The sequence below is a fragment of the Procambarus clarkii genome, chromosome 2, assembly GCF_040958095.1.
Source record: "Procambarus clarkii isolate CNS0578487 chromosome 2, FALCON_Pclarkii_2.0, whole genome shotgun sequence".
NCBI lineage: Eukaryota > Metazoa > Arthropoda > Malacostraca > Decapoda > Cambaridae > Procambarus > Procambarus clarkii.
The window spans coordinates 27,237,522-27,309,610 of NC_091151.1; the positions used below are offsets into that span (position 1 = coordinate 27,237,522).

The 72,089-nt window shown below is 43.1% G+C and overlaps 2 protein-coding genes across 2 annotated transcripts; one reads left to right on the forward strand and one right to left on the reverse strand.

The window, feature by feature from the left end:
- Nucleotides 1-5,728: 5,728 nt before the first annotated feature.
- On the reverse strand, nucleotides 5,729-7,229 carry LOC138366067 (collagen alpha-2(IX) chain-like). The gene is made up of 2 exons (XM_069326796.1): nucleotides 6,337-7,229; nucleotides 5,729-6,176 (listed from the first exon to the last, which is right to left on the reverse strand). The coding sequence occupies exons 1-2, from the start codon at nucleotides 7,227-7,229 to the stop codon at nucleotides 5,729-5,731; spliced, it is 1,341 nt and encodes a 446-aa protein (XP_069182897.1).
- Nucleotides 7,230-14,682: 7,453 nt separating this feature from the next.
- Nucleotides 14,683-33,193, forward strand: LOC138366072 (collagen, type I, alpha 1a-like). The gene is made up of 5 exons (XM_069326805.1): nucleotides 14,683-14,721; nucleotides 15,419-15,836; nucleotides 27,854-28,184; nucleotides 31,985-32,513; nucleotides 32,579-33,193. Exons 1-5 carry the CDS (start codon nucleotides 14,683-14,685, stop codon nucleotides 33,191-33,193), a joined length of 1,932 nt encoding a protein of 643 aa, XP_069182906.1.
- The last annotated feature ends 38,896 nt before the right edge of the window (nucleotides 33,194-72,089 follow it).

Below are 72,089 nucleotides of genomic sequence, written 5' to 3' on the forward strand. Positions count from 1 at the left end.
CTTGGTTATATATTTTACTGTTGTGTTGTGGTAAAGTGTGAATTATTGGTGGATAATATACTGGGGGAAGTCATTTACAAGTTTTGCCGTGAGTGGCAAAGATATACTGTGTTGTACTGTGATGTACTGTGTTGTACCATGTGTAAACCGTAGACAAGTTTGTCCTTGGTGGAAGGCGTTGTGTACTGTGAAGGATTCCGTGAGAATTAAAGTCAGTTAACGTCACCGGGGGTCGCGATTTACTTAACGAGGTCACTTGTTCGTTGAACATTGTTGTGATTAACGTAGGGACGTGTAAAGGCAACAGTCACAGTGAAGTTCACGCAGTGGAGGAATTGTCAAGTGAAGACTAACGTAGTGTTAACGTTTTAACGAGCTGTCGTTAATTGAGTGATTAACGTAAGGGGTTGACGGTCTGTTATGATCGGAGTCAATTGCACTGTAATTAAGCTGCTGTAATTCGTTGGACTGATCAGATCTGTCTGCGGACAGTGATTAAGCACTCGTAGCTAATTAAAGAGGATTAGTAACCGCCACTTAGTGAATTCACCAGGTGTTGATGTTGTTGTTTACACGGAGTGTCTTGTAACCTTGTGTGGTACAGTACTCTACCCTCATTAAGGTAATCTTGTCGTAAGACCAGAAGAGAACTATCAGTTGAGAGACAGTAGGCTTTGTCAATATTGGTCTGAATTAATAGCCTGTTGTATTCAGTAATTAATTGGGAATTACTCACCGAATGCTTGAGTTTCATGTTGATGTAATTAATTGATTTACGAGTTATTGCTGCCATTTAAGTGTCGTTGAGACACGTGTGTATTAACGTAATTGTTTAAATTCAATTAGAGTAACTTTTGTTTTGATTGTCCTGAGAGACAAGTGTTAACGTAAGATTTGTTATATGGGGTTATCATTCTTGGATTAACCGCCTTGTTACTTGGTACCTTGTTGAGGGCAGCAAGCGCCAGTCAAGTCTTTGTGATTATAGTATTGGTCACCGTGAAGCCGTGACAATATTGATTGCAAGCTTGCGTCACCAGTCGGCACCACTGTGTTCAGTTAGTGTCATTAGTCAGCCAGCAACGATGGGATAAGGATACGGTGGGTCCATCAGGCTGTTGATTAGCTGTTATTGAATGTGCCACTGGAGTGACAGTAAAGTAACGTAAATTCACTGTGTAGTAGTTTTAGTCTTGTTTTTGTGAATAAATTGTTTGTTAGAGAAAACGGTCGTTTACGTCAAACCTTCCAATATTACTGCCCCACACTTCATGTTCTGCAACGCTTTGCCTGCTTATGTTCATATCAAGTCTGTATCTAAAGTTCGAGTCCATTGCACAGCACCACACTTCAATAAATAAGAGGTGAGAATCTGTCGACTAACCTTTATTAGTTTGTCAACTAGGAGGAGCCAGCGACCTAAGTGACAGGTGTTACCCGAGTGGTTTCGCCTGGTGGTTTGCTCCCGCGGTCCTATGATCTTAGGCTTTAAGATTAATTATCTGCCACTGGCAGCTCTTGCTGTTTAAGGTCTGCCTCTCTTGCGAGGTAGTTACGATTAACGTAACATCAATAGGACTTAATTCTTTTGATAACCTGATAACCTGTCAAAGAAAAAAAAAACTCACAGTATGGTAAACTTTAAAAAAAAGTACATACTATGGTGTCCAACAAGCAACAACATTCGTCCTATTGTGTCCAAGAAGTAACATCAACATTCTGTGGTGTCCAAGAAGCAATTCCACAGCACAACACAGCAGCTGCAACATCTGTGGATTCATGGATTCATTCAGCTACTAACCATTTATTTTGATAAAATAAATCATTTATTTTTGATAAAAGGAAGCTATAGACCATCAGAAATGCACTTACAATGCATCACGCTGGGATACCCATGTGCATGGGGAAATAGGCTATCAGGTTCAAGAAGATGAAAGGAAATGTCTTCACTGTGGAGGGACGGGATAATGCTCCAGTGATCCGACAGACCTCAGCGGATCCTATTGATCCTATTCATTTTATTATTGTTGCTCACCGTCGCCAGCAGCACTCAGCGGGTTAAATACTCACTCTTCTCATCCTATTTACCGGCTTAAAGTTTGAACATATGTTAATCCTATATCTCACGAAAATAATAATAATGATGATGATGATAATAATAATAATAATAATAATAATAATAATAATAATAATAAGAAGAAGAAGAAGAAGAAGAAGAAGAAGAAAATCAGTAGAAGCTGCGAGAACGATTCAAAACTATGCTCCGGGTACTCCCAAGTAAACACTTTAAACCATTACACTCCGACATGATAGAAGCAATGAAACTTAGCTTTCAACTGAATCCTCTAGCAGTTATGAGGCTACCACCTGAAATTTGCATTGAAGTACCCGAACATAGGTTCGAACCCTTCTCGTGGCTCCAGCGGATGTTCTCACAGTCATCTCATTAATGTGAAATCTTTGTGCATTTGAAGAGCAGCATTGGAGGTAGAGCTGCCAGACTGTGACCAGAGCACACGGAGGCAATGACTGAAACCTCTCATTAGGCTTCAGGTGGACGCCTCAGGACTCCTAAAGAATTCAATTGAATCCCGAGGTTGTATTGCTTTTGACCATGTCGTGGTGTAGTGGTCTAGAGCATGTGCTTGGGAGTTCCGAATGCATAGGTTCGAGTCCTCCACACGGCTCCTACTGATTTTCTTATTGATTCATCACGTTATGGGATTTCATTGTGTAATAATAATAATAATAATAATACACGGAGAAATCACATTGCCGTGATATATCAATGATCAAATCCACTGGAGCCTTGATGCAGGTTCGAGCCTATACGCTGGGTGTTCCCAGGCGCGCTCTAGTCGACTACACCACGACATGGTCATAAGAACCTTTTGACCTTGGTCTTTTGACTATGGTCTTTTGACCATGTGGTGGTGCAGTCGACTAGAGCGCCTGGGAACACCCAGCATATAGGCTCCATCCATCATCAAGACTCCTGTGGATTTAATAATAATAATAATAATAATACGTTGGATAAAATAATTAGTTAATGAAAAATGTATGAATTACAATTAATATTATTGTTCAGGACACACTGCCAACAAAAAATTGCTGCTGAAGACAGACAATTAATATGTTGTGGTGTACTTTTCAGTGCCAAGTAGCAGTTCCTTTAGGTTGGTGGGGGGCCTGGAGGACCTCGGGCAGCTGCTGCAGGTGAACGCTCTCTACACCTTCGACGACGCCCGCGCCTTCTGCCTGGCACACGGCAGTGACTTGTTCGTTACACCAACTTCAGAAGCCTTCTTCCGCCTGGCGGCACATTACCAGGCCGGCAGCAGTGGTAAGATGTCGTACACTCACGATACCAGTTGTTATGGTTTGCTCAAAACCTTTTTATTCCCAGTGAGGCCTAGGAAGAGAGACACTGCAAGTGAGGCATTGGAAGTGAGGCACTAGTAGTGAGTCACTAGAAGTAAGGAACTAGAAGTGAGGCATTAGAAGTCTGGCACTGGAAGTGAGGCACTGGAAGTGAGGCATTAGAAGTGAGGCACTAGAAGTGTGGAGCTGGAAGTGAGACACTAGAAGTGAGGCACTAGAAGTGAGGCACTGAAAGTGTAACACTGGAAGTGCGGTACTGGAAGTGAGGCACTAGAAGTGAGGCACTAGAAGTGAGGCACTGAAAGTGAGGTACTGGAAGAGAGGCACTAGAAGTGAGTCACTGGAAGTGAGGCACTGGAAGTGAGGCATTAGAAGTGAGACACTAAAAGTGAGTCACTGGAAGTGAGGCACTGGAAGAGAGGCACTGGAAGTGAGGCACTGAAAGTGAGGCACTAGAAGTGAGGCACTGAAAGTGAGGTACTGGAAGTGAGGCACTGAAAGTGAGGCACTAGAAGTGAGACACTAGAAGTGAGGCACTAGAAGTGAGGCACTGAAAGTGAGGTACTAGAAGTGAGGTACTGGAAGTGAGGAACTGGAAGTGAGGCACTAGAAGTGAGGCACTGGAAGTGAGGCACTGGAAGAGAGGCACTAGAAGTGAGTCACTGGAAGTGAGGCACTGGAAGTGAGACATTAGAAGTGAGGCACTAAAAGTGAGTCACTGGAAGTGAGGCACTGGAAGAGAGGCACTGGAAGTGAGTCACTGGAAGTGAGGCACTGGAAGAGAGGCACTAGAAGTGAGGCACTAGGAGTGAGTCACTAGAAGTGTTGCACTAAAATGAAGCAAATAAAGTGTCGAACTCTCCTGAGTGCTTCATCAAGCTCTGAGTGTGTGATTAAAAGACGTGACTTACATCTCAACGTCTAATGAGGCTGCTACCCTGGGTCCAATCCTCACAGCTTACTTGGTCTCCTGACCATGTCACCTCTTAATCCCGACTGGCGATGAACCTGTGGTAATGTCGACTATGGAGTTATGGCCACGTGTCCATGCTGGTATTCTGAGAACAGGAGTTGTTATTAATAGAGGTGTCCATCTGGATGTTTTCCCTCGTAACCCTCTCCACCTCAAGGAACGCGGCTAATGGGACCGTTTTTATTTATTCATTTATTCATTTATTCATTTATTCAGATTTATTTGTAATTCACATGAATAATTTTCCCTGTTAAGCTTTTCTCCAAAGTTAAGATTTTGTTGCCAGTGAAAGTATTCAGAGTATTTATTATAACTCCTTCCACTACCTTTCTAGATCAAATATTATTAGTTATATAGGTATTTTCACATATAATATCAATATCTATGTGAATATCTTCTTAATGTCAATATTGTGATCCTTTTCCCAACTATGGTTTGATACAGAACTGTTACCAGACTTGATTCTACGCGCTTTCTTGTGTTCTTACATTCCAATCTAACCACATAGACTTAGTTGCAATCTCCACAAGGTAGAGATACATACACACCTCCCGGATTTACATCATCTTCTATTCTATTCTTACAGAGCCTCTCCAAAATTGTATTGAGGTAATTGAGAAGGATTTTATATCTTGTATCAATTACATTTTGGGTCAGTTTAATTAATAGAAGGTTATATCAAGATGTCAAAACTATTTTCTTATCAGGATTCCAAGGGCGTCTGTCAGTTTTATTGCAAGGGATGCCTTTAGCTTTACTGTGGGCTTTTTCAATAAACCGCGAAGATAACCAATATAAAAATTTATACGTTCTAAGATACACTCTATCTAGACAACTCTCACATGAATGGTTTCCCCATGCCTCTCAGAGCCCTGCATGCCTCGTGGTGCCCAGCATGACTCTTCGTGCCCTGCATGCCTCTTGGTGCCCTGCATGCCTCTTGGGGCACTGCATGCCTCTTGGTGCCCTGCATGCCTCTTGGGGCACTGCATGCCTCTTGGTGCCCTGCATGCCTCTCAGAGCCCTGCATGCCTCGTGGTGCCCAGCATGCCTCTTGGTGCCCTGCATGCCTCCTGGTGCCCTGCATGCCTCGTGGTGCCCAGCATGCCTCTTGGCGCCCTGCATGTGTCTTGGTGCCCTGCATGCCTCTTGGGGCACTGCATGCCTCTTGGTGCCCTGCATGCCTCTTGGTGCCCTGCATGCCTCTTGGTGCTCTGCATGCCTCGTGGTGCCCAGCATGCCTCTTGGTGTCCTGCATGCCTCTTGGTGCACTGCATGCCTCGTGGTGCCCAGCATGCCTCTTGGTGCCCTGCATGCCTCTTGGTGCCCTGCATGCCTCTCAGAGCCCTGCATGCCTCGTGGTGCCCAGCATGCCTATTGGTGCCCTGCTTGCCTCTTGGTGCCCTGCATGCCTCTTGGTGCCCTGCATGCCTCGTGGTGCCCAGCATGCCTCTTGGTGCCCTGCATGCCTCTTGGTGCCCTGCATGCCTCGTGGTGCCCAGCATGTCTATTGGTGCCCTGCATGTCTCTTGGTGCCCTGCATGCCTCGTGGTGCCCAGCATGCCTCTTGGTGTCCTGCATGCCTCTTGGTGCCCTGTATGTTTCTTGGTGCCCTGTATGTCTCTTGAGGCCCTGTATGCCTCTTGGTGCCCTGTATGCCTCTTGGTGCCCTGCATGCCTCTTGGTGCCCTGTATGCCTCTTGGTGCCCTGCATGCCTCTTGGTGCCCTGTATGTCTCTTGGTGCCCAGTATGTCTCTTGAGGCCCTGTATGCCTCTTGGTGCCCTGTATGCCTCTTGGTGCCCTGCATGCCTCTTGGTGCCCTGCATGCCTCGTGGTGCCCTGCATGCCTCTTGGTGCCCTGCATGCCTCTTGGTGCCCTGCATGCCTCTTGGTGCCCTGCATGCCTCTTGGTGCCCTGCATGCCTCTTGGTGCCCTGTATGCCTCTTGGTGCCCTGTATGCCTCTTGGTGCCCTGCATGCCTCTTGGTGCCCTGCATGCCTCTTGGTGCCCTGTATGCCTCCTGGTGCCCTGTATGCCTCTTGGTGCCCTGTATGTCTCTTGGTGCCCTGTATGTCTCTTGAGGCCCTGTATGCCACTTGGTGCCCTGTATGCCTCTTGGTGCCCTGCATGCCTCTTGGTGCCCTGCATGCCTCGTGGTGCCCTGCATGCCTCTTGGTGCCCTGCATGTCTCTTGGGGCCCTGCATGCCTCGTGGTGCCCAGCATGCCTCTTGGTTCCCTGCATGCCTCTTGGTGCCCTACATGCCTCGTGGTGCCCTGCATGCCTCTTGGTGCCCTGCATGCCTCTTGGTGCCTTGTATGTCTCTTGGGGCCCTGCATGCCTCGTGGTGCCCTGCATGCCTCTTGGTGCCCTGCATGCCTCTTGGTGCCCTGTATGTCTCTTGGTGCCCTACATGCCTCGTGGTGCCCTGCATGCCTCGTGGTGCCCAGCATGCCTCTTGGTGCCCTGCATTCCCTCGTGGTGCCCAGCATGCCTCTTGGTGCCCTGCATGCCTCGTGGTGCCCAGCATGCCTCTTGGTGCCCTGCATTCCCTCGTGGTGCCCTGCATGCCTCTTGGTGCCCTGCATGCCTCTTGGTGCCCTGTATGCCTCTTGGTGCCCTGTATGCCTCTTGGTGCCCTGCATGCCTCTTGGTGCCCTGCATGCCTCTTGGTGCCCTGTATGTCTCGTGGGGCCCTGTATGCCTCTTGGTGCCCTGTATGCCCCTTGGTGCCCTGTATGTCTCTTGGTGCCCTGCATGCCTCTTGGTGCCCTGTATGTCTCTTGGTGCCCAGTATGTCTCTTGAGGCCCTGTATGCCTCTTGGTGCCCTGTATGCCTCTTGGTGCCCTGCATGCCTCTTGGTGCCCTGCATGCCTCGTGGTGCCCTGCATGCCTCTTGGTGCCCTGCATGCCTCTTGGTGCCCTGCATGCCTCTTGGTGCCCTGCATGCCTCTTGGTGCCCTGCATGCCTCTTGGGGCACTGCATGCCTCTTGGTGCCCTGCATGCCTCTTGGGGCACTGCATGCCTCTTGGTGCCCTGCATGCCTCTCAGAGCCCTGCATGCCTCGTGGTGCCCAGCATGCCTCTTGGTGCCCTGCATGCCTCCTGGTGCCCTGCATGCCTCGTGGTGCCCAGCATGCCTCTTGGCGCCCTGCATGTGTCTTGGTGCCCTGCATGCCTCTTGGGGCACTGCATGCCTCTTGGTGCCCTGCATGCCTCTTGGTGCCCTGCATGCCTCTTGGTGCTCTGCATGCCTCGTGGTGCCCAGCATGCCTCTTGGTGTCCTGCATGCCTCTTGGTGCACTGCATGCCTCGTGGTGCCCAGCATGCCTCTTGGTGCCCTGCATGCCTCTTGGTGCCCTGCATGCCTCTCAGAGCCCTGCATGCCTCGTGGTGCCCAGCATGCCTATTGGTGCCCTGCTTGCCTCTTGGTGCCCTGCATGCCTCTTGGTGCCCTGCATGCCTCGTGGTGCCCAGCATGCCTCTTGGTGCCCTGCATGCCTCTTGGTGCCCTGCATGCCTCGTGGTGCCCAGCATGTCTATTGGTGCCCTGCATGTCTCTTGGTGCCCTGCATGCCTCGTGGTGCCCAGCATGCCTCTTGGTGTCCTGCATGCCTCTTGGTGCCCTGTATGTTTCTTGGTGCCCTGTATGTCTCTTGAGGCCCTGTATGCCTCTTGGTGCCCTGTATGCCTCTTGGTGCCCTGCATGCCTCTTGGTGCCCTGTATGCCTCTTGGTGCCCTGCATGCCTCTTGGTGCCCTGTATGTCTCTTGGTGCCCAGTATGTCTCTTGAGGCCCTGTATGCCTCTTGGTGCCCTGTATGCCTCTTGGTGCCCTGCATGCCTCTTGGTGCCCTGCATGCCTCGTGGTGCCCTGCATGCCTCTTGGTGCCCTGCATGCCTCTTGGTGCCCTGCATGCCTCTTGGTGCCCTGCATGCCTCTTGGTGCCCTGCATGCCTCTTGGTGCCCTGTATGCCTCTTGGTGCCCTGTATGCCTCTTGGTGCCCTGCATGCCTCTTGGTGCCCTGCATGCCTCTTGGTGCCCTGTATGCCTCCTGGTGCCCTGTATGCCTCATGGTGCCCTGTATGTCTCTTGGTGCCCTGTATGTCTCTTGAGGCCCTGTATGCCACTTGGTGCCCTGTATGCCTCTTGGTGCCCTGCATGCCTCTTGGTGCCCTGCATGCCTCGTGGTGCCCTGCATGCCTCTTGGTGCCCTGCATGTCTCTTGGGGCCCTGCATGCCTCGTGGTGCCCAGCATGCCTCTTGGTTCCCTGCATGCCTCTTGGTGCCCTACATGCCTCGTGGTGCCCTGCATGCCTCTTGGTGCCCTGCATGCCTCTTGGTGCCTTGTATGTCTCTTGGGGCCCTGCATGCCTCGTGGTGCCCAGTATGTCTCTTGAGGCCCTGTATGCCTCTTGGTGCCCTGTATGCCTCTTGGTGCCCTGCATGCCTCTTGGTGCCCTGCATGCCTCGTGGTGCCCTGCATGCCTCTTGGTGCCCTGCATGCCTCTTGGTGCCCTGCATGCCTCTTGGTGCCCTGCATGCCTCTTGGTGCCCTGCATGCCTCTTGGGGCACTGCATGCCTCTTGGTGCCCTGCATGCCTCTTGGGGCACTGCATGCCTCTTGGTGCCCTGCATGCCTCTCAGAGCCCTGCATGCCTCGTGGTGCCCAGCATGCCTCTTGGTGCCCTGCATGCCTCCTGGTGCCCTGCATGCCTCGTGGTGCCCAGCATGCCTCTTGGCGCCCTGCATGTGTCTTGGTGCCCTGCATGCCTCTTGGGGCACTGCATGCCTCTTGGTGCCCTGCATGCCTCTTGGTGCCCTGCATGCCTCTTGGTGCTCTGCATGCCTCGTGGTGCCCAGCATGCCTCTTGGTGTCCTGCATGCCTCTTGGTGCACTGCATGCCTCGTGGTGCCCAGCATGCCTCTTGGTGCCCTGCATGCCTCTTGGTGCCCTGCATGCCTCTCAGAGCCCTGCATGCCTCGTGGTGCCCAGCATGCCTATTGGTGCCCTGCTTGCCTCTTGGTGCCCTGCATGCCTCTTGGTGCCCTGCATGCCTCGTGGTGCCCAGCATGCCTCTTGGTGCCCTGCATGCCTCTTGGTGCCCTGCATGCCTCGTGGTGCCCAGCATGTCTATTGGTGCCCTGCATGTCTCTTGGTGCCCTGCATGCCTCGTGGTGCCCAGCATGCCTCTTGGTGTCCTGCATGCCTCTTGGTGCCCTGTATGTTTCTTGGTGCCCTGTATGTCTCTTGAGGCCCTGTATGCCTCTTGGTGCCCTGTATGCCTCTTGGTGCCCTGCATGCCTCTTGGTGCCCTGTATGCCTCTTGGTGCCCTGCATGCCTCTTGGTGCCCTGTATGTCTCTTGGTGCCCAGTATGTCTCTTGAGGCCCTGTATGCCTCTTGGTGCCCTGTATGCCTCTTGGTGCCCTGCATGCCTCTTGGTGCCCTGCATGCCTCGTGGTGCCCTGCATGCCTCTTGGTGCCCTGCATGCCTCTTGGTGCCCTGCATGCCTCTTGGTGCCCTGCATGCCTCTTGGTGCCCTGCATGCCTCTTGGTGCCCTGTATGCCTCTTGGTGCCCTGTATGCCTCTTGGTGCCCTGCATGCCTCTTGGTGCCCTGCATGCCTCTTGGTGCCCTGTATGCCTCCTGGTGCCCTGTATGCCTCTTGGTGCCCTGTATGTCTCTTGGTGCCCTGTATGTCTCTTGAGGCCCTGTATGCCACTTGGTGCCCTGTATGCCTCTTGGTGCCCTGCATGCCTCTTGGTGCCCTGCATGCCTCGTGGTGCCCTGCATGCCTCTTGGTGCCCTGCATGTCTCTTGGGGCCCTGCATGCCTCGTGGTGCCCAGCATGCCTCTTGGTTCCCTGCATGCCTCTTGGTGCCCTACATGCCTCGTGGTGCCCTGCATGCCTCTTGGTGCCCTGCATGCCTCTTGGTGCCTTGTATGTCTCTTGGGGCCCTGCATGCCTCGTGGTGCCCTGCATGCCTCTTGGTGCCCTGCATGCCTCTTGGTGCCCTGTATGTCTCTTGGTGCCCTACATGCCTCGTGGTGCCCTGCATGCCTCGTGGTGCCCAGCATGCCTCTTGGTGCCCTGCATTCCCTCGTGGTGCCCAGCATGCCTCTTGGTGCCCTGCATGCCTCGTGGTGCCCAGCATGCCTCTTGGTGCCCTGCATTCCCTCGTGGTGCCCTGCATGCCTCTTGGTGCCCTGCATGCCTCTTGGTGCCCTGCATGCCTCTTGGTGCCCTGTATGTCTCGTGGGGCCCTGTATGCCTCTTGGTGCCCTGTATGCCCCTTGGTGCCCTGTATGTCTCTTGGTGCCCTGTATGTCTCTTGGTGCCCTGTATGCCTCGTGGTGCCCTGCATGCCTCGTGGCGCCCTGCATGCCTCTTGGTGCCCTGCATGCCTCTTGGTGCCCTGTATGTCTCTTGGGGCCCTGAATGCCTCTTGGTGCCCTGTATGCCACTTGGTGCCCTGTATGTCTCTTGGTGCCCTGTATGTTTCTTGGGGCCCTGTATGCCTCGTGGTGCCCTGCATACCTCGTGGCGCCCTGCATGCCTCTTGGTGCCCTGTATGTCTCTTAGGGCCCTGTATGCCTCTTGGTGCCCAGCATGTCTCTTGGTGCCCTGCATGCCTCTTGGTGCCCTGCATGCCTCTTGGTGCCCAGCATGCCTCGTGGTGCCCTGCATGCCTCTTGGTGCCCTGCATGCCTCTTGGTGCCCTGTATGTCTCTTGGGGTCCTGCATGCCTCGTGGTGCCCAGCATGCCTCTTGGTTCCCTGCATGCCTCTTGGTGCCCTGCATGCCTCGTGGTGCCCTGCATGCCTCTTGGTGCCCTGTATGTCTCTTGGGGCCCTGCATGTCTCGTGGTGCCCTGCATGCCTCTTGGTGCCCTGCATGCCTCTTGGTGCCCTGCATGCCTCGTGGTGCCCTGCATGCCTCTTGGTGCCCTGCATGCCTCTTGGTGCCCTGCATGCCTCTTGGTGCCCTGCATACCTCTTGGTGCCCTGTATGTCTCTTGGGGCCCTGCATGCCTCGTGGTGCCCTGCATGCCTCTTGGTTCCCTGCATGCCTCTTGGTGCCCTGCATGCCTCGTGGTGCCCTGCATGCCTCTTGGTTCCCTGCATGCCTCTTGGTGCCCTGCATGCCTCGTGGTGCCCTGCATGCCTCTTGGTGCCCTGCATGCCTCTTGGTGCCCTGCATGCCTCTTGGTGCCCTGCATGCCTCTTGGTGCCCTGTATGTCTCTTGGGGCCCTGCATGCCTCGTGGTGCCCTGCATGCCTCTTGGTGCCCTGCATGCCTCTTGGTGCCCTGCATGCCTCTTGGTGCCCTGCATGCCTCTTGGTGCCCTGTATGTCTATTGGTGCCCTGCATGCCTCTTGGGGCCCTGCATGCCTCGTGGTGCCCTGCATGCCTCTTGGTGCCCTGCATGCCTCTTGGTGCCCTGCATGCCTCTTGGGGCCCTGCATGCCTCTTGGGGCCCTGCATGCCTCTTGGTGCCCTGCATGCCTCTTGGGGCCCTGCATGCCTCTTGGGGCCCTGCAAGCCTCTTGGTGCCCTGCATGCCTCTTGGTATCCATGCACCAAGAACACCTCTTGGTGCTCTTGATGAGCTCCATCTGTAACAGTGAGACACGACCCTTGAAGAACACCTGCTGTAACAGTGAGACACGACCCTTGTGGAACACCTGCTGTAGGAGTGAGACACGACCCTTGAGGAACACCTGCTGTTGGAGTGAGACACGACCCTTGAGGAACACCTGATGTAACAGTGAGACACGACCCATGAGGAACACCTGCTGTAGGAGTGAGACACGACCCTTGAGGAACACCTGCTGTAGGAGTGAGACACGACCCTTGAGGAACACCTGATGTAACAGTGAGACACCACCCTTGAGGAACACCTGCTGTAGGAGTGAGACACGACCCTTGAGGAACACCTGCTGTAGGAGTGAGACACGACCCTTGAGGAACACCTGCTGTAGGAGTGAGACACGACCCTTGAAGAACACCTGCTGTAACAGTGAGACACGACCCTTGAGGAACACCTGCTGTAACAGTGAGACACGACCCTTGAGGAACACCTGCTATAGGAATGAGACACGACCCTTGAGGAACACCTGCTGTAACAGTGAGACAGGACCCTTGAGGAACACCTGCTGTAGCAGTGAGACACGACCCTTAAGGAACACCTGCTGTAGCAGTGAGACACGACCCTTGAGGAACACCTGCTGTAGCAGTGAGACAGGACCCTTGAGGAACACCTGCTGTAACAGTGAGACACGACCCTTGAGGAACACCTGCTGTAGGAGTGAGACACGACCCTTGAGGAACACTTGCTGTAGGAGTGAGACACGACCCTTGAGGAACACCTGCTGTTGCAGTGAGACACGACCCATGAGGAACACCTGCTGTAGGAGTGAGACACGACCCTTGAGGAACACCTGCTGTAGGAGGGAGACACGACCCTTGAGGAACACCTGCTGTAGGAGTGAGACACGACCCTTGAGGAACACCTGATGTAGCAGTGAGACACGACCTCTGAGGAACACCTGCTGTAGCAGTGAGACACGACCCTTGAGGAACAACTGCTGTAACAGTGAGACACGACCCTTGAGGAACACCTGCTGTAGCAGTGAGACACGACCCTTGAGGAACACCTGCTGTAGCAGTGAGAACCGACCCTTGAGGAACACCTGCTGTAGGAGTGAGACACGACCCTTGAGGAACACCTGCTGTAGGAGTGAGACACGACCCTTGAGGAACACCTGATGTAGCAGTGAGACACGACCTCTGAGGAACACCTGCTGTAGCAGTGAGACACGACCCTTGAGGAACACCTGATGTAGCAGTGAGACACGACCCTTGAGGAACACCTGATGTAGCAGTGAGACACGACCCTTGAGGAACACCTGATGTAGCAGTGAGACACGACCCTTGAGGAACACCTGATGTAGCAGTGAGACACGACCCTTGAGGAACACCTGATGTAGCAGTGAGACACGACCCTTGAGGAACACCAGATGTAGCAGTGAGACACGACCCTTGAGGAACACCTGATGTAGCAGTGAGACACGACCCTTGAGGAACACCTGATGTAGCAGTGAGACACGACCCTTGAGGAACACCTGATGTAATAGTGAGACACGACCCTTGAGGAACACCTGATGTAATAGTGAGACACGACCCTTGAGGAACACCTGATGTAGCAGTGAGACACGACCCTTGAGGAACACCTGATGTAGCAGTGAGGCACGACCCTTGAGGAACACCTGATGTAATAGTGAGACATGACCCTTGAGGAACACCTGATGTAATAGTGAGACACGACCCTTGAGGAACAGCAGCAGTAGTGTGAATGGCTCTAGAGTCTTTATGCAAAATAACGTTGTATTTTCATATTATTTTAGGAAATTACTTAATCACAAAACAATTTGAAAAACTTAATATATAGCATAACGTATTTTGATAAGAGCATCTCTTGTTGATATAGCACAACTGTGGCGATCAACCAATATGACAATTAAGTCGTACTAAGTTTTGATTTGATATAAATTTAACATTAATAACCTAGATACATTTGATGGTATAAATATTTATAACTTCCAATGTTTCAATATTAAACTTTTTGTGAAGTCTTGTGACGCTGAGGCCAGAAGACTTAGCACTTGAAAACATTAATTTATTGGTTGATCTGTTCCCCTCTCTTTTCTCTTTGTAGCAGTAAGTGAGTGAGCATCTTGCATCATAATAATATACATATGAATAGTTCACAATGTATATAATGATATGTAATGATGTAATGCGTATTTAATTAAACCTTCATTAACTTTCAGTGGGTGATGTGTGGGTGGGAGTGCGAGTCTCTAACTGGATGAGTTCTGGGGTGTTGGTCAACTCATCACAGTGGCACTCAGGGGAGCCCAACAACGGCCCCACTGCGTGCTCCCGCCTGGCCGCCCGCCCCAGCACCCCGGCCGGCAAGACCTATCTGCTCGCTGACGATTACTGTTATAGAGTCTACACTTTCCTATGTCAAAAGTAGAGAGTTCACACAATGATGAGACTGCTTGACTTCACCATGTATCAGAGTCTAGGAGTAACCTGGGTCACAAGATGACGTCTAAAATGAGCAAGACCTACACACTGGTGCTGCTGTTACATGAGCAGCAGTGAGTTACAAGACCTACACACTGCTGTTGTTACATGAGCAGCAGTGTGAGTTACAAGACCAACACACTGCTGCAGCTGTTACATGAGCAGCAGTGTGAGTTACAAGACCTACACACTGCTGCTGTTTCATGAACAGCAGTGTGAGTTACATGACCTTCACACCCTGCCGCTGTTACATGAACAGCAGTGTGAGTTACAAGACCTTCACACACTGCTGCTGTTACATGAACAGCAGTGTGAGTTACAAGACCTACACACTGCTGCTGTTACATGAACAGCAGTGTGAGTTATGAGACCTAAAGACCTACACACTGCTGTTGTTACATGAGCAGCAGTGTGAGTTACAAGACCTACACACTGCTGCAGCTGTTACATGAGCAGCAGTGTGAGTTACAAGACATTCACACACTGCTGCTGTTACATGAGCAGCAGTGTGAGTTACAAGACCAACACACTGCTACTGGTACATGAGCAGCAGTGTGAGTTACAAGACCAACACACTGGTGCTGCTGTTACATGAGCAGCAGTGTGAGTTACAAGACCAACACACTGGTGCTGCTGTTACATGAGCAGCAGTGTGAGTTACAAGACCAACACACTGCTGCAGCTGTTACATAAGCAGCAGTGTGAGTTACAAGACCAACACACTGCTGCAGCTGTTACATGGGCAGCAGTGTGAGTTACAAGACCAACACACTGCTGCAGCTGTTACATGGGCAGCAGTGTGAGTTACAAGACCAACACACTGCTGCAGCTGTTACATGGGCAGCAGTGTGAGTTACAACATAATGAACAACTCAGACTACAGACAACCTAACTTAAACAACTTCAGAAGCTCAAATTATATCAAATTTCGCCCCCCCCCCAACCCCCTGATACTCTCAGACTAGTTCCAATGGTGCCGATAGTTCTGATGGTGCCTTTGGTGTTGATGGTGCCGATGGTGCTGATGGTGCTGATAGTGACGATGGTGCCTTTGGTGCTGATGGTGCCGATGGTTCTGATGGTGTCGATGGTGCTAATGGTGCCGATTGTGCTGATAGTGACGATGGTGCCGATGGTGCCGATGGTGCTGATGGTGCTGATGGTGCCGATGGTGTTGATGGTGTTGATGGTGTTGATGGTGCCGATAGTGCCGATGGTGTTGATGGTGTTGATGGTGCCGATGGTGCCGATGGTGTTGATGGTGCCGATAGTGTTGATGGTGTTGATGGTGTTGATGGTGCCGATGGTGCCGATGGTGTTGATGGTGTTGATAGAGTTGATGGTGTTGATGGTGCCCATTGTGTTGATGGTGCCGATGGTGCTGTTGGATATTTCCAACACCGAATTCACACTGTTGTATTCTCACTACTTATTACTAACTCTACTAATTATTGTAGTAAGTAAAATTAACACCACGTAGAATTCTCATGTACTAATAATTTCATCTGTGCAGTAGGCTAGAATTCTCACGTCACCCGACGCCAGTATTGCGTCAGATTTCCTTACAATAAACACATTATATCCAATGTATTTGAGAATTAAATTCGATTCTCTATAACTGAGGCATTCTGTATGATAATTAATTACAGATGAATTGACCTCCAACTAAAAGCCGAATAGAGTGTTGGAGTCATAGCAATTATCTAGTAATAAAAGTTAACGTCAAGAGTGAATGCCATGGAGAGACATTAATTCCTCTCCCTTATATGTTTACTATCGCTAAACTGGCAAATAATAATATTTTCCTCTTCTAAATAATAAACCCGTCCAGTCTTCAACGTTTCGAGCGTAAATGCGAGAAATATTAATGTTCGTGACAATAATTTGTTTGATGAACGCGGGACGCGGCGTGGGTTGAGGAGGCTTGCCAGAGCGCGTCTAGAGGAGCTCTGAGGTAGACCTGCTCTCACCGTACTCACGAGGAGACCCAATTGCCCAGCCATTAGGGCAGACGTTATCCATCCTCAGATGAAAGTCGCCACTGTGAGGCGTGAATAACCTTGCAGATAATATCTTCAACTGTTGCTGGTGTCATATAAGGAACCTCTTTAACCTGGTTCTTGACGACACGTGACCGGCCAGTGAAGCGCACCACGATCCAGGATAGGCCTAGCCAGAACCTGGGGACGCAAATTTCGGCAATCTTAAAACTTATACAGTGCCCTTTAGCTAAGTAAATTCTCTTTATTTGATGCATCTTGTAAAGTGTTTTGTGGTAGCTGGGTGATTGACCGTGACGACGCACGATAACATCAAACTACAGATTATTAATTTTATCACCTGTAATTCTCAAATTCTTGAATATATAGATTCAGTAGTTTAATTAGTTGCTACTGTAAATATTTGTCTTGCAGCACGTGAGAAGAATTCTCCCTGCCGCCTTCTCCCATGTTAATCCATCCCATTCGTCAACCAGCCGAGTCCAGGGAATTAGAGGAATCGTCGTGGCTTACATAAAGGAATCGTCGTGGCTTACATAAAGGAATCGTCTTTAACCCTTAAACTGCGCATGGCGTATATATACGCCCTGAGTAACATGTCCCATGGTGCGCATGGCGTATATATACGCCATAGGGTGCCAGGCCTGATTCAAATGGCCCGCGGCTACACGGGGTTCACAGTAGCTTCCTCAGGGCTCTTGTAAATAGATGCCATTTTAAAAAAAATCGTGGGCAATATTCTCAGGTGTGAGAGGCACAGTACTGTTGGAGCAACCAAGGCCGGCGCATGCAGCATGAGCGAATAGCATTGATGTTCAGCTTGTGACCACAGCATCGCCAAAAAATGTCAAAATAAATATATAATTGTTATTATTTAGCGATGACAATATTACAGATAACCAATGACTGTGATATAAATAACTAGGGTTGTGATAATAGCAGGATTGTTGTAATAATTAGCGCTGTGGGAGGAGTGATGCTGAGAGACGGAGGGAGACAGCATCGTTTACTGACTGTGTGGCCACCTGTTATTGTTTGCATTCACCATACCAGGTCAGTGGTTCTCTATGGTGAACACAAATGTAGATACTTATATATAATGTGTGTATTAGTGTAATAACAGCAAAAGGATTATGCTGGGAGGAGCCATATGGGTGACGGAGGTGACGTCGTCTGCACGATTTGTCTAGCTGTTTAGAGGGTGGCCACTATGCTCTTTGGGCGCACTACAAGCTTAGGTGTACAGTTACGGTGCATAAAACATGTAGATATTTATATATAATATGTGTATATAGGGTAATAACACTGCAAAAGGTATTGTTGGGGGAGAAAGTTTAGTGCGTGTGACCTTGAAAGTGAGGGAGCCGCCAGCCGCCATCTGTGTATAGCGACGACTCTTAGTGCCTGAACTAACTATATCAGCTTAGCTGTACAGTTGTGGTGAACAAAATATACACATACTTATATATAACTTCTGTATATAGTGTAATAACACCACAACTGGTATTGTTGGGGGAGAAAGTTTAGTGCGTGTGACCTTGAATGAGTGAGGGAGCCGCCATCTGTGTATAGCGACGACTCTTAGTGATGGAACTAACTATATCAGCTTAGCTGTACAGTTGTGGTGAACAAAATATACACATACTTATATATAACGTCTGTATATAGTGTAATAACACCACAACTGGTATTGTTGGGGGAGAAAGTTTAGTGCGTGTGTTGAGGGAGTGGCAGCGAGTGGCTGGCTGGTGTGTGGCGGTAACTCCTCGTTGCTTTTCGACTCTCAATACCAACTTAGTGGTTTGTTATGGTGACCAAAACATGCCAATACTTATATATAACCTGTGTATAGAGTGTAATAGCAGCAAAATTTTTTGTTTATTGTTTTATAAACATAATAATTGAATCACAAATATGCACATCATACTTTTGAGTATAGCGATTATTAACCACTTTTATTATATAAATATATTACAATACACACTATTGAATAATATTACTGCAAAAAAACTAAGAAAAAATCAATCGGAGACATTGAAACAATTAGGTAATAATATCTTTGTGGCAACTCCCATCTGTCAACGTGGGTGACGCTGACCGGGTCTGACGACCGCTCTGTCAACGCCCACTTTTTGCCAGACTTCCTCGGTCAATTGCGCCCAAAATATGTCACCTACGATTTTTTTTTTATTTTTTCCGTGCTCAGGGGACACAAATTAACATGTTTAGAAGACGAAAAAAAATTTTTGAATTTTTTTTTTTCTTGCGCACAGGGGTGTAAATGTCCCAAGGACCCCTGAGCAGTGTAAGGGTTAAGCTAAGATTCTTTTTTTATTTTCATGAATTATTCTGAATTACTTATATGCAGAATTCCTCAAGATTAACATGTGTTTATTGTGACTCTCATTACTATACTTATATTCTATATTCCCATTCTTGGTAATGACATCAGTTTCACTATAATTCATAGGATTAGATTATTATTAATTGGATTAGTGAACGAACCACACTAATTCCTGGACGTACTTACCTCCAGTAATAACCCCCCAATGTAGGTGTTTGAGGGTTTGATTCATTTAATTATACAGCCCATTAATTATTTCTATGATTATATTCTCTAGTATTTTATCCATAGTTACTGGTTTCATCTAGAAATTATCTAATGATCATAAATTCTCAGTTTCCCTCTTTACTATAAAAGCGGGTGGTCCTTCGTAATTTAATTTACTATATTAATATTTAAATAATCAGATTCAAGCCCCAAATATCCCACATTATGGTCCTTCGAACCGGATAAGCATTAAATCTATAATTAAATTATTAATCATTAATAACTAATCCTTGTGTGATAGAAGCTAGACTAACTATTTAATTAATTGTGTCAACTAACAGTGTAACACATCAGTTAGCCTAGATCACACTAACATATTGCTACTTTCACCTCATGTATAAGGTAGCTTTAGTGGGTCATAGCCACAACACTTAGACCTATACCTCACACAGAGGTGAGAATCTTTAGGTCACCAGGAGCAACAGCTCATAACTTTTATAATAACCCCACACTAACACCTGCGTTAGAGTGGCCTCACCATCTAACCATTATATACTTAGGTGGTAATGACATCCACCCCACTCGTCATCCAGCCGAGGTGATCAAACACCTCAAAGCCATAATTTCTTCTTTCAAGCTCATCAGTGAATCGGTAGTATTCACATTAGTGGAACCTCGCCAACCCAGTCAAGGTAATCGTTGGGGAGTAACCCCAGAATACTACCTGAGAGCTGCTAAGTACATAAATTTCAGGCTGAAAAAACGAGTGAGATTGGATGCCACATATATCCAATTTACAGCCAGACCTTACAGACAGAACCTGACCAGAGATGGTGTACACTTGTCAGGGGAATCTAGGTTGCATGTGGTTGACAAGTTAATTAACACCATCAACCATCACAAACGGCTGTGGCTAGCAAGCCAAACTTAACTGTACATAATTGTTCACCTGTGTGTGCAAGAGCACTCTTATAAAACAAAAAAAACAAAAAAAACAAAAATACAGCACAACTATATTCACCTTACTGCACCACAATACTCTTTACCCATGTTAGTAGGTAAAATTTAGGCTGAGATTGTGCTGAATTTGGTACAAGCCCAGACTAAATAACTTTATAGTTCTTAGTTAGGAATTATTACGAATAGATCTAAAACTAGTCAGTGTTGTATATATTATATTATTTGTGCTGACCCTATACAGGGTGGGATTAAATTTGAGATAACTCTGATTGGAGTGTCTCCATAATATTTCTCTTGTATGCATTATTTTGTGTATCTATTTTGTGTATTGCTGGATAATCTCCATTAACTCTGATGGTGATATAGATGAGCTAACCGGACGAGAACTAGTGGTGAAGTTCAGACAGTGCACAAAATATCTAGCTATTTGTTGTTAGGTAGGTAGGTACATTTAACCTCAAGTGAGGTAAAATATAAAGTAGTCACCTTAAATTAGGCTACAATTAATGTCACCTGTTCACTAATGAACAAGTACCCAAGCTTCATTAGTAATACATATACTAACACTGTGAAGTTTGAACCTAAGCCCAACATGGCTACTCCTGAGCAATTGAGGAGAACCTACATTGGCCTTAAAGGTCACTTGACCAGATTAATTAATAAGGCTGAGGGCTTAACTAAAGATACTCCCATTGACTCTTATCACTTAGAGGCATCAGTTAGATTGGCTGATCTGAAATTTGATCAAGTCAGATCTGCAGGTCAATCTTACCTTGATCTGCTAAATACTGTAGAAACTGATCCTGAGGAAGCAAGTCAAATTGTAGACGACATCTCCCAATATGAAGATGAGACTCAAGATAGAATTATCAAGCTATCTAAATTAGCCAAACAATCTGGATCCAATACCAGTAACACTGGATCTCACTTCAATAATCACTTACCCGAGATTCGTTTACCTACTCTAGACTTGCCTACATTTTCAGGATTAGATACAGAAAATTGGGACAATTTTTGGACTTCCTTTGAAGTTCACATCCATAAGAAACAGTCTCTAGACAAGGTTTCTAAATTTTCATACCTACTTAGTCTTCTCACAGGAGAGGCTAAAAAGGTCATCCATAACCTTACTCTTAATGAGAGTAATTATGAGGAAGCTATAAAACTCCTGAAGTTGAACTATTGCAACCAAGAGTTAAGTATAGCTACCCTCTATTATCAATTGCTAGATCTGAATGCACCAAACAGTAGACCAGAGTCACTTCAAAGCTTCAGACTAGAAGTAGAGTCTCTAGTAAAGGCCTTAGGTACTAAAGTTAATATACCTGCTTCTGAATGGTCTATCAAGCTACTATTACAGAGGAAATTACCTCGAAATGTCTTGACAGAGCTCTGCTCCCATTATAATACTGAGTTTCTTACTCTCGATCAAATTTTCGAGGGGTTGAGGATCACAGTTAACAGGTTGAACACTCATGACAAAATTAAACCTGAGTCTAAGCCAACTAGTGCTGATATTTCAGTCAAACCTAAACAGACTCAGAGTAAGTCTAATAAATATAAATCCAAACCTACTCCATCCACTAGGAAAAGAAGTGGAAATGTGGGTACATATTCAGTATCTTCTTCAGAGATAACCAATGACTTGTCTACTAAAGAGACTAAGTCTATTAACCAGAGAAAGTGTCTGTTCTGCAATCAGGGACACACCACTTATCAATGCTCTGTTTATCCTACTTATAATGTTAGGGTTAAAAGGTTACAGGAATTGCACAAGTGCATGGGCTCTCATGATCCCAAGAAATGTGCAGTGCAGTTACGTACGTGCAACCGTTGTGACCAAGGTGTACACCACTACGCCTTATGTAGGAAATCTCCTACACAAACCATGATCACTGGAGAGAATTCTACTAATTCTACTGCAGTGCAATATTGTAAAGTACATCACGAAGTAAATGTACTTGCTACTGAGTCAGGCAATAATACTACTTTGCCTACAGCTCAACTTAAATTAATAAACCGAAGATCTAGAATTAATACTAGGGGTCTTTTTGACCAAGGTTCACAGAAAACCTTCATTACACAACAGTTGGTAGATGAGTTAAATTTAAAACCTGCCAAAAGTGTGAGGTTAAACATTTCTGGTTTCCTGTCAAATAGTGGACCTCGTGACTACAAGGTAGTTAAAGTATTAGTTAGATTAGGATCTTCTACTAGCCCAATCCAAGCGGTGGTAGTGGATAAGATTCCTACGGACCTGCAGGTCACAGGACTAGCTCGCACTGCGAGACACCTTAAATGAAACCGCATGAGGCTAGCAGATCATAAAATAAATTCTGACTGCCTCACAGATATTGGAATACTAATAGGCGCGGATCATTATTACAAGTTTATAACTGGATGCACTAGGCAACATGGTATGAATTTGTTGTCGTCCGCAGGGGGCAAATTGCTCACAGGACCAGTGCTTTTCAGACAAGGTCCAGCGTCCACAAACCAACAATCCAATAATGTAATTGTGGCGTGACTAGGCTTAGAACAGTCACCCCTACGCTTCAGGGAAATAGCCGAGGACATTGAGTCTGACCCACCAATACATCGTTTGTGGGATTTAGACACGTTAGGCATCATCCCTGAGCAACCAAGTCCTGATGATACGTGGACTTACCAGCAATATCTGGATACAGTTGTCTACTCAAATAAACAATACTGGGTAAGACTCCCATGGAAGTTGGATCATCCACAAATTCCTGTGAATTATTTTATGGCAGCCTCACAATTGCAGTCTCAATTAACACGACTGCAGAAGCAGCCAGACAAACTAACCATGTATCACCAACTTATCCAACAACAACTTAACAATAAGTTCATTGAAGTTGTTGAACATGATGACCGAAAAACAGGTCATTATTTACCTCACCATGCTGTGGTGAAAGACTCATTGACAACACCTATTCGTATTGTCTTTAACTGCAGTGCCAAAGTAAAGCCGAGCAGTGTGTCTTTAAATGAATGTCTCCAAACGGGACCTAGCCTAACACAAAGGCTACATGACGTGTTGTTACGATTTCGCACAGGCATTTTTGCCTATACAGCTGACATCAGCAAAGCCTTTCTTCGAGTAGGATTACAGGAGGAAGATCGTGACTACACAAAATTCCTCTGGTTCAAGGATCCACTGGACCCTAACAGTGGAGTAATCACCTATAGGTTTGCCTCCGTATTATTTGGAGCTACGTCCTCACCGTTTCTTTTGCAAGCCACTTTAGACACGCATTTGAGGAAATCAGACAGCCCTTATAAGGCAACTATTAGCGACAACTTATATGTCGACAATTTCCAGGGGACAACTAATGATCAAGCTGATCTGGTAGAAATCTACCATGAGGCTAACCGTGAACTGTTAGGAGCCAATATGCCACTACAGTCATGGGCCTCAAATAATAAACTGCTCAACCAGTTAATCGAGAAAGAATTTCCAGATTATCAGGTACCCAGTAATTTAAAGGTTCTAGGAGTGGAATGGAACACCAGCACTGACGAGATTAATGTCAAGTCAGTGCAAACTGATAATTCAACCCTTACCATGAGAACACTGCTCTCATTTGTCAGTCAACCATTTGACCCTTTAGGCCTACTTAGTCCTATATTAATAAGGGGCAAACTCCTAATGCAGGAGTGCTGGCAGAAACATATGGGATGGGATGATCCGTTATCAAGTGAGTTACAAGCCAAATGGCAAATACTCTCAACGGATTTTAATCAGTTAGGAGTTCTGAAATTTCCTCGTAATGCTTCAGGACCAAACTTACCCACCAATTTGCACGTTTTTTGCGATGCCTCTGGCAAGGTATATGGGGCAGCAGCCTATTTAGTTAATAGGGCTCAATCAATTTTACTCACATCAAAAGCAAGAGTTGCTCCCATCAAAAGGAGATCCTTACCTCAGATGGAGTTGACTGCATTGCTAGTGGGAGTAAGATTGGCTCATTGCCTGACAAAGACACTCAATAATATCCACTTTGGTGAGATTGTAGTGTGGTCAGACAACGAGGCAGTCTTACAATGGGTAAGAAACAATAACAACAAAACTCCTTATGTCAGTAATCGCGTCAGGGAGATTCATGATTTATCTGCTGGATATAAGTTTAGACATGTCCCTACTAAGGACAATCCTGCAGATTATTTATCACGAGGATTGACATTAAAACAACTTGTCAAGTCTTCGCTTTGGTTCAATGGACCTTCATGGCTTGTTGGTGGTCAGTGGCCCAAACAAAAGCCACAAGTCATAGTGACCAATATCGCCACTCCCATGAAAGAACCAGAGCCTCAGCGAATATTAGCCATTGATCCTCATCATTATTCTAACTTAAGCAAATTGTTACGAGTGACTGCGCACGTGTTTGATTTCCTTGCTAAAGTAGGAATTCGACATAAATTTCCCAATCCTATCCACTACTGGATCAAGCGTGCACAGCAAGAGACATACGGAAGCGAATTTGAGAATCTTCCAGATAAATTAACTAAGTCTCTAGGCATCTGGTACGATGCCAACACTCATAACATACTACGATGTGGAGGACGTTTGCTACATGCAAAAATTGACTTAGACACTAAAAATCATATTCTTTTACCTCGTCACCACATCATCACTAAACTTCTTGTCTTACATCACTATCAATATGGTACCCTACATGGTGGAGTTTTAGATACTCTCACCGACCTTAGACAAAAGTACTGGCTTCCTCAAGGTCGTCAGACAGTTAAGACCATTATTAAATCTTGTGTAATCTGTAAGAGGTACGACGCTAGAGTGTGTCCTTACCCAGGACCTCCCCCACTCCCAGAAGAGCGCGTGGTTCATCTTCGTCCTTTCGAAACCACTGGTGTTGATTATACAGGAGCCTTACTCCTCACTGGTAACCCAGATAATATACCAGTGTAGGCGTACATTTGTCTCTTTACATGTGCTACAACCAGAGGCGTACACTTAGAGGTCACTCCAGACATGAGTGCAGAAGCTTTCATTCAAGCTTTCCGCAGATTTGCTGCCCGCCGATCGTGTCCTAAATTAATGATATCGGGCAACGGATCTAATTTTGTGGCAGGAGAAAGTTGTTTGCGAGTAGTCTGGAACCACCCAGAGGTACAGTCAGTCTTACAGAGAAGACAATGTCACTGGAAATTCATAGCACCGAGAGCCCCTTGGCAAGGTGGGTTCTATGAGCGAATGGTAGGCACGGTCAAGAAGTGTCTAAGGAAAACTTTACACCGACAAAGGGTCAGTTACTCGGAACTCCAAACCATTGTTGTGGAAATCGAGGCGCGAGTCAATAACCGCCCAATCACCTACCTGTCTGATGATTTTACCCAGAGAGAACCTCTGAGCCCCTCTCACTTGATCCATGGAGGTCTACTGAGCCCTCTCATCCCTTTAGCCGAAGAGGACCCTGTAGACCCGTCACATGTGACCAGAGGAGACTTGGTGGAAAGCTACCAGCATCTTTCTAGAGTTAATAACAGGTGGAATGAGGTGTGGACTCGAGAGTACCTCACAGCTCTACGAGAGTACCACTACGGAGCTTCGAGTCCTTACAATAAGGTGCAATTAAAACCAGGAGACCTAGTGCTAGTCGACAGTGATGGACCAATGTCAGAGTGGCCTATAGGTAAAATTGTTACCATTCACCCAGATCGACAAGGTGTCCTAAGAGTAGTTAAAGTTTTATGCCGAGGCAACACTACTCTAAAAACTTTAGAGAAGCTGGTTCCCCTTGAACTGACTGAGCAAGAATATCAGCCAGATCCAGTTTCTCCAATAATTTCCGAGGACAATGATTCTGTTCCTCCAAGCAACCGCCCCACTAGAGCTGCTGCTCAAGAATGTAGGAGGAATTTGCAAGCCTATTACAACTCTGAACAAGAGTAATTTCCTTCATTTCCCACTGAGATAACTATGATGATGCTACGATGTGATATCATGTAACAAAACATTACACGTCACTATGACCCAGGATATCGCATCACCGTAGATTCTGTTAGTTTAAATTGGGAGAGTTAAATTCTATAAATATTGTGTAGGCTACAAGCAACATGTTTCATTTGACATATAAATAGCAAGACTCAAGTTCTTGTAAGTCCTTGATAAATCCGGGACGTTCGTTATGTGTGTACTAACATACTAACATATTAACATACTAATGTATTAATCTTAATATCACTTCGGGATAGGTCAGTACTACACAGTACACTACGACCCTAGAATCCTCCCCCCGGAGTTATGTTGGATATTTCCAACACCGAATTCACACTGTTGTATTCTCACTACTTATTACTAACTCTACTAATTATTGTAGTAAGTAAAATTAACACCACGTAGAATTCTCATGTACTAATAATTTCATGTGTGCAGTAGGCTAGAATTCTCACGTCACCCGACGCCAGTATTGCGTCAGATTTCCTTACAATAAACACATTATATCCAATGTATTTGAGAATTAAATTCGATTCTCTATAACTGAGGCATTCTGTATGATAATTAATTAGAGATGAATTGACCTCCAACTAAAAGCCGAATAGAGCGTTGGAGTCATAGCAATTATCTAGTAATAAAAGTTAACGTCAAGAGTGAATGCCATGGAGAGACATTAATTCCTCTCCCTTATATGTTTACTATCGCTAAACTGGCAAATAATAATATTTTCCTCTTCTAAATAATAAACCCGTCCAGTCTTCAACGTTTCGAGCGTAAATGCGAGAAATATTAATGTTCGTGACAATAATTTGTTTGATGAACGCGGGACGCGGCGTGGGTTGAGGAGGCTTGCCAGTACGCGTCTAGAGGAGCTCTGAGGTAGACCTGCTCTCACGAGGAGACGCCATTGCCCAGCCATTAGGGCAGACGTTATCCATCCTCAGATGAAAGTCGCCACTGTGAGGCGTGAATAACCTTGCAGATAATATCTTCAACTGTTGCTGGTGTCATATAAGGAACCTCTTTAACCTGGTTCTTGACGACACGTGACCGGCCAGTGAAGCGCGCCACGATCCAGGATAGGCCTAGCCAGAACCTGGGGACGCGAATTTCGGCAATCTTAAAACTTATACAGTGCCCTTTAGCTAAGTATATTCTCTTTATTTGATGCATCTTGTAAAGTGTTTTGTGGTAGCTGGGTGATTGACCGTGACGACGCACGATAACATCAAACTACAGGTTATTAATTTTATCACCTGTAATTCTCAAATTCTTGAATATATAGATTCAGTAGTTTAATTAGTTGCTACTGTAAATATTTGTCTTGCAGCACGTGAGAAGAATTCTCCCTGCCGCCTTCGCCCATGTTAATCCATCCCATTCGTCAACCAGCCGAGTCCAGGGAATTAGAGGAATCGTCGTGGCTTACATAAAGGAATCGTCTTTAAGCTAAGATTATTTTTTTATTTTCATGAATTATTCTGAATTACTTATATGCAGAATTCCTCAAGATTAACATGTGTTTATTGTGACTCTCATTACTATACTTATATTCTATATTCCCATTCATGGTAATGACATCAGTTTCACTATAATTCATAGGATTAGATTATTATTAATTGGATTAGTGAACGAACCACACTAATTCCTGGACGTACTTACCTCCAGTAATAACCCCCCAATGTAAGTGTTTGAGGGTTTGATTCATTTAATTATACAGCCCATTAATTATTTCTATGATTATATTCTCTAGTATTTTATCCATAGTTACTGGTTTCATCTAGGAATTATCTAATGATCATAAATTCTCAGTTTCCCTCTTTACTATAAAAGCGGGTGGTCCTTCGTAATTTAATTTACTATATTAATATTTAAATAATCAGATTCAAGCCCCAAATATCCCACAGGTGCCGATGGTGCCGATGGTGTTGATGGTGTTGATAGAGTTGATGGTGTTGATGGTGCCGATGGTGCCGATGGTGTTGATGGAGCCGATGGTGTTGATGGTGCCGATGGTGTTGATGGTGTTGATAGAGTTGATGGTGTTGATGGTGCTGATGGTGCCGATGGTGTTGATGGTGTCGATGGTGTTGATGGAGTTGATGGTGCCGATGGTCCTGATGGTGTCGATGGTTCCGTTGGTGCCGATGGTGCTGATGTTGCCGATGGTGCCGATGGTTCCGTTGGTGCCGATGGTTCCGTTGGTGCCGATGGTGCTGATTGTGTAACATGGGAGGGGTATCATCTCGGATCTTCTCTTCAGTCCTCTTTACCCCTACCCGTATTCTATTTTCTTTGTTTAATACCAAGGGACCATAGAGTTGCTTCTAGCCAAATCCCATGCCACGTGGTCTTAGCCGTTTTGACCAGCTAAGATTCTACAACCTCACGACGTGGTACTAGATGTTACGGCCACAATGGGACGCAACCGGGTTCTTTTCAGGTGGTACGGAAGTTCATATATCCGACCCCAAGTTAGTAGAGGCTTTGAAGAGGTGAGCTCAGTAATGCATGTAAAATAAAATGGGGAGGTACATTAAATACACAAGTTTGACACTTTAACCATATATAATTAGTCTTCCCATCACCATATATATATAAAAGTCTTAAACCGAAAATATTACTACACTATGTACATCATCATGCTCACTCCGTGCAGTCTTTTACCGGGTTTCCTTATCCGTGGCACTACACTCAGCAGGTACCAGGAAACAACGATGAGTCTACTCTGGCCTCGGACCAGCCAAATCACAATTCCACTAGGTGCCTCATCGTGAAGGCCCACAACCACAGTTCAGCCTGTTGCTGGCAGGTACCAATCAGCCTCACGCTGTTAGGCCACTTCACGAGCGAATACTAGGGTTGCAAGCCCTAGGCAGGAGCTTCGTGTAACTCGCTGGTTACTCTCCTCTTTCAACACCACAGTCGGCTGTCTCTTCCACCAGCCAGCCCCGGGTACGGCGAATCCAGTCACTGCCACTCCTCAGGCAGAGAGTTGAACACTCTACAGTTCTCGTCCTGCGGTGGCTCCCTGCTTCTGTGAAGCAGACTGGTGTAGAGACCTTGGCTGCCTTGGGTAGACTGACTCTTCGTACATCACAGCAGCTCTACGTTGACTCTGTAAATACAGACACGTCATCAGTACACTGGGATACTACATGGGGACCACTGGGAAACATCACTTACTGGCTTAGACACCTACGTACACCTTTTTGTTCCATAGATAGCGCTCATTGTCTAAGCGCCACCTCACCAACAAAGGGAGCAAAGCATTGGCAAAAAATTATAGACCAGTTGCACTAACATCGCACATCATAAAAGTATTTGAGAGAGTGATTAGGAGTCAGGTCACCAATTTCATAGATACCAATGACCTTCACAACCCAGGCCAACATGGATTTCGAGCGGTGAAGATCGTGCCTCTCACAGCTACTTGAGCACTACGACAAAGTCACTGAGGCATTAGAAGAGAAACAGAATGCTGATGTGATATACACGGACTTCACAAAGGCTTTCGATAAATGTGACCATGGCGTGATAGCACACAAAATGAAGTCAATGGGAATAACCGGTAAAGTAGGACGCTGGATACTCAGTTTTCTGTCAAACAGGACTCAGCGAGTAACTGTCAACCATATAAAATCTAGTCCAAGTGCAGTGAAAAGCTTTGTACCTCAGGGTACAGTCCTTGCACCGCTGCTTTTCCTTATTCTCATATCAGATATAGACAAAAATACAAGTCACAGCTTCGTATCATCCTTTGCAGATGACACAAAAATCAGTATGAAAATTACCTCGGCTGAGGACATTGAAAAATTTCAAGCTGATATTAATAAAGTTTTCGATTGGGCATCAGAAAATAACATGATGTTTAACAGTAATAAATTCCAGGTACTCAGGTACGGTAAAAATGAGGACCTTAAACATAATACAGAGTACAAAACACAATCAAATGTACCCATAGTAGGAAAACAGCATGTAAAGGATTTGGGAATAATAATGTCTGACGACCTAACGTTTAAGGAGCATAACCAAGCAAATATTGCGACAGCCAGAAAAATGATAGGATGGATTACGAGATCTTTCAAATCCAGGGATCCCATCACAATGGTTTTACTCTTCAAGTCACTTGTGTTGTCCCGTCTTGAGTACTGCTCAGTACTCACTTCCCCTTTCAGAGCAGGAGAGATTGCTGAAATAGAGGGAATACAGAGAACATATACGGCACGCATAGACGCAATAAAGCACCTAAATTATTGGGATCGTCTCAAAGCCCTCCAAATGTACTCACTAGAAAGAAGACGAGAGAGATATCAAATAATATACACCTGGAAGATACTGGAGGGCCAAGTACCAAATCTACACAGTAAAATAACAACGTACTGGAGTGAACGACATGGAAGAAAATGTAGATTAGAACCAGTGAAGAGCAGAGGTGCCATAGGCACAATCAGAGAACACTGTATAAACATCAGAGGTCCGCGGTTGTTCAACGTCCTCCCAGCAAGCATAAGAAATATTGCCGGAACAACCGTGGACATTTTCAAGAGGAAACTAGATTTATTCCTCCAAGGAGTGCCGGACCAACCGGGCTGTGGTGGGTATGTGGGCCTGCGGGCCGCTCCAAGCAACAGCCTGGTGGACCAAACTCTCACAAGTCGAGCCTGGCCTCGGGCCGGGCTTGGGGAGTAGAAGAACTCCCAGAACCCCATCAACCAGGTATTAACCAGAGGTCAGCACCGGCTACCTCTCGAACCGACTAGAACAGGAATCCAGCGCCTATTGCCGGTATATTCCCGTCATCACTAGATGGCATTGTCCATGTTGTGGGGGTTTCAGGAGTGGACTCACAGATGGCGTTGACGTCACTGCTCCGTGTTCCGATGGTGGACTTTGGTTCGTAACACTAGACTCCTAGCAAACTCAAGAATATCCCACCGGTGCCACCATTGTAAAACAGGGGTGAGTGGGGAAATCGTCTCTGATCTTCTCTTCAATCCCCTTTTCCAAGCAATTGGGGATCAAGCCCCAAGGTGTTAATGAGTGATTAATCCTCAGTGACATCACTAGCTAAGAACTAGCCTCGGACACTGAGCAATTTTGCACGACCCGGGGTCACAGGTCACCAAAGCCTTCCATATTTAATAATTCTCAAATGTCAAATAGCCATATTGTAATTGGAAATAGCCTTTCCCTAAGACGCCTGTGCAATTACCTTCAGTTTAAAAGAGTTCAACCATCTGGGTTGTTCAGTACAACAGAGATTAGATGTTAAACTTAAAACCCTGCTAGTAAACTTAGTGAACCTGGCATAGGAATACATTCTAGCCTCGTGGTGAGGAGGGCTAGCTAGTCAGTTTGGGCTGGTCAATGACTCGGAGAGGTCATCCACTCTCACCCTCTCCCTAGATAGATCAGTAGAACAACAACTGGTCGCAGTTCAAGGTATAGTTGGCTACAGTTTTGTATAGGAAAATAGTTCATCTTATGCCTCGTAGGGAGTGTTAAGTATAGGGAGTGACTTTATTTAGATTTTGCAATTATTAGATATTCAGTTTGTAATTGCATTTTATTATTTCCATTTCATGTTTTCTTGTGTCCTTGTCACGTGGTCTCCATGAGTCTGAGTTTATTTGGGCAGCAAGCCTAACAAAGTGTAAGCGTTCAGTTATCCCTTTGTTTGCTATAATTACCCACACTTAACGTAGATTCTTCCCTCCTTTTCCAAGGAATTGGGGATTAAGCCCCAAGGTATTGATGAGTGATTAATCAGCCCAGACCCCGCTTAATTAATGCTTCTTGTTAATGGTCTGGTGGTGGCAGCAGAAGGAGATTCTTGAGTTTGCTAGGAGTCTAGTACCAAGTCTTGAGGTTGTAGAATCTTAGCTGGTCAAAACGGCTAAGACCACGTGGTGTGGGATTCGACTAGAAGCAACTCTGGGGTCCCTTGGTATTAAGCAAAGTAAATAGGATACGAGTAGGGGTAAAGGGAATGTTAGAGCAGATCAGAACCGAACCCCCTCCCCGTGTTACAATAGTGCCGATGGTGCCGATGGTGCGTATGGTGCTGATGGTTCCCATGGTGCGGACGGTGCTGATGGTGCCCATGGTGCTGATGGTGCCCATGGTGCTGATGGCTCTGATGGTTCCATTGGGGCTGATGGTGCCGATGTTGCCGATGGTGTCGATGGTGCCAATGGTTCCGATGGTTCTGATGGTGCCGATGTTGCCGATGGTGTTGATGGTGCCGATGATTCTGATGGTGCCGATGGTGCTGATGTTTCCAATGGTGCCGATGGTTCCGATGGTTCTGATGGTGTCGGTGGTGCCGATGTTTTCGATGGTGTCAATAGTGCAGATGGTTTTGATGGTGCCGATGGTGCTGATGGTTCCGCTGGCTCTGATGGTGCCGATGGTGCTGATGGTTCTGATGGTGTCGATGGTGCTGATGGTTCCAATGGTGTCGATGGTACCGATGGTGCCGATCTTTTCGATGGTGCCGATAGTTCTGATGATGCCGATGGTGCTGATGGCTCTGATGGTTCCATTGGGGCTGATGGTGCCGATGTTGCCGATGGTGTCGATGGTGCCAATGGTTCCAATGGTGTCGATGGTACCGATGGTGCCGATAGTTCGATGGTGTCGATGGGGCTGATGGCTCCGATGGTTCTGATGGTGCCAATGGTTCCAATGGTGTCGATGGTACCGATGGTTCTGATGGTGCCAATGGTGCCAATGTTTCCGATGGTGTCGATGGGGCCAATGTTTCTGATGGTTCCGATGGTACTGTTGGTTTTGATGGTGCCGATGTTGCTGATGGTGTCGATGGTGCCGATGGTTCTAATGGTGCCAATGGTGCCAATGGTGTCGATGGTACCGATGGTGCCGATGGTTCTGATCTTGCCAATGGTGCCAATGTTTCCGATGGTGTCGATGGGGCCAATGTTTCTGATGGTTCCGATGGTACTGTTGGTTTTGATGGTGCCGATGGTGTCGATGGTGCCGATGGTGTCGATGTTATCGATTGTGTCGATGGTGCTGATGGTTCCGATGGTTCCAATGGTGCCAATTGTGCTGATGGTTCCGATGGTGCCATTGGTTTTGTTGGTGCCGATGGTTCCAATGGTGCCGATGGTGCCATTGTTTGCTGTCATAGTCGCCCTTGGCACTCACCAGACTGTTCCATCTACTGTTGGATATCAGTAATTAAGTTATGTTTAATGTTCACACAACTGTGTAAACAATAAAGTCACTTTGATTAAAGATAAGGCTTTTGAGGTCTTTGTTGGCCTCAATATACGAGGGTGAGGAAAGGTTCACCTCTGAGACCCCACGATCTCCATCCAGGTAAACAAAGTCTTAGTCTCCCTACACCCGCTCCTCATCTCTCTACTTCACTGTGTTCCCTCCGGCTCCTAGTACTCCATTTCAACCAGTATTCATGCTCAGGAGGCGGAAGGCTGCTGATGAAATGTAAAACTTGGAATTGTTATGACATAACTCTTCATATGTGTGCACAGTTTACCTGAAGTTTACCTGAAGAGGGTATCTGGAGTTTTTCTCCCCCAACTCCGGCTATGAGAAGGCTCCATTTGTGATAACTTGGTTTAAGAGGCTGTTGCTTGGATCCACAACAACCTGGCTGGTCCGACACTTCTTGCAAAAACGTATACTATTGCTTCTCGAAGAAGTTCACCATTGTTCCGCAATATTTCTTATACTTGCTGGGAAGGTGTTGAACAGCAGTGGACCTCTAATGATCATATGGTGCTCTCTGACTGTGCTTATGACACCTGCACTCCTCATTAGTTCTATTCTGCATTTCCTTCCGTATTGTTCTTTCCAATATGTTGTTATTCTACTAGGAATGTTTGGGACCTGGCCCCTCCAGTATCTTCCATGTTTTTATTTTTGATACCTCTCTCGTCTCCTTTCAAGAGATCACATTATGAGAGCTTTAATACGGTCCCAACAGTTTAGGTACTTTATCGTGTCTGCGCGTGGGTATGTGTTCCCTGTATTCCCTCTATTTAAGGAATCTCTCGGGCAATTCTTAAATATCTTGAGTAGCGAGCACTACTCAAAGCAGGACAGCACTTGTAATTTCAATAATATTAACACTGCTGTGGATCCCTAGATTTGAAGATTCTCATAATCAATCCTATCATTTTCCTGACTGCCCCTATAGTTGCTAGGTTATGCTCACTAAACGTCAGGTCGTCATGTAAAATTCAGAGATATTTTACATGATCGTTTCCTTCGAGTAGGTCGGATTGTGTCCTGTATTCTGTATTTCATTTAAGTTGTTAAATATTTCCACTCTCCAATGGAAGACTTTATTAATATAATCATCCAGTTTATCAGTGTCTTCAACAAAAGTAATTTTCATACTATTTACATCATCCAAAAGGGATGACACGAAACTGAGACTAGATTTCTTGTCTATATTGCATATAAGAGTGAAACAAACGGTGGTGCCAGGATTGTGCTCTGGGATACAGAGGTGAAACGATTGTGCCCTGGTGTACAGTGCTGCCAGAAGTGTGCCCCTGGAGTACAGTGGTGCCACGATTGTGCCCTGGGTGTATAGTGCTGCCAAGATTGTGCCCTGGGGTACAGTGGTGACACGATTGAGCCCTGGGGTACAGTGGTGCCAGGATTGTGCCCTGGGGTACTGTGGTGCCACGATTGTGCCCTGGGGTATAGTGGTGCCAAGTAGTGGGATTGATGACTACGACGTGCTATTTTCATTTTTTCCAAAGCACGTCGTAGCTTCAGGGGTTTTTGATAGCTACGACGTGCGATTTTCATTTTTTCCAAAGCATGTCGTAGCTTCAGGGGTTTTTGATAGCTACGACCGGCTTTTTTCATTTTTTCCAAAGCCGGTCGTAGCTTCATGGGTTTTTCCTGTTTTTTTTCCCTATGTCGGTCGTAGCATCTGGGGTTTTTTCCTGTTTTTTTTTCCTAAGCCTGTCGTAGCATCATGGGTTTTTGTGATTTTTTTTGTTCCTATGCTGGTCTTAGCATCATAGTTTTTTGTTCCTATGCCGGTCGTAGCATCATAGTTTTTTGTTCCTAGGGATTAAAAAGCTGGTCCCTGGCATCCCCAAATTTCGTTGGCTTAGTGACCCTGCACAGACATTGCTAATGGTCAATGACGTCACCAGCTAGCCGCTCAGCATTCCTGCACCGGCATGTTCGAGGGGATTAAAAAGCCGGTCGTAGCATCATGGGTTTTGCGATACAACAGTATCCTTGAAACCTAATATAAAATACCATCATCCCTAGTCTATTTTTAATTTCATATTTACTTCCAACCATCGCCCATTACATTTATCAAAGGGGATCATGTATGTGAGGGAAGAACATAACTTCAGCACTGCAAGAAGTTATGTGTGTATTTTCAAGTTCGTCCCCTGCTGCCTGTATTTACCCAGGTCTTTTTCCTAAATATAAAACTTATCCAATTCATTCCTATTCTGTTTCATGTTGATACGTATAATAGGTTATAAATATTCCCCTTTAGTATGACCATTCAGTCACACCTCTATCATGTCACCCCTATTTCTTCTTCTTCGTCGTCGTTCTAGAGAATGTAATTTGAGCTATGACAATCTTTCTTGAAGGATCGTTTATTATGCATAGGGCAAAAAACAGTAACCCTGAAACCTAATGTAAAATACCATTAACCCTAGACTATTTTAAATTTCCTATTTACTTCCAACCATCGGTCATTGCATGAAACAAAAGGGAAGCAGCACTGCAAGAAGTTATTTGTGTATTTTTCGAGTTCTTCCCCTGTTACCTATATTCACCCAGGTCTTTTTCCTAAATATATAAGTTATCCAATTCATTCCTGTTCTGTTTCATGTTGATACGTATAATGGGTCATTAATATTCCCCCTTTACTATGACCATTCAGTCACACGTCTATCATGTCACCCCTATTTCTTCTTCATCATCGTCGTTCTAGAGAATGTAATTTGAGCTTTGAGCTTGGACAATCTTTCTTGAAGGATCGTTTATTATGCATAGGGCAAAAAATAATATGAAAAAACTGCTATCAGTCGTTTATATGAAAAACAGAGCCCTGGGCATTGGTGATTTCAATGCGTTTTCAGTAGTAACCAATATTGTCCTTAACCTCACACACGTCTCACATTCGCTCAAAACATACCTCCCACACCTTGCTATGGCATATAACAAATAAAAAAATCTCATTCAGTAAAAGCTAGCCTCTCATATTTTAAAATAAGGCCTTCTGCGGCGCGAGGCGCGCTAAATGCGGATCCCAGGAGGTTCACACATAAGTGTGAACTCTTAATCTAGCTTAATACCTCACCTATACTCTGTGCTTCATCAAAGTTGATAATCAGCTACAATAGCTCGTATTTTCGCTCGTTGCTTATATTTTCTGTTATTCATGAACCCGATCAAACCTTCCTAACCTAACCTAACCTAACATATTATTTATAACAAACAAATACATTCTACAGACCAGTTATTGTTGTTGTTTAGTGACATCGTGAAAAGCGAACTCAGGTATAGGGATAAGGTGTTGCTGGCCATTAGCACATAGGTGTGAAGGTATTACAGTACCTTACTGGTCAACTATGTATGACGTCACCAGACAACCAATGCTACCTTTGGCGTCCTACTGGCATGTGTATTTAATGTTATTATTCAAAAATGACTAGACTAACCATCCCCACCTAACCTAATCAGAGGACTAAGAATATACATTTTAGTCATCCACAACTGTAATCATTATTCAGTGATAAGTTCAAAAGTATAACAGAAGCCCAAATGTCGTACTGCAATTTAAGCAGAATCGTACATCTGGCAGCATAGCAGGTGAGCTGAACATAAGAATAAAGGTAACTGCAGAGGTCCTATTGGCCCATACGAGGCAGCTCCAATATATTTCCACCCAATCTCATTCATGTCCACCCTATGCTTAAAACAACCAAGGGATCCCACTTAAAGTATTAGTTTACAACAATAGTTTTAATAAATAGCTCTTATTCTAGTTTTATACACAACAGCAATTATGAAACCCTATAGCTAGATATTCTACTATAATCCACAAGTAGTTACCACACATCTGGCAGTACAGCGGATTAGTGGCTGTGTTCATAGGCTAGTCAACTGTCCTCACATCCATCAAATAGATATCCAAATGTCGCACCTCAATTCATCCATCTAGCAACTCAGCTGGATGTTAGCCACTATATTCATAGGCTAATCATTTCTACACCTCAAAAAATCCTAGTCTTGCTACACAAATCAGGTGACTTGTTTCTAAACCAACAGTCGCAAATACAATCATGCATACCTACACATACTTCAAAACCTATGCATTCATAGAGAATAGCCTAGTTTTTTGGCCACCATTTCCCCATTAATCAGATGTAATTTATGCCATACACACAGAAAATACAGCATTTACACACCAAATATGCCATTTATGCACAAAATATATTATTTACACTCAAAATATGCCATCACATAAAAAAATATGACATTTTCATACAAATATGTCAGTTGCATAAAAAAATATACCATTTACACAATATTGCATGTACACTCAGAGTATGACATTTACACAAAGTACGGTATTTTGCACAAATATATCAAAAGTCTTATGCATTTAGACAATAAAAAATGCGCTTTCACTAAAATTACACAATTTCACAAACATAATTTTCACAAAATACCCACACATTGTCTCATAAACCAAAATATACTTACACAATGGAGATCTATTTTATCAGATTACAGAGCTTACACAAAATACACAATTTTCACACACAAATACAGTTGCACCAGTTCCACTTCAACAAATTAAAAACACAACTTGCATAAATGCACTATTATCACAAAAATTATTATAAAACATGGACGATTATTACACAGTTTGTGTAATTATTTTACATCTTTGCACAATTAATACAAGAAAACTTGCTATATAATTACTCAGCTTGCACAATGACAATCAATACACAAAGGTATAAATAAACAATTCGTCCATATGCAATTACACAACATGCGCAATTAATACACAACTTATACAAATATTACACATCTTTCATAATTATTACACAACTTGTACAAATGCATATCTAGCACAAATACGTACAATACATAACTACCCCAAATATGAAAATACACAACTAGCATAAATACAATTGCGGCATTTACACAACTTGCTCAAAAATATAATCAATACACAACTTACCAAAATATGAACAATACATAACTAGCATATATTCATTAAATACACAACTAAGCAATTTCCGCAAATACACATACAAAAACATATACAATTAATACATACAACTTGCACAAAACAATACACAATTTATAGAAATATAATCAATACATAATTGCAGTAATCATACAACTTATACAAAATACATAATCTGCACAATTAATACACAAGTATATTAATTGTGCTATATATGTACAAACACAACCAACTAGGACAAACAATACACAATTTGCATGATATTTTTCTGGGTATATTTAGGACATTAATTATAATATGCTGAGTTTAACCAACTCCCCAAAAGTCAGAATTTCACATATAAAAATGGTTCATATGACTTCCGATGAGCTCAATATATAACACATTCTTTTTCCATTAAGATATCAACATTATTAGTGCTAAACTATTCATCTAACATATGTCCACTGTTTTTATGTCTTATTAATACCTTCCTTGTTACATTCTCTCCAATCAGGCCACCATATTTATGTATTTATTCAAACCATCTAACAGACTTATTTGTTCTAGCCTTAGTTATGTTAGGGCAGGTGGGGTTAGGTGAAGTCAGTATTGTCTATGATAATTTTAGACAAATTTGCTATATCTTATCAAAATGCATCCTGTTAAAACTTAAATTCATCGAAATCTATCAAAAATATACTTATACTACGCAAATTTGACTAAATTCAACCTAGCTAAACTTACTAAATATGAGCATCCCATATCCTCACATACAAGCCTATGTCGCCTCTGTCCATACATTATATGAGTCTGCCATATAGCACGAACCCCAAATAGGAAAATTTACACTATTTCATAAACATACTAGTTCATTAGCCTAAGATATTATATATGTCCTTCCCTACACGACCTCACCTAACCTGACCTAGCATATCCAACCCTGGATTTGGTTAAAGTTGGCGAAATTTATGCTATGCCACCTAAATTTCACCAAATTTAAGGCAATTTCCACCAAATATACCCAAATATTGCGTAGCATAGCACTGCCAAAGCCCATTTTCTCCTATTCCATACTACCCTACATAACCTCACCTAACCTGACCTAGCATATCCAAACCTGGATTTGGTTAAAGTTGGCGAAATTTATGCTATGCCACCTAAATTACACCTAATTGAAGGCAATTTCCACCAAATATACCCAAATGTTGTGTATCATAGCATCGCCAAAGCCCATTTTCTCCTATTCCATACTACCCTACACAACCTCACCTAACCTGACCTAGCATATCCAAACCTGGATTTGGTTAAAGTCGACGAAATTTTTGCTATGCCACCTAAATTCGACCAAATATACCCAAATGTTGTGTATCATAGCATCGCCAAAGTCCATTTTTACCTACATTTTCTCCTATTCCATCCTACCCTACACAACCTCACCTAACCTATCCTAGCATATCCAAACCTAGATTTGGTTAAAGTCTGCGAAATTTAAGCTATCCCACCTAAATTCTATCTAATTTAAGGCAATTCCCACCAAATATATCCAAATGTTCTATATCACAGCACTGCCAAAGCCCATTTTTACCTACATTTTCTCCTATTCCATCCTACCCTACGCAACCTTACCTAACCTATCCTAGCATATCCAAACCTAGATTTGGTTAAAGTCGGCGAAATTTAAGTTATCCCATATAAATTTGACCTAATTTAAGACAATTCCCACCAAATATACCCAAAAATGTTTTTGGAACATAGCACGGCCAAAGCTCATTTTAGCTGAGTTTTCATCTATTCCAACCTGCCCTAGACAACCCTACCCAGCCTCTCCTGGCATATCCAAAGTCAGATTTGCTTATAGTTGGCAAAAAATTTATGCCTTTCCCACCTAAATTTAACCTAATTTAAGCCAATTTCCACCGAATATACCCCAATGTTTTGTATCTTAGCATGGCCAAAGTTCATTTCACCCAAGTTTTCACCTATTCCATCTTACCTTACACAGCCATACCTAACCTGACCTAGCATATCCCAAGCTAGATTTGATTAGAGTTCGTGAAATTTATGCCTACTCGCCTAAATTCAACCTAATTTAAGACAATTTCTACCCAATATACCCAAAATGTTTTGTTACATAGCTCAGCCAAAGACCATTTTAGCTAAGTTTTCACATATTCCAACCTACCCTACATAGCCTTACCTATCCCTGACCTAGCAGATTTGATTAAAGTTTGGGAAATTTAAGCTATCGCCATCAAATTGGAGACAATTTCCACCAAATATGCCTAAATGTTGTGTATCATAGCACAGCCAAAACCCATTTTACCCGCATTTTCACCCATTCCATCTAAACCTGGACCTAGCCTCTGATACTACATATACTCAGAGAAGTGATGTTTTTTTGGATATGAGCCTAAATGCCCGTGCCTAACCTGCAAGAGTCTTGGAGCTTTGTTGAATATTTTATCTATTTTTCTTCGAAAACTTGAGTTTTGGATATGAACCTATCCGCACTGTGCCTAACCTGCTAGGATCTTTGTTGAACATTGTAACCATATTCATAGAAAAGTGATGTTTTGGATATGGACCTAACAGCCCCTCTCCTTTAAAACTTGGAACTGTGTTCAATATTGTAGATATAGTGTTGGGTATGTGTTTTTGTTTTTACACATCAACCCAACCGTCCTGGACCTAACCTCCCTTCATCTAACTTCAAATTTATAGTAAATATGGGAGGAACGTGTTGTTTGTGCATCAACCCAACCGTCCTGGACCTAACCTCCCTTCATCTAACTTCAAATTTATAGTAAATATGGGAGGAACGTGTTGTTTGTGCATCAACCCAACCGTCCTTGACCTAACCTCCATTTATCAAACTTCAAATTTATCATAAATATGGGAGGACCGTATTTTTTATGCATCAACCCTGCCATCCTGGGCCTAACCTCCCTTTATCTAACTTCAAATTTATTGTATATATGGGAAGAAGGTGTTGTTTATGCATCAACCCAACCTCCCTGGACCTAACCTCTGATACACGAATCTTGGTTCAATATTGCATCATACTTGTAGCATTTTTTTTTCACATAATTCAACCATCCTCAACCTAACCTCCATTACCTGGGGGGAGGGAGGTTAATGGAAAATATGATAATAATGGGAATTTTCTCTACATCAGTTCAACTCAACCATCCTTAACCTAACCTTAGAAAGGGATATAACTCACCAAAACTATTTAATTACCATTTACCCAATTTTCCTTATCCTAACCTATAACTAAAGGGTTTAGACCCCCCTTTACCTCGATATTATACTATAGGGTTAAATTAGGGAATGTTAGGTTTATATGTGAAAATATATTCCTACCTTATATATATAGTATAATTTCGAGGTAAAGGGGGGTCTAAACCCTTTAGTTATAGGTTAGGATAAGGAAAATTGGGTAAATGGTAATTAAATAGTTTTGGTGAGTTATATCCCTTTCTAAGGTTAGGTTAAGGATGGTTGAGTTGAACTGATGTAGAGAAAATTCCCATTATTATCATATTTTCCATTAACCTCCCTCCCCCCAGGTAATGGAGGTTAGGTTGAGGATGGTTGAATTATGTGAAAAAAAATGCTACAAGTATGATGCAATATTGAACCAAGATTCGTGTATCAGAGGTTAGGTCCAGGGAGGTTGGGTTGATGCATAAACAACACCTTCTTCCCATATATACAATAAATTTGAAGTTAGATAAAGGGAGGTTAGGCCCAGGATGGCAGGGTTGATGCATAAAAAATACGGTCCTCCCATATTTATGATAAATTTGAAGTTTGATAAATGGAGGTTAGGTCAAGGACGGTTGGGTTGATGCACAAACAACACGTTCCTCCCATATTTACTATAAATTTGAAGTTAGATGAAGGGAGGTTAGGTCCAGGACGGTTGGGTTGATGCACAAACAACACGTTCCTCCCATATTTACTATAAATTTGAAGTTAGATGAAGGGAGGTTAGGTCCAGGACGGTTGGGTTGATGTGTAAAAACAAAAACACATACCCAACACTATATCTACAATATTGAACACAGTTCCAAGTTTTAAAGGAGAGGGGCTGTTAGGTCCATATCCAAAACATCACTTTTCTATGAATATGGTTACAATGTTCAACAAAGATCCTAGCAGGTTAGGCACAGTGCGGATAGGTTCATATCCAAAACTCAAGTTTTCGAAGAAAAATAGATAAAATATTCAACAAAGCTCCAAGACTCTTGCAGGTTAGGCACGGGCATTTAGGCTCATATCCAAAAAAACATCACTTCTCTGAGTATATGTAGTATCAGAGGCTAGGTCCAGGTTTAGATGGAATGGGTGAAAATGCGGGTAAAATGGGTTTTGGCTGTGCTATGATACACAACATTTAGGCATATTTGGTGGAAATTGTCTCCAATTTGATGGCGATAGCTTAAATTTCTCAAACTTTAATCAAATCTGCTAGGTCAGGGATAGGTAAGGCTATGTAGGGTAGGTTGGAATATGTGAAAACTTAGCTAAAATGGTCTTTGGCTGAGCTATGTAACAAAACATTTTGGGTATATTGGGTAGAAATTGTCTTAAATTAGGTTGAATTTAGGCGAGTAGGCATAAATTTCACGAACTCTAATCAAATCTAGCTTGGGATATGCTAGGTCAGGTTAGGTATGGCTGTGTAAGGTAAGATGGAATAGGTGAAAACTTGGGTGAAATGAACTTTGGCCATGCTAAGATACAAAACATTGGGGTATATTCGGTGGAAATTGGCTTAAATTAGGTTAAATTTAGGTGGGAAAGGCATAAATTTTTTGCCAACTATAAGCAAATCTGACTTTGGATATGCCAGGAGAGGCTGGGTAGAGTTGTCTAGGGCAGGTTGGAATAGATGAAAACTCAGCTAAAATGAGCTTTGGCCGTGCTATGTTCCAAAAACATTTTTGGGTATATTTGGTGGGAATTGTCTTAAATTAGGTCAAATTTATATGGGATAACTTAAATTTCGCCGACTTTAACCAAATCTAGGTTTGGATATGCTAGGATAGGTTAGGTAAGGTTGCGTAGGGTAGGATGGAATAGGAGAAAATGTAGGTAAAAATGGGCTTTGGCAGTGCTGTGATATAGAACATTTGGATATATTTGGTGGGAATTGCCTTAAATTAGATAGAATTTAGGTGGGATAGCTTAAATTTCGCAGACTTTAACCAAATCTAGGTTTGGATATGCTAGGATAGGTTAGGTGAGGTTGTGTAGGGTAGGATGGAATAGGAGAAAATGTAGGTAAAAATGGACTTTGGCGATGCTATGATACACAACATTTGGGTATATTTGGTCGAATTTAGGTGGCATAGCAAAAATTTCGTCGACTTTAACCAAATCCAGGTTTGGATATGCTAGGTCAGGTTAGGTGAGGTTGTGTAGGGTAGTATGGAATAGGAGGAAATGGGTTTTGGCGATGCTATGATACACAACATTTGGGTATATTTGGTGGAAATTGCCTTCAATTAGGTGTAATTTAGGTGGCATAGCATAAATTTCGCCAACTTTAACCAAATCCAGGTTTGGATATGCTAGGTCAGGTTAGGTGAGGTTGTGTAGGGTAGTATGGAATAGGAGAAAATGGGCTTTGGCAGTGCTATGCTACGCAATATTTGGGTATATTTGGTGGAAATTGCCTTAAATTTGGTGAAATTTAGGTGGCATAGCATAAATTTCGCCAACTTTAACCAAATCCAGGGTTGGATATGCTAGGTCAGGTTAGGTGAGGTCGTGTAGGGAAGGACATATATAATATCTTAGGCTAATGAACGAGTATGTTTATGAAATAGTGTAAATTTTCCTATTTGGGGTTCGTGCTATATGGCAGACTCATATAATGTATGGACAGAGGCGACATAGGCTTGTATGTGAGGATATGGGATGCTCATATTTAGTAAGTTTAGCTAGGTTGAATTTAGTCAAATTTGCATAGTATAAGTATATTTTTGATAGATTTCGATGAATTTAAGTTTTAACAGGATGCATTTTGATAAGATATAGCAAATTTGTCTAAAATTATCATAGACAATACTGACTTCACCTAACCCCACCTGCCCTAACATAACTAAGGCTAGAACAAATAAGTCTGTTAGATGGTTTGAATAAATACATAAATATGGTGGCCTGATTGGAGAGAATGTAACAAGGAAGGTATTAATAAGACATAAAAACAGTGGACATATGTTAGATGAATAGTTTAGCACTAATAATGTTGATATCTTAATGGAAAAAGAATGTGTTATATATTGAGCTCATCGGAAGTCATATGAACCATTTTTATATGTGAAATTCTGACTTTTGGGGAGTTGGTTAAACTCAGCATATTATAATTAATGTCCTAAATATACCCAGAAAAATATCATGCAAATTGTGTATTGTTTGTCCTAGTTGGTTGTGTTTGTACATATATAGCACAATTAATATACTTGTGTATTAATTGTGCAGATTATGTATTTTGTATAAGTTGTATGATTACTGCAATTATGTATTGATTATATTTCTATAAATTGTGTATTGTTTTGTGCAAGTTGTATGTATTAATTGTATATGTTTTTGTATGTGTATTTGCGGAAATTGCTTAGTTGTGTATTTAATGAATATGTGCTAGTTATGTATTGTTCATATTTTGGTAAGTTGTGTATTGATTATATTTTTGAGCAAGTTGTGTAAATGCCGCAATTGTATTTATGCTAGTTGTGTATTTTCATATTTGGGGTAGTTATGTATTGTACGTATTTGTGCTAGATATGCATTTGTACAAGTTGTGTAATAATTATGAAAGATGTGTAATATTTGTATAAGTTGTGTATTAATTGCGCATGTTGTGTAATTGCATATGGACGAATTGTTTATTTATACCTTTGTGTATTGATTGTCATTGTGCAAGCTGAGTAATTATATAGCAAGTTTTCTTGTATTAATTGTGCAAAGATGTAAAATAATTACACAAACTGTGTAATAATCGTCCATGTTTTATAATAATTTTTGTGATAATAGTGCATTTATGCAAGTTGTGTTTTTAATTTGTTGAAGTGGAACTGGTGCAACTGTATTTGTGTGTGAAAATTGTGTATTTTGTGTAAGCTCTGTAATCTGATAAAATAGATTTCCATGGTGTAAGTATATTTTGGTTTATGAGACAATGTGTGGGTATTTTGTGAAATTGTGTAATTTTAGTGAAAGAGCATTTTTGATTGTCTAAATGCATAAGACTTTTGATATATTTGTGCAAAATACCGTACTTTGTGTAAATGTCATACTCTGAGTGTACATGCAATATTGTGTAAATGGTATATTTTTTTATGCAACTGACATATTTTGTATGAAAATGTCATATTTTTTTTATGTGATGGCATATTTTGAGTGTAAATAATATATTTTGTGCATAAATGGCATATTTGGTGTGTAAATGCTGTATTTTCTGTGTGTATGGCATAAATTACATCTGATTAATGGGGAAATGGTGGCCAAAAAACTAGGCTATTCTCTATGAATGCATAGGTTTTGAAGTATGTGTAGGTATGCATGATTGTATTTGCGACTGTTGGTTTAGAAACAAGTCACCTGATTTGTGTAGCAAGACTAGGATTTTTTGAGGTGTAGAAATGATTAGCCTATGAATATAGTGGCTAACATCCAGCTGAGTTGCTAGATGGATGAATTGAGGTGCGACATTTGGATATCTATTTGATGGATGTGAGGACAGTTGACTAGCCTATGAACACAGCCACTAATTCGCTGTACTGCCAGATGTGTGGTAACTACTTGTGGATTATAGTAGAATATCTAGCTATAGGGTTTCATAATTGCTGTTGTGTATAAAACTAGAATAAGAGCTATTTATTAAAACTATTGTTGTAAACTAATACTTTAAGTGGGATCCCTTGGTTGTTTTAAGCATAGGGTGGACATGAATGAGATTGGGTGCAAATATATTGGAGCTGCCTCGTATGGGCCAATAGGACCTCTGCAGTTACCTTTATTCTTATGTTCAGCTCACCTGCTATGCTGCCAGATGTACGATTCTGCTTAAATTGCAGTACGACATTTGGGCTTCTGTTATACTTTTGAACTTATCACTGAATAATGATTACAGTTGTGGATGACTAAAATGTATATTCTTAGTCCTCTGATTAGGTTAGGTGGGGATGGTTAGTCTAGTCATTTTTGAATAATAACATTAAATACACATGCCAGTAGGACGCCAAAGGTAGCATTGGTTGTCTGGTGACGTCATACATAGTTGACCAGTAAGGTACTGTAATACCTTCACACCTATGTGCTAATGGCCAGCAACACCTTATCCCTATACCTGAGTTCGCTTTTCACGATGTCACTAAACAACAACAATAACTGGTCTGTAGAATGTATTTGTTTGTTATAAATAATATGTTAGGTTAGGTTAGGTTAGGAAGGTTTGATCGGGTTCATGAATAACAGAAAATATAAGTAACGAGCGAAAATACGAGCTATTGTAGCTGATTATCAACTTTGATGAAGCACAGAGTATAGGTGAGGTATTAAGCTAGATTAAGAGTTCACACTTATGTGTGAACCTCCTGGGATCCGCATTTAGCGCGCCTCGCGCCGCAGAAGGCCTTATTTTAAAATATGAGAGGCTAGCTTTTACTGAATGAGATTTTTTTATTTGTTATATGCCATAGCAAGGTGTGGGAGGTATGTTTTGAGCGAATGTGAGACGTGTGTGAGGTTAAGGACAATATTGGTTACTACTGAAAACGCATTGAAATCACCAATGCCCAGGGCTCTGTTTTTCATATAAACGACTGATAGCAGTTTTTTCATATTATTTTTTGCCCTATGCATAATAAACGATCCTTCAAGAAAGATTGTCCAAGCTCAAAGCTCAAATTACATTCTCTAGAACGACGATGATGAAGAAGAAATAGGGGTGACATGATAGACGTGTGACTGAATGGTCATAGTAAAGGGGAATATTAATGACCCATTATACGTATCAACATGAAACAGAACAGGAATGAATTGGATAACTTATATATTTAGGAAAAAGACCTGGGTGAATATAGGTAACAGGGGAAGAACTCGAAAAATACACAAATAACTTCTTGCAGTGCTGCTTCCCTTTTGTTTCATGCAATGACCGATGGTTGGAAGTAAATAGGAAATTTAAAATAGTCTAGGGTTAATGGTATTTTACATTAGGTTTCAGGGTTACTGTTTTTTGCCCTATGCATAATAAACGATCCTTCAAGAAAGATTGTCATAGCTCAAATTACATTCTCTAGAACGACGACGAAGAAGAAGAAATAGGGGTGACATGATAGAGGTGTGACTGAATGGTCATACTAAAGGGGAATATTTATAACCTATTATACGTATCAACATGAAACAGAATAGGAATGAATTGGATAAGTTTTATATTTAGGAAAAAGACCTGGGTAAATACAGGCAGCAGGGGACGAACTTGAAAATACACACATAACTTCTTGCAGTGCTGAAGTTATGTTCTTCCCTCACATACATGATCCCCTTTGATAAATGTAATGGGCGATGGTTGGAAGTAAATATGAAATTAAAAATAGACTAGGGATGATGGTATTTTATATTAGGTTTCAAGGATACTGTTGTATCGCAAAACCCATGATGCTACGACCGGCTTTTTAATCCCCTCGAACATGCCGGTGCAGGAATGCTGAGCGGCTAGCTGGTGACGTCATTGACCATTAGCAATGTCTGTGCAGGGTCACTAAGCCAACGAAATTTGGGGATGCCAGGGACCAGCTTTTTAATCCCTAGGAACAAAAAACTATGATGCTACGACCGGCATAGGAACAAAAAACTATGATGCTAAGACCAGCATAGGAACAAAAAAATTCACAAAAACCCATGATGCTACGACAGGCTTAGGAAAAAAAAAAACAGGAAAAAACCCCAGATGCTACGACCGACATAGGGGAAAAAAACCAGGAAAAACCCATGAAGCTACGACCGGCTTTGGAAAAAATGAAAAAAGCCGGTCGTAGCTATCAAAAACCCCTGAAGCTACGACATGCTTTGGAAAAAATGAAAATCGCACGTCGTAGCTATCAAAAACCCCTGAAGCTACGACGTGCTTTGGAAAAAATGAAAATAGCACGTCGTAGTCATCAATCCCACTACTGTGCCACGATTGTGCCCTGGGGAACAGTGTTGTCAGGATTGTGCCCTGGGGTACAGTGGCGCCAGGATTGTGCCCTGGGGTACAGCGCTGCCAGGATTGTGCCCTGGGGTACAGTGGTACCAGGATTGTGCCCTGGGGTACAGTGGTGCCAGGATTGTGCCCCGGGGTACAGTGGTGCCAGGATTGTGCCCTAGGGTACAGTGGTGGCAGGATTGTGCCCTGGGGTACAGAACTTTTTTCTGCACTTGCACATGGTATGATTTGATTGACTGTTATTCCTTGCATTCTCTTTGACAAAAAAAATAAAAATCCAACACCCTAATTTACCCGTTATTCCTGTTGATCTCATTTTGTTGGCGATCACTGTGTTACGAATCCATATCAAAGTATGGAATTTCACAGAATAAATAATGTGAATTATATAAATATATGTGTGTTGGCTCTTGTATTATATTATGATAGGATATGGCAACATAATTGGGGTCTTGGCTTACTTGTTGAGAGGGGGGGGGGCAGGAAAGGTTCCTGTCTGATACCTGTGAGATTGTGAAAGCTGGGCGAGGAGTATGGGTCGGCTGTTGGGTGGTCAGATGTCGCTTCCTTTCAGAAGAAAATCTCTTATTTCATATTATTAAGAAAGTTTATACTTTTAGTTATATTATTTGCAAGTATGAAACATTATTTTAGTATGATTGTGTATGTTTGGGAATGGTTACTTTCAGCTGTAATGTGTATAATTGGAGAATGTAACTGCTTTGTGGTAACTGGAGGAATAGCCAGGCAGCGCTTGATGCAACCCAGAGCAGTCAGTAGCTGGTGAGCGACTGAACTGATAATATATGTTCTACTTTTAAGTTAAGTCTTGTAATGGTTCTTTGTTCTAGTGTAGGTGATATTTTTATCTGAGGAGACATTAATTATATAAGCAATACGTCAAGTATGAAAATAATTGTGTTATACTGTTTACTGAGGAATTTATATTTTTTTTTATTTATTTGTGTTTTTCTTTATCCATTAGTGTTTGAATCTACATGGTTGCATTCTGGTATATCAATTACCTGCATGGTACTGTCCCCCTAGATATATTTTCCGTACTGACTGTTACAACTGATATGAGTGGGACTCTATGGGGTACTGGTACTATTAAGGGGTATAGGTAGTTAGAAGACAGGAGTATCAAATATGGGAGAGCTAAAAGGCCCGGCCCCCAAAATAAACTATCCACAGTAGTAATAACTTGCTACAAGACCAAATATGTTAGTCTAAGGGTTGATCACTGCGCTCCCACCTTGGAAGAAGAGATACTCTGTAATTCATGTACTTATTTATTAACCCGTTAACAACCCCCCATATACACTCACACCAATAACAATAATAATAATAACTTTACCACACTATCTTACGTTAAAAGCCTTGGTCCACGTAGGCAGGATACAAGGTTTACACTAATAACAAGCTAGGGTAAAGTACTACTGGATAAGCACTGAAACTGGATGCAGCTTAGGGTAGTGAAACCACGTGGGACCCTAATACAAAACACAACACTTAGGGGTACCCAAACACTGGCAAAATACTATCCCCAGGTCTCACCAATCGTTACTACCAGAGTAGGCACACTCACTAATGCCCTGTACTTAGCTTAAGGATACAGGAACTTCAGGTAAGGGAAATAAGTAAGAGGAGAAGGAAGGAGAGTAGGGATACAGCCACAGAGTAGGTCTTAACCTCACGCCACCAGCCAAGAGAAGAGCGAGCTCCTCGCGACCACCTGGCCTCCCTCATGTCGTGGTGCCGGAAGGAGCCTAATTGATCGTGCAGCTAAGCACATTAAAGATCTTCCCCTATGCAACGTATTGTTACTTTATGAATGATTAGAAAGTATTAGTAAGCAAAGTTGGTGCCTATGTTATTATTTAATAATCAACCCCCAGCTCAGTCTTTAAATGCTCTTTGAGAAACAATAATAGTCTTACGTCTGGCACGGAAGATACAAACAATTTCCATTCGAAATGCGCCAACTGTACTACTTAGGAAGTTTAATAGCTCAATTTTGACCTCTGGTTTCCACTGGAGAACCCAGGGTCGTAACACTCCTCCCCCCTTCAGAGAAAAAAAAAAATGTGACCACTAGAATAGTAGTCATATTTTTTTTGTAAGAGTATACAGAGAACAAAAAGAAAAACATGACAAAAACAAAAAATCAATCAAAAGCAATTTCTCTGCAAAAAAAAAATACAAAGGAGTTCTCTGAAAGAAAAAAAAAAACATACACAACAAAAATAAAAGAACAGGGAAGTAAATAAATTGGACACGGAATATTTAATGTCACAGGAGAACCTAAAAAAAAAATAACTAAAGCATGACAGTTGGTAAATGGCTTTCTGTGGCTCAGATGAATGTTATTCAGGCAACCGGGACAGAGCGTCGGCTATCACGTTGAGTCTGCCCGGTAGGTGGGTAATGGAAAGATTGAAGTCCTGTAGGTACAACGCCCACCTGAGGATGCGTTTATTCTTACCCTTCATCTGAGTCAGGAAGACTAGTGGGTTATGGTCCGTGTACACTTCCACTATATTACCTGTGAGGTAAACTTCGAACTTTTTACATGTTAACACTAGCGCCAACGCCTCTTTTTCTACCACTGAATAATTGCGTTGCGCCTTGTCGAATTTCACAGAGTAATAATATACTGGGTGTTCCACCTGATCATCCCCAGTTTGCAACAACACTGCACCAGCACCCGAGTCAGACGCGTCAACATGAATTTTAAACGGTCGGTCGAACCTTGGACTAGCAAGCACTGGGGCGGAAGCTAAGATCAATTTCAAATTTTTAAATGCCTCTGCACAGTCTGATGACCACTTAAATTTAACGGCTTTCCGCAACAAGTCTGTGAGAGGAGTGGCAACACTGGAAAAGTTCTGACAAAAACGTCGATAGTACGCACACATACCGATAAATCTTTGAACGTCCTTTTTAGACTTTAGTACTGGATACTCCAGAATGGCATTGATTTTATCTTGCCGAGGTAACACTTTTCCTTGGCCCACTTCATAACCGAGGTACGTCACTGTGCCTTGGCCAAAATGACACTTTTTAGCATTTAAGGTAAGATTTGCCCTTTTCAAGATGGCAAACAACTGGCGTAACCTAGCTATGTGGTCAGCCCAATTACTGTCAAACAGCACGATATCATCTAAATACGCCCGACAATTTGGCACCTTAGCGAGTAGAGAGTTCATGAGTCTCTGGAACGTGGCCGGAGCATTACGCAAGCCGAACGGTAACACTTGATACTCAAAAACACCCTCGGGTGTCACGAACGCAGTGAGCTGTTTAGCACGTTCAGTGAGTGGGATTTGATAATACCCCCTCGAGAGGTCGAATTTCGAAACGTACTTGGCATTTCCCAACTCGTCGATGCAGTCCTCGAGGAGGGGCAGCGGATAGGCATCCACAATGGTCACCTTGTTGAGCTGCCGATAGTCGGTGCATAATCGCCAGGAGCCGTCTGGTTTGGGGACCAAAAGGCAGGGCGAGCACCAAGAGCCCTGGCTCGGCCGGATGAGGCCGTGCTGGAGCAAGAAGTTAACCTCCTTCCGTACGATGGCCTTCTTTTCTGGACTCATCCGATAGGGTTGAAGGCGAATGGGAGTGTAGTCCGTCAACTCGACATCATGGCAAATGGCATCAGTCTGGGTCGGGACCTCCCCGAACAGACTGGAGAATTCATCAACCAACGACTGCACCTCTTCACGTTGGGCCATCTGCAAATGGGACAGTTCCTCCACAGCATTCACAGAACTAGAATTATTGAAAATGAGATTAGTTGGGTCCCCAGAACAATCATCCCCTCTCTCACTGGAAATGGAAACATTGGTTAGTGCAATGGGCCTGGGGCCCTGGAACTTCTTCAGTCGATTTACATGTATGAGCATTACCTGGTTACGTTTGTCAGAGTGCCTCACTTTGTACGTGAGGTCCCCAGTCTTTTCTGTCACAATGTAGGGGCCTTCGTACTTGTGGGACATAGTGTTCCCTAGTCGAGGCTTTAATACCAGGACAGGGTCGCCAGGCTGAAATACCCGTAACTTAGATTTAGCATCGTTACGTTCTTTCATCTTTTCTTGGGCCTTGCCAAGATACTTTAATGCAGCCGCCTTGCAGTCCTTGAGTCTCTGGTGGTGTTGCGCAAAGAAAGCCGAACCTTCGGATAACGTTACGTTCCCTAACAGATTCTCCTGTAACATTTGCAAGGGTCCACGAACTTTATGGCCAAAGACTAACTCAAAAGGAGAACAGCCCAGTGAACTTTGTAATCCCTCTCTAGCCGCAAACAAAACATACGGTAAATTCTCATCCCAGAAGGTGTGGGAACTCTCGCACGATGTCTTCAACATCTGCTTCAGAGTTAGATGGAAACGTTCAATTACCCCCTGACTCTGTGGATGGTATGGGCTGGAAACCTTATGAGTTATTCCATGTTCCTTACAAAATTGCTCGAAAACATCAGACTTAAAATTAGTACCATTGTCAGTTTGCACGACCCGAGGCAGTCCAAAAGTGGAAAAAAATTGCAACATACGAGCAACAACAGTTTTTGCTCGGATGTTCCTTACAGCAAAAGCCTCTGGGTAACGAGTAGTGATACACATCATCGTGATTAGGTAAATATTACCAGACTTAGTTCTAGGTAATGGTCCAACACAGTCCATTACCACATGAGAAAATGGTTCCTCTGGCACGACAATAGGCCTTAGAGGAGCTTTAGGTGGAGTCTGGTTTGGTTTCCCAACCAGTTGACAAACAATACACGCATTACAAAATTTTGCCACATCGCTTTTCAGCTTGGGCCAGAAAAAATACTTTAAAATTTTGTGATACGTAATATTAATACCTTGATGTCCCCCCATAGGATCATCATGAGCAGCTGCCAAAACTCTTTCTCTATAGCAGGTCGGCAACATAACCTGGTGGACTACCTCCCACTCATTTGACAAGGGAGCACTCTGTGGTCTCCATTTTCTCATCAAAATCCGATCATTGTAGTAGTACCCAGTTGCTGCTTCTACAATTTCCTCCATAGAGACGGCTGTTTCATGACAATCTGCAAGAGTGGGGTCAGCTTTCTGTAACTCACTCAAGGAGGCATCTAGGCCTTGGTCAGATGCCATTGGCCGAGGCTCAACAGTGTTCTCCACCTCCCCACTACTCTCGGTAGATGGCGGTGGCAGGCTCTCCACAATGTCCTCGGCCACGTCATCGAGTCGGGCCATGAATGTGTCCGCGAGGTCCACTTGGTTTTCACCACTCGGAAAGCTCCTCGTGACCTCGGGATTTACCACCTTGGCAAGCACAGGGCTGCCCTTACATTTAAGTCCCATAGACCTGGTCACCGCGCACGCAGGGTACACAACATTATCCTCTGCGGCGGGTGGATCCAGGCAAACCTTAGGGGTAGGCAACATAATAGGCAGTCTGGAGTCCCCTACCTTATCCCCTGCTAAATCATTACCAACTATTACATCAACATTAGGGAAAGGTAGGTATGAAGTGACTCCGACTGTACAAACACCCTTGTGGAAATCAGATTCCAGGGTAACCTTATGGAGGGGTACTGCCCGAGTATCACTAGTGACACCCTCGACCAGCACCACCTCTCCAGTGTCGAGAGTGTTGGCACCTTGCAATGCACTCTCTAAAATTAAAGTCTGGATGGCACCGGTGTCTCGGAAGATCACCACGTCCTTCCAGGAAGAACCCTCAGACAAAAGTAGTCTCCCTTTCGATAAGAATGGGGTAAGCAAGTCCAACCACTGTGGGTTGGAGGTCTTACTCCCTAACCCTTCTGAAAGCCTCAAGCCCTGTGTCACAACTAGAGCATTGGGTCTTTTTTCAGGGTGCAGTTGCCAACAACGGCTAATAGTGTGGTTTGGACGATTACAGTGACCACAAAAACGTCGGGGAGAAGAGACATTACTAACGGAATTACCCTTCGGTTCACCTTTAGGTGCCGTTGGGCTAGACATTTTAACAGGGTTAGTTATGTCTGAAACAGAAGGTGCATTAGGTAAAGGGTTAGAATGAGCTGGTCTGGACTGGCTGTGGGTATAAGGTTTGCTACTCTGTGGGGTATAATTATTTTTATTGGGCCTTTTGCCCGCCAATTGGTAGTTTTCTGCCAACTTGGCCAAATCCCCTATTTTAGAATTTAACTCTATCCTTCCTTTAATGTACTGTGATACGTTCTCTGGCATAACATCTATAAAATGCTCCATTAAAATTAAGTTCCTGAGAGCCTCGTATGTTTCGGCTTTCGCCGAGCGAATCCATCTATCAAATAATCGAATTTGATCATTCACAAATTCAGTGAGCGGTTGGTTGTGAGTAGGCCTAAGGTTACGATAAACTTGGCGGTGAGCTTCAGGAGTAATTTCATATGCCCGCAAAATACATTCCCTGACTTTATCATATTCGAAACACTCGTCGTCAGGCATGTTTATAAAAATATCTTGTGCTTTACCCCTAAGTCTTCCCTGTAGGATTTTCACCCACTCTTCCTTTGGCCAGTTCATGGACGTGGCCACTCTCTGAAAATGGTTGAAAAACCTTTCAGGGTCAGACTCGGAAAATTCAGGCAAATTATGCTTTTTCTCATAATGCCTGGGGTTTGAATCCCCGGCAGGTGGAGGTCCAGTGGCATTCGCTCTAATTCTAGCCTCCTCGGTTTTGAGTTTTTGCTCCTCTAATTTTATTTTTGCTAACTCTAAAGCTAATTCACTTTCCCTATGAGTTGCACTTTCTGCTTGGCTAGGCTGGCATAAAGGTGTATCACTTGCCAATAGTTGTTCATCAATACAATGTTGTAATATTTCATTCACCAAAGTCCACTTTTTATCTGCGACATTTAATTCTAGGCCAAATTCCTGGCCTAACAATACTAAATTAGACTTTTTAAGTTTCTTTATCTCTACCACTGAAGGCTCCCTTGCCAGGTTCTGCATTTCAGAAGACATCACTAATAATTTTAGCTCCCAGCCAAAGAAAAAATTAAAAAATAAAAATTGGAAAAAAACAAAAATTTGCACGGCCCCTAACACAAGGCCACACTAACCTTAATCGTGAAGGGATCCAGCTAGGTGTCCAGTCAGTGCAAGAATGTCCTTTGCTAGATGAGCTGGACCCTAGGCTAGCACACAACCGTTCTGCGGAAATAAAATTTTTTAATTATGGCACTCAAGAATCTAATTTTTTACACTTATAATGTTCCTCCCGGACTGGCCAACCACTTGTTATAAATGATATGAGTGGGACTCTATGGGGTACTGGTACTATTAAGGGGTATAGGTAGTTAGAAGACAGGAGTATCAAATATGGGAGAGCTAAAAGGCCCGGCCCCCAAAATAAACTATCCACAGTAGTAATAACTTGCTACAAGACCAAATATGTTAGTCTAAGGGTTGATCACTGCGCTCCCACCTTGGAAGAAGAGATACTCTGTAATTCATGTACTTATTTATTAACCCGTTAACAACCCCCCATATACACTCACACCAATAACAATAATAATAATAACTTTACCACACTATCTTACGTTAAAAGCCTTGGTCCACGTAGGCAGGATACAAGGTTTACACTAATAACAAGCTAGGGTAAAGTACTACTGGATAAGCACTGAAACTGGATGCAGCTTAGGGTAGTGAAACCACGTGGGACCCTAATACAAAACACAACACTTAGGGGTACCCAAACACTGGCAAAATACTATCCCCAGGTCTCACCAATCGTTACTACCAGAGTAGGCACACTCACTAATGCCCTGTACTTAGCTTAAGGATACAGGAACTTCAGGTAAGGGAAATAAGTAAGAGGAGAAGGAAGGAGAGTAGGGATACAGCCACAGAGTAGGTCTTAACCTCACGCCACCAGCCAAGAGAAGAGCGAGCTCCTCGCGACCACCTGGCCTCCCTCATGTCGTGGTGCCGGAAGGAGCCTAATTGATCGTGCAGCTAAGCACATTAAAGATCTTCCCCTATGCAACGTATTGTTACTTTATGAATGATTAGAAAGTATTAGTAAGCAAAGTTGGTGCCTATGTTATTATTTAATAATCAACCCCCAGCTCAGTCTTTAAATGCTCTTTGAGAAACAATAATAGTCTTACGTCTGGCACGGAAGATACAAACAATTTCCATTCGAAATGCGCCAACTGTACTACTTAGGAAGTTTAATAGCTCAATTTTGACCTCTGGTTTCCACTGGAGAACCCAGGGTCGTAACACTGACCTATATACGAGCTTTGCTGTACCAGATAGGTAACACACTGCAAGGTAAAATTTCACCTTTGCAAATTCTGGGAAGTAAATCCAACTGCATTGACACCTTTGTTCCATGAATTATAGCCATAATAGGTCACGGTCTCTTAACGTCACGATCACTGATTAAGTAACTAATATCAACTGGCAGTACATTATACCAGGAAGGAAGGCGTTGAAAATCTGAGTGGTTTATCCTACTTATAGCAGAGGTTTCAAGCCACTCAGCCGCGACTGCGTGCATTGTTGACACAGTCTGCACTGTTCTTGCTAGGTTTGTGGACAGTTCTTGACAATGTATTCAAACTCCCACACAATTTTCTTGATTTTCTCAATACTGTCATGTATGAGGACAGGTTGTCAACACTGTCATGTATAAGGACAGGTTGTCAACACTGTCATGTATGAGGACAAGTTGTCAACACTGTCATGTATGAGGACAGGTTGTCAACACTGTCATGTGTGAGGACAGGTTGTCAACACTGTCATGTATGAGGACAGGTTGTCAACACTGTCATGTATGAGGACAGGTTGTCAACACTGTCATGTATGAGGAAAGGTTGTCAACACTGTCATGTATGAGGACAAGTTGTCAACACTGTCATGTATGAGGACAGGTTGTCAACACTGTCATGTATGAGGAAAGGTTGTCAACACTGTCATGTATGAGGACAGGTTGTCAACACTGTCATGTACGAGGACAGGTTGTCAACACTGTCATGTACGAGGACAGGTTGTCAACACTGTCATGTACGAGGACATGTTGTCAGTCAGTGTATAGTATTATGTATATCAGTACTGCGATAACACTAAGAAATACAGTGATCTCCTGCGGAAGTACCTGATGGTGGCGTGAAGCAGGACTCACATAATGGCTGTCTTGCTCAGTGACTTGAAATGTCGTTGTGAGTATATATATATATATATATATATATATATATATATATATATATATATATATATATATATATATATATATATATATATATATATATATATTGTTACGGCCCTCTCGGATCGCAACCGGGTTCTTACTCTGATGTTGTTAGAGGAAGGGTATCCGGCCCCAAGCCAGTAGTGGCTTTCAAGGGATGAGATCCGTGACGCAAGTAACTTAAAGGGGAAGGGAAATAAAGGCAAAAACTTAAGATTATAATTGTTACCAGCACCAATAAATAATATAAGATTACACAGGGGGAGGGGTATTAACACTGCACAAGGGAATTATTTACACAATCGTCTTCTCCTGAAGACTCTGGATCCAAGCTCTCGGTGCTTTCGTGGCCTCACAACGAATCCTTTTGAGAAGCTGAGTCTACCCCGGCCACAGGCCAGCCAAAACACAGTTCCACTGGGGGCACCGCCGTGGAGGCCGTCAACCACAAGTCCAGCAGGTCTGCTGGCAGGTTCCGGATCAGCAACGCTGGTCAGGCAACTCCACGAGCGATACTAGGGTAGAGCCCTAGTCAGGAGCCTCGTGTGATACCACAAATCACTCTCCTGTCCTCAATACCCCAGTGGTTAATCGTCTCCAGCAGTCGGTCCCGGGTACGACAATCCTTCACTGCCGCTTCACAGGCAGGGTAACACCACAGTGTTCCTCCGGGAGACGACTCACAGCTGCTGCAGCAAAGCACAAGGTATGGAGATGGCTGCCTTGGGTAGACTGACTCAACTTCCCTCACAGCAGTCCCAGGTCGACTCTGTAAGCAGACACGTCATCAATAACAGGGACACACTAAAGCACCCCACTTACTGGCTCAGACACAAACGCCCGACGTATCCACTCCATAGATGGCGTTGTCGTCTGAGCACCACCTCACCAGAGGTCAGCAACGGTTGTGTTGTGAGCCGAACAGGACTGGAAACTGGCCCTTGTGGCCAGTACACGTCGCCCTCACCAGGTGTCGTCGTCCGTTTGGAGGGGGTTTCGGGAGCTGACCCACAGATGGCGTGGTCATCACTGCTCCAGGCCCGGACGCTGGATTCGGGTTCGTAACATATATATATATATATATATATATATATATATATATATATATATATATATATATATATATATATATATATATATATATATATATATATATATATATATATATATATATATATATATATATATATATATATATATATATATATATATATATATATATATATATATATATATGTATATATATATTTCTCTGGTATAGCATATCTGGTATAATAAAGAATATTAGCCCCCTTTGAAGATAATTGTTCAATTCGATGTGGCTAGATCAGGCTATATTAAGTCAAGTATATCTTGGGTTGTTGCACGTGTATATTATTATTGTCATGCCTGACTATTAACAATTTCAATATAATTCTCATACAAAGTTTAATTGAAAAATTAACTTTGTAGATTTCATTTTCAGCTTCCTTTTAAAGTGAATAAGAACATAAGAAAATAATGAGAATATTATTTGCTAGAAATATTGATCTAACCTTAAGGACATATTCAATAACATTCACATATCTATATATGTATAAGATATGACTATGCTGGAAGCCTCATCACAACTCGCTGATTTGCTTACCATTGTAGTGAGGCTTATAGGTGAACTATTTATTTATATTACTGTATGTTTTGGGATGTTTGTTGCTTAATGATATGTATTTTTTTCAATAGAATTAGATACAGAGATTTTTGTCTTTGTTATGTGGTAGATTAGGTAGCACTCTCTTGAGAATAGGTAGATGTATGTAAATTAAGCAGTTGGAGGTAAACTAATGAATAAGAAGAGAAGATAGTGCCTGTTGAGTTGTCTTCAGGTATATTACTTGTCAATATTTCATTATTCCAATTGTATAACATATGCAAATGTGCTATAGGCATATGAACTGCTATATTAATATGTAGGCTATGATGTACGTTGCACGTCCTGTTTGCTGGTTGCATATCTTTTGACTTGCATACTGATTATAAAAGTATTATGCAACCAATGCACCAAGTTAACAAGTCTTAGGAATATTAATTTATTTATAGAGAATATATCCAGGTATGGTAAATATAAAGGTTGACGCAAAGTGTGTAGACAAGAACTGATATATTACCGGTAAACCTATTAATGTAACTGTAATGTCTGTATGGGAGCCAGATACTACTCTGTATGGAAACATTTCAAGAGTAGAAATATATATATCATAATTGCTAAATGTTAAATGACTAATTAGCAATTACTACTCATAGGTTTCATACGTCATAATGAGGGGAAGGGAAATATCAGGAGAAAGCGCCAAGCTATTACGACTATATAGCATAGGGAAGGGATCATGATAAAGATTGGGGGGGGGGGGAGGAATAATGCCCAACACTTGGACGGTCGTGGATTGAACGCCGACCTGCATGAAGCGAGACCGTCGCTCTACCGTCCAGCCCAAGTGGTTAGGTATTATACCATAGTTCGTTAAATGTTCAAGTGACAACGATAATGACGAGAGCTGTAGGATGGTTCAGCCGGGCAGGAGTTCAAATACCAGTCTGTATCGCTTGTGTTGAATAGTGGATGGAATATCTGGTAGGAAGTGAGAGTTGTTTCTTTAAATTATTCCCAATTATACAATGATTTACTTATAGTTTCCACACCTATTCATCGAGTACATGTTTGTTGCTTAATGTTTAGTGGTTTTCTCCTGATACTCTTGTAGGCACAGGTCATATTAGTGTTTTTATTATGTTTTTCAGTGAGACACTGAAGGGGAGGACGAGGCCAAGCAGGATCATCTTAGTTGCATTTTAGGTCCTGGGCAAAGCAATGCACTGGGAATCCAACCCAGATGACAGGCCCAATCTGTCCATTAACAGATAATCAAACAGAAATCCTATAGTATAATGTTATAAGTGTGACTGTTGCTCAGTTCAATTTCTTTCTTTATAATGCACCCAATACCGCTCCCGTGAGAGGTGGTAAAAATGGTTACAGAGGCACATAATGGGTTCAGAAACTGGACCCCATAGTTTAGCTAAGCAAGTGACAATCTTGTGAAGTTAGTTACACAGTTTTTAATGTTACATAGTAGTAGGCATTCATCAGTCTAAGGAGACTATAAAGTTGCGCTCTGCCTGTCAGTCTAGAGTGGCTTCACCAGGACGTAAAGCCAGGGTAGGTTGATACAGACTAGAAGCTGTTACCCAAGCAGCAGGTGCCCCCCTCTCCACGGCGCCGAAAGTCTCGAATGGAAAGGCAAACGCCAATACGATTGGTTCCAGCGCCGTCGCAGGAACTGTTAGCTCCGGGGTTGACCTCGAAGTTCGTGAAAGAAGGCACAGGAAGCCGGCCTCGGGTGAAAGAGGGCTGTGACGATCTCTGTTTGGAACTAGTAGGTACGGGACCAGGACGTCCACCTCCTGGGACTCGTGTGACTTTTGTGGCCACATGTGTATGTTTATGTTTCATACACATGTACACACACACACACACACACACACACACACACACACACACACACACACACATATATATATATATATATATATATATATATATATATATATATATATATATATATATATATATATATATATATATATATATATATATATATTATATATATATATATATATATATATATATATATATATATATATATAGTATATTTTGTAGTATATAGTATATATATATATATATATATATATATATATATATATATATATATATATATATATATATATAGTATTTTGTATATAGTATATTTTGGTAGCAGTCTTTCCTGTAGACACATATTATTAAATATGACCGAAAAAGTAAGATTAATAACTCTAACAAGAATGTTCTCGATCTTTCTTACGTTTCTTTTCACTGTTGATGGTAATTCAAAAATCAATTCTCCAAAATTCATTTTTATTTCTAGTCTGACGCGACACTTGAGCGCGTTTCGTAAAACTTATTACATTTTCAAAGACTTTAATTTACACACACACACACACACAACTTTAACTGAATAGAGCTTAAACATCTTCGAGTTTTTTATACCTACATTTGGGTGAGGTGATATGTTACAATAGGTTTGGATGAGGTGAAAATAAACTTTTTACACAAAACAGAACACGAAACAATGGGTATTAAAGGTTGGTAACTGCAGAACGCCTATTTTTATTGGCCCATATTTCTTGATGCTTCTATATTGGAGCGGAGTCTTGAAGTAGGTAGAATATAGTTGTGCATTAATTGGCTGTTGATTGATGGTGTTGACTTCTTGATGTGTAGTGCCTCGCAGACGTCAAGCCGCCTGCTATCGCTGTATCTATCGATGATTTCTGTGTTGTTTGCTAATATTTCTCTGGTGATGGTTTGGTTGTGGGAAGAGACTATATGTTCCTTAATGGAGCCCTGTTGCTTATGCATCGTTAAACGCCTGGAAAGAGATGTTGTTGTCTTGCCTATATACTGAGTTTTTTTTAGGCTTACAGTCCCCAAGAGGGCATTTGATGGCATAGACGACGTTGGTCTCTTTTAAAGCGTTCTGCTTTGTGTCTGGAGAGTTTCTCATGAGTAGGTTGGCCGTTTTTTTGGTTTTATAGTAGATCGTCAATTGTATCTTCTGATTTTTGTCTGTAGGGATAATGTTTCTACTAACAATATCTTTCAGGACCCTTTCCTCTGTTTTATGGGCTGTGGAAAAGAAGTTCCTGTAAAATAGTCTAATAGGGGGTATAGGTGTTGTGTTAGTTGTTTCTTCAGAGGTTGCATGGCGTTTCACTATGGCGTCCCCAAGAGGGCGAAATGCCCTCTTGGGGACTGTAAGCCTCAAAAAACTCAGTATATAGGCAAGACAACAACATCTCTTTCCATGCGTTTAACGATGCAAAAGCAACAGGGCTCCATTAAGGAACATATAGTCTCTTCCCACAACCAAACCAAATAGTCTAATAGGGGGTACAGGTGTTGTGTTAGTTGTCTCTTCAGAGATTGCATGACGTTTCACCTTCCTTCTTATGATGTCTTCAACGAAACCATTGGAGAAGCCGTTGTTGACTAGGACCTGCCTTACCCTACAGAATTCTTCATCGACTTGCTTCCATCGTGAGCTGTGGCTGAGAGCATGGTCGACATAAGCGTTAACAACACTCCTCTTGTACCTGTCTGTGCAGTCACTGTTGGCATTTAGGCACATTCCTATGTTTGTGTTACGGCCCTCTCGGGTCGCAACCGGGTTCTTACTCTGATGTTGTTAGAGGTAGGGTATCCGGCCCCAAGCTAATAGTGGCTTTCAAGGGATGTGATCCGTAACGCAAGTAAATTAAAGGGGAAGGGAAATAAAGGCAAAAACTTAATAATATAATTACCGCCACCAATAAATATTATATAAAAGGTTACACGGGGGGGGGGCGGGTTAAACACTATTATGTACAGCGTAGTCTTCTTTTGAAGACGCGAAGTATTCCACGGTGCTCGACGATGCTAAGGTCTTAGTCCTCTGGTGGCCTCACGACGAATCCTTCGATTCGCTGAGTCTACCCTGGCCACAGGCCAGCCCAATCACAATTCCACTGGGGGCACCGTCGTGGAGGCCATCAACCACAAGTCCAGCAGGTAGCTGGCAGGTTCCAATCAGCGGCGCTGGTTAGGCCACTCCACGATCGATACTAAGGTCACAAACCCTAGTCAGGAGCCTCGTGTGATCCCGCAGACCACTCTCCTCGCCACAACACCCCAGTGGTTAAGCGTCTCCACCAGTCGGTCCCGGGTATGACAATCCCTCAACTGCCACTTCACAGGCAGGGTAACACCACAGTGTTCATCCGGGGGACGACTCACAGCTGCTACAGCAAACACTTGGAGACAAGTCGGCTGCCTTGGGTAGATTGATCCACTGTCCGATTCAGCAGTCCCAGGTCGACTCTGTAATCAGACACGTCATCAGTAAGATGGACACTCTAGGGCATGTCACTTACCAGCTTAGACACAAACGCCCACCTATCTACTCCATAGATGGCGTTGCTGTCCAGGCGTCACCTCACCAGAGGTCAGCAGCGGCTGTGTTATGAGCTGATCAGGACGGGAAACTAACCCTTGTGGCTGGTATTTCTCGTCCTCACTAGGTGGCGGCGTCCATTTGGAGGGGGTTTCGGGAGCTGACCCACAGATGGCGTGGTCGTCACTGCTCCGAGCTCAGACGCTGGATTCGGGTCCGTAACAGTTTGTTTCCTTAGTGTAGACTGCAGTGTGGAAACCTCCGCTCCTTTCCATGACTGTTACATCTAGAAAGGGCAGCTTCCTATCCTTCTCCATCTCGTAAGTGAAAGCAACACAGAATTCCGCTCAAATGCCTCCTTCAGCTCCTGCAGATGTCTGACATCAGGTACCTGTGTAAAAATGTCGTCAACATACCTGCAGTATATGGCCTGTATATTTTTCAATTACCATCGACAATGAAAAGAAACATAAGAAATATTAAGACCGAAAAGGTAAGATTAATAATTCTAACACGTCTTCTCAATATTTCTTATGTTTTTCTTCACTGTCGGTGATAATAAAAATAACAATTCTTCGAAATTCATTTTTTAATTGTCTGACGCCTGAAAGTGTTTCGTAATTCTTATTACATTTTCAAAGACTTAATTTACACACAAATTCTTCGTAATTATACTCGAAGAGTCAACCAACACAACACTTGTACCCCCAATTAGACTATTTTACAGGAACTTCTTTTCGACGGCTCATAGAAGTAGGAAAGGGTCCTGAAAGGTATTGTTAATAGGAACGTCATCCTTACAGACAAAAATCAGAAAATACAATTGATAATTTATTATAAAACCAAAAAAACGGCCAATCTACTCATGAAAAACTCGCCAGACACCAAGCAGAACGCTTTGAAGGAGACCAACGCCGTCTATGCCTTTAAATGCCCACTTGGGGACTGTAAGCCCCAAAGAACCCAGTATATAGGCAATACAACAACGTCTCTTTCTAGGCGACTAACAATGCATAAGCAACAGGGAGCCATCAAAGAACACATAATCTCTTCTCACAACAAGACCATCACCAGAGAAATCTTAACAAACAACACAGAAATCATCGATAGTTATGGCGATAGCAGGCGGCTAGGCATCACCGAGGCGCTACACATCAAGAAGTCAACACCAGCAATCAACAGCCAATTAATGCACAACTATATTCTACCTACTTCAAGAACCCGAACCAATATGAAAGCAGCAAGAGGATGTATGGGCCAATAGACCTTCTGCAGTTACTTCTATTCATATGTTCACTTATCCAATTTATACCCATTGTTTTGTATTCTGTCTTGTGTTTGTCACCTCACCCAAAACTTTTGTACCATGTCCCTCATCCAATAGAGTATAAGTACGAAGAATTTGTGTGTAAATTAAGTCTTTCAAAATGTAATACGAATTACGAAACGCGTTCAGGCGTCAGACAATTAAAAAATGAATTTCGGAGAATTGTTATTTTTATTACCACCGACAGTGAAGAAAAACATAAGAAATATTGAGAAGATTCTTGTTAGAAATATTAATCTTACCTTTTCGGTCATATTCAACAACATATATATATATATATATATATATATATATATATATATATATATATATATATATATATATATATATATATATATATATATATATTATATATATATATATATATATATATATATATATATATATATATATATATATATATATATATATATATATATATATATATATATATATATATATATATATATATATATATATGTCGTACCTAATAGCCAGAACGCACTTCTCAGCCTACTATTCAAGGCCTGATTTGCCTAATAAGCCAAGTTTTCATGAATTAATGTTTTTTCGTCTACCTAACCTACCTAACCTAACCTAACCTAGCTTTTTTTGGCTACCTAACCTAACCTTACCTATAAATATAGGTTAGGTTAGGTTAGGTAGGGTTGGTTAGGTTCGGTCATATATCTACGTTAATTTTAACTCCAATAAAAAAAAATTGACCTCATACATAGAGAAAAGGGTTGGTTTATCATTTCATAAGAAAAAAATTATAGTAAATATATTAATTCAGGAAAACTTGGCTTATTAGGCAAATCGGGCCTTGAATAGTAGGCTGAGAAGTGAGTTCTGGCTACTAGGTACGACATATATATATATATATATATATATATATATATATATATATATATATATATATGTCGTACTTAGTAGCCAGAACGCACTTCTCAGCCTACTATGCAAGGCCCGATTTGCTTAATAAGCCAAGTAGAATAGGAGAAGCCACATAGAGCCATCTATGTAGGGAGATCAGATAAGAAATCAGAAGCGGGGAGCCACATAGTGCCACTCCATATTAGGTCACCCAAGGTGTGAGTGGTAGCAGTCGAAAAAACAGTGAAGATAGGTATCTATTATGTGTCATTATGATCATGTTCATTTATACAGTAAAGTATGACAATATATTTAAGTAAAAATGAATTTATTTGTATAATAAACACTCATGGGTGAGTGCCAGTTATGTCCCCCTCATTCCTTAATGGGGTAGGTGTAAAACAGGTTCCTCCCGGTGAGGGTGGTCGCCCGTACCCTTCCTCGCACCTAATGGCCTTGACTTTACCGTAACAGAGTTCCACACCCAGCGGAGGTCGAGTGGGTCTTATATAGGGGTATTAAATTATAAATCTCCTCCAGGGGTTAAAAAAATCAAAGAATTTATTAATGTTTTATTAGGTAAAAATCACAAATGATGTATAAGAAGTTAATTATGACCCCTATCCCTCTCCCCCCCTCCACCTCCCCTTCCTCATCTGAGTAGAATTCTGACGTCTCCCCATCCGTGGTGAGTGGGGGGAGGTCTTGACCCCCTCCCCCCTCTCTTGGGGGAGTGGGGTGAGTTGGCTGGTTGCCTTTTGGACGACTTTCCTTCTGACTCTCATCTGAAGTGTTCTGGAAAGAGATGGGGAAAATAATTTATAGGACTATATCTTTTATTTGAAAAATATTCTATTTCCTCTAAGAACTGCTAGTACATACCTCTCCCCCTGCAGGAGCGACCTTGTGTCCTCTACAGCAGGCATCATCAATTAGGGTACGTAACAGCATCTTGTTTGGGGCAGACCTTCCTTGTAGAATTACTACTCTACAAATGTGGACAGGTCCTAAGAATTGCACTGAAAAAAAAGAAGAGGTAAAATAGAGGTTGTGCAAACTTTCTATTGTGGGAAAAAAAAAAAATCTTTACCAGAAAGTGAGGGTAATACTAACCAGGCCCTTCAAGGACTTCAATCTTCCCTGCGTGTGTTTCTGGGGAGACGCCTTCCATTTGTAGGATAAGGGGGATGGGGGTCTTCTAGGGAGGTTGTGGGGTGAAAGGGGTTTTATATGGGGGTAATCCCCCTGTTAGGTGGGTTGCCTAGCTAACAAAAATATTCTCTACACCACCTATAAGAACCAACCCTTACTCCTCTACAAAATGTCCTAACACAGTGATGTTTCATAGGAAAATATCGTCTCGCATAAGCGAGGGCACGTTTATCATTTAATTTTAAACTAACGCTTGAAAATACATTATGTAAGTAATGTACTGTTGAAGGCAACCCCAGGTGACTCACCCTATGGACGAACATTACGCAATACAGTCCACAAGCAAGGGTAAAATCACTCTGGAGTCTGTAGCACATTCCAAACACCTTTGTTATTGTGTTAGTTTTAATAAATCCTTGAAAATAATGTCCATAAGTAACCGCCGACATTGCATAACTATCGAAAAAAAACATTAGATGTTTAACTTTATCAACATAAATAGCTACCCAATGTCCCATAGTTAATCTGCTATGTGATGGTAAAATATTAGTTATGAGAACAATAGGTTTTCTTGATGAGATATTTAAATGTTCTATTTCATCAGCATTATAACAACCTAGGTAGAGTGCTCGATCCCCTAGATTATTTTTTAAATTAATATTTATATCATTACAATTCATTATGTTTTTAAGCTCGCACGTCACACAGAACAGTTCTCTGTCCGTCGATGGATAGTACCCCGGTCGTTTCCCCAAACAGTAAAACCAGTCTGTTATATGTAACACCACCGCCAAACTCAAGCTCCATACGCAAGTTGCCAGATTTCTCCACAGGGAGGGAATCCTTTGTTTGAATGGTGGTTAAGTCAAAGGCGAATATCGATCTTCCCTTATTAAAAGGTTCATAGGCTAGAAGTGAATCACGCTCTAAGCCTAATGTCTTCAAAGTTTCGTAATAAAGGCGGGCATAATGATTGTCGAAATCACCACCAATTCGGTAAATTGCGTTATTGTTCAAATACATGGCAATATTTTTCAGTTTTGCATTTTCAAAATATAATCCATTACCTTGGTGAAGGCCAGCGAAATAATTCATTGGCACAATTACCATGAATATCTTGTGAGGAATTACTTGCGCCCAAGGCTGATCAATTAAGAGACTAGTTTGATTCCCTGCTAGGACATATGTTTAAGAAATGGTTTTATTGAAAGTATAGCTTATGGGGTCGGGGGATGCTAACAGTGAGCTGTTTAAGGCTAGGTAAGCACTTGGGTAGGGGAACACTCGTGTTACCCACAACTTAGCATAATCCATATGCAGCCGATACTTAGAGCCATCGTCCACACTTGTATTTAGCACCCAAGCATGTGGGGAAAGCTCCAATCTTAGGCGCACATCTATATTATCTAATATGTATTGGTCTAGGGTTGTTACGTCCAATAGTAGGGGAAAACACATTGACAATCCTTTACCTTTTAAATCGGTCATAAATTTTTTATCCTTGGCGGTTGCCCCAGTAAAAAATGTATTAGTAAATTCGTTAGGGATTACACCATCATCACTCCAGTCCCTACGAAAGGCTCCAATTCTCCCCAAGGAAGACATTTTTGATGGAGGCATGGAGGTAATTAATTTAATAAACGACCAATAATTAAAATTAGAATTTGTTTCAGCTACCTGCTCTCCTAAAAACACCTGAACACCTTTAAACATGGTATTTGACAACCCATTAACAAATTCTACATGGTCATCCTCTTCCAATTTTGTGGTATCGTCATCTTTCGTTAAAGATACCTTAAAATCTATAACAATATTAGCTAAATCTAAGAAGGCACCCTGGGTTCCAGGGATGCGGAATTCTAAGTAATTATCCCGCAAACGTTGATTAATAGGGAGGTTAACAGGTAGAATGTCTATTTGCTGTGTGGAGGCAATTGAACTCTCCACATTACGTATTCTGTTACTTCTAGGAAATTGGTCAATAATACTGGAACTATAATATTCTACAGGGATTTTCAACCCAGCTCCACTAGCCTCCGCCATGATCTCCGAAAGGTGAAGTATGACTGCTTACTGTAGTGAAAATACATCATTTTTATACCCAAGGGCTCGTTTACATTTATTATTTTTATTTTTTCTTCTCCTAGAGAGTCTTTTAATTTTCCCGCCTGCTACCAATTTCTTCCCTACAGTCTTAAGAGCATCAATACCGTGAGTTCTCAGAGCGCTCTTTACATCCCGTCTACCACTGGTTAAATCACCAAGAACATTTTTCCCAAAATCGATAGCAGTCGGCGTTACAGTTTTCATGAAAAATGGTATGGCTCGTCGAGCCAAGCCGGCTAAGGTCCCAAAAAAACCACCACCAGATCTGAGATAAGGCGCTTAGAATGTGCGTATGTCATTCATCGCTCCCCCCCTCACCCCGTATCTCCCAGAGAGGGGGGAGAAGATCTCCCCGTACTCCTTCTGGGAGGGTGTGTGGAAAGGTACTCGCATCCCGACTCCTCTTCTTATAATAACCGATGATGTGGGTAAACACTTCTATATATATATATATATATATATATATATATATATATATATATATATATATATATATATATATATATATATATATATATATATATATATATTTATATTTATATAGATTATATTGTTATACCTTAGGGCGGAGGTGTAAGACTACCGTAACCGACCTCCCATCTTCAAAACTAACCTTTCGTCCAAACTGATCTGTTATCTTAATACTCACTTTCTCCAACGTGTTAGTATTTAATGTCTTGTACACTAGGGGATGAGCCCCTCTAGAATAAGAGTCATGATAATTGATTGCATCTAAGATATTTACAATTTGTCCCCCGTAACGATCCGGCTCGATGACGTCACTATAAATGAGTAAATAGTCACAACCTCCGTCATTGTCTGGGGGGAATGAGGCCACGACCTTGGAGGCTGCTGTAATGTCATCTGATTTTGCCTGATAAATGGTGTATTTGCGACTGCTGTCAAAACCAAGTACATTAGCTATTCTGTGTTTAAATTGAAGGCTAAGAGAATATAAGGAACCAGTGCCTTCATTGTTAAGAGTGGAGGCTAGTAATACTCGCTCTAAGGATTGATCATAGGTGAGGATTGGTTCTCTTTCTGAGAAGTATATTTTGAAATCACCTCGGAAGCTAAGCTTCATGTCGGTGATTATTTGTCGGCTAAGCTCACTCGTGATGAATGTGATGTTTCTGGATAATATGTTGGTTTTGGGGAGGAAGGTGTAAATGAGATGTTCTGGGCTTTTAGAAAGAGTTCCTCGCTTAAAAGTAGCATAGACGTCTATGCCAGACTCCCCCTCATCCTTGATGATAGCGTTAATTCGTCTGGTAGGAGTATGTTGACTAAGGCCACTTCATGTTTAATGGAAGGGTTTAAATGTAGAGTGGGGATGGTGTTTGTAAATGCTGAACTTGTGTTGTTGTATATATCTTCTTGGTCGAGGCTAGTGAGGTATATGTAGTGTTCCTCGTGCATTGTTATCTTATGTACTGACTGGGGTGGGAATAAAACATCATTACTTATATTTTATTTTATTAATCTACTAAGGAAATATTACTTTTAAAAGAACTACAACAGGGGGAACTACATCTACATTTTGTTTCCCCATAACAAATTACATATAAAGAGCAGCAGCTGTTGGTACTGCTGTCGTCCGCTGCTGCTGGGGGAGCTGTTGGTACCACTGACACCGCTGCCACCGCTGACGGTACTGCTGCTGCTGCTGCTGCCACCGCTGGAGCCGTTGTAGTTGGTGGTACTGCTGCCGCTACCGTTACCGCTGCCGGCGATGATGGTACTGTTGCTGCCGCTGTCACCGCCGGAACTGCTGTAGTTGGTGGTACTGCTGCCGCTACCATTACCGCTACTGTAGGTACCGCTGACAACACTGTCACCGTCGTCGGTGGACCTGCTACTGCTACCACCACCGAAGCTGTTGTAGATGGAGGTACTGCTGTTGCTGCTGCTGCTGCTGCTGCTGCTGCTACTGCTGTTACTGACTGCGGCGGTGCTGCCACCTCTTCTTTGAGTGTTGTTGGTTACAGCTTTCGTTGTTTTTTCGGTGATGAGGATAACAGGAATATTTCCTGTGACTCTCCATCGAGGATGGTGTCAATACGATGATTTGAGAGGGGGTCGAAGTCAATAGTGGTTTCGATCCGTCGTTTGGCTGTGCCAGATGTTGTGGGTGGGGGTGGAGCAGCGCTGGAGGTGGATGAGTACTCTTGTAGGTGTCTCTTCTTCCTGGGGGTAGCTGGTGGTGCTGGTGGTGTAGAACGAGAAGAGCTTCCTGGGGTGGTGGCACCCTCCCCCACCACTGCATCTAGGGTGATAGTTTTACTATCACCCTCTCCCCTGGGATCATCATTCGGGAGGGGTACCATCGATGGGGTGACGGTAGAGGGACGTTTGAGGATTACCAGCTCCTTGTTATGCTTGGCCAGTTCAGCGTTGAGAGAAATGAGCATGGGCCCGATGTCCTTGTGCCAGTTGTCCATGCCATCACGGGAGGCCCCCAGCCCATGGGGTACCACCAACCGAAACATGGTTGGAGTTCTTACCATAAGATTGCCAACCTTTGTTAGGGCTGTTTTCAGCCAATATAAACGGTTTTTGGCAGTATCCAGGGTGACATTGGTGATGTAGTGGATGTCGGCGGAAGACTGCACTTGCTCCTGAGCTATAGGGTTGGACTCGAAGGGTGCTCCTGCACCGAAAGCAGAAATTAGCGCCACGATGGTGGGGCGGAAGAACAAGACTGGCTCTTCGACAATGTCTTGACCATCGGAGGGTAGGGGAGCTATCTTCACTTCAATGTCCCCTGGGGTAGACTGGTAACGTATTGTGGCCCTGTTGACACGAGTCAGTCCTTCACGTTCCACACGGGCATAGTTGTAACATTTCCATATTACACTTGCCAGTCCATAGGGACGCACAACAGCAGCCGGTAGGTCATACACTATGACATCACCGACCCCAAAGGCGTGGGTGTCGGTGATGTCGCTGTCTATTGACTTAATGGACGATAAAGCCATGGCGGAGGGGCGGTTGAGAGGAACGAGAGAGTCGTCGTCAACTATGGTGACCG

Excerpts from the sequence above, each read along its gene's own strand:
- LOC138366072 (XM_069326805.1), top strand. The coding sequence starts at position 14,683 with ATGACCTTCACACCCTGCCGCTGTTACATGAACAGCAGT. Across the intron at positions 28,185-31,984 it reads GATTGTGTAACATGGGAGGG|TGCCGATGGTGCCGATGGTG; the intron begins GTATCATCTCGG and ends GTGTTACAATAG. Across the intron at positions 32,514-32,578 it reads TTGGGGCTGATGGTGCCGAT|TTCGATGGTGTCGATGGGGC; the intron begins GTTGCCGATGGT and ends TGGTGCCGATAG.
- LOC138366067 (XM_069326796.1), bottom strand. The coding sequence starts at position 7,229 with ATGCAGGGCACCAAGAGGCATGCAGGGCACCAAGAGGCATACAGGGCA. Across the intron at positions 6,177-6,336 it reads GGCATGCAGGGCACCAAGAG|GGCACCAAGAGGCATGCAGG; the intron begins GCATGCAGGGCA and ends CGAGGCATGCAG.